The sequence below is a fragment of the Sinohyriopsis cumingii genome, chromosome 14, assembly GCF_028554795.1.
Source record: "Sinohyriopsis cumingii isolate HCF-2022 chromosome 14, ASM2855479v2, whole genome shotgun sequence".
NCBI lineage: Eukaryota > Metazoa > Mollusca > Bivalvia > Unionida > Unionidae > Sinohyriopsis > Sinohyriopsis cumingii.
In genome coordinates, this window is record NC_142974.1 from 44,672,515 (window position 1) to 44,744,603 (window position 72,089).

The 72,089-nt window shown below is 34.6% G+C and overlaps 2 protein-coding genes across 3 annotated transcripts; one reads left to right on the top strand and one right to left on the bottom strand.

Moving 5' to 3' along the window:
- Positions 1 to 2,874: 2,874 nt before the first annotated feature.
- On the bottom strand, positions 2,875 to 13,353 carry LOC149783677 (perforin-like protein 1). Of its 2 annotated transcripts, XM_089931919.1 has the most exons (6): positions 13,201 to 13,352; positions 9,568 to 9,645; positions 8,107 to 8,312; positions 7,349 to 7,464; positions 6,760 to 6,848; positions 2,875 to 5,607 (listed from the first exon to the last, which is right to left on the bottom strand). In XM_089931919.1, the coding sequence occupies exons 3-6, from the start codon at positions 8,251 to 8,253 to the stop codon at positions 3,989 to 3,991; spliced, it is 1,971 nt and encodes a 656-aa protein (XP_089788045.1). In that variant the 5' UTR covers positions 8,254 to 8,312; positions 9,568 to 9,645; positions 13,201 to 13,352; the 3' UTR covers positions 2,875 to 3,988. The 2 variants fall into 2 exon arrangements, with proteins under 2 accessions (XP_089788045.1, XP_089788046.1); XM_089931920.1 differs by lacking the exon at positions 9,568 to 9,645 and having other exon boundaries at positions 13,201 to 13,353.
- A 24,195-nt stretch (positions 13,354 to 37,548) lies between these two features.
- Positions 37,549 to 52,560, top strand: LOC149783678 (uncharacterized). Its single transcript, XM_089932888.1, has 5 exons — positions 37,549 to 37,599; positions 41,809 to 42,002; positions 48,168 to 48,222; positions 50,874 to 51,573; positions 52,415 to 52,560. Exons 1-5 carry the CDS (start codon positions 37,549 to 37,551, stop codon positions 52,558 to 52,560), a joined length of 1,146 nt encoding a protein of 381 aa, XP_089789014.1.
- The last annotated feature ends 19,529 nt before the right edge of the window (positions 52,561 to 72,089 follow it).

The following is a 72,089-nucleotide window of genomic DNA, read 5'->3' on the forward strand; positions in this document are numbered from 1 at the left end:
AAACTCATTAAAGGACTTCCTTTTCAAACCTAAGTTGTTTTTTTCTTCTGCGTAACGACAACACTATGTCCCCAAAATATCGCCACGAGTATATGCCTAATCGGCAAAATTTTACAGTAAATCGTACCATGTCAATCATTCCAACCAGTTTTCTGGATTCTACCATTCGGTACTCCTTGACAGGGTCTTGAGTCCTCAACGAGTACCTTGATGCACTCTAAATATACTATTAAAATGGAGATTAAATTGGTTGCCCCATTATTGATGACGGAATTTACATAGCAATATCTAATTAAAAATTAATTTTATCATGCAAAATCCTTAGATAGAAATCGAAATTTTATATTTTAAAATTTTTTCGATGATATTTTAGAAATTGTTAAAGCATGCAAAGCATGATACATTCCCTTTGAGGCTAGAGTGGCCCAGGTTTTTTTTATCCATGTTCAATTCCCCTTGAGGCTAGAGTAGCCCAAGACTATTTCCCATGTTAAATTCCCCTTGAGGCTAGAGTGGCCCACGATTTTTCTCCATGTTAATTTTCCATTGAGGCTAGAGTGGTCCAGGGGTCTCTGTAATGATAATTCCCATTGAGGCTAGGGAGGCCCCATTCACTACTCCCGCTATCTGTCAGACAATAATTTTACCTGATACTACCTGCATCCGAATGATTAGAAAATTATAACACGACTTTGTAGTTTTAGTAAAATCGTAATAATTAAACTTTATGAGCCCCACTCTCTCTGCATTTAGTTGTGAAATGTTTTCCCCTGGATTCTGAATCACTCGATTTTTTTTTAATGTAATCATTATGCCTCGATCAGTTAAATACATTATCTTCCAGGCGTCGAGTTTAAAATGCGATGAGTATTTTATAAGTAAGTCTATTATATGTCAATCACGAATCATTACCTGAAACCGAAGGAGAAATCGGTAATGGGTGTGTCAGTTTTAAACTCAAAGTTAGATACCATCTAAATTTGGGTACAGAATCTGTTCCTCAACTAGACGAATTTTATTTAAGGCCACAAAATTCGCGTTTAAATGCAGAAACATACCCCAAAAATTAAGGAAAAATCTAATGTCAATACACAATTATTAAAGTCGTTTGGTTAAAAATCTAACCCTCCGTAGGTCGACTGAACCAACCACCATACTACCCGAACCCTAATACTATATAAATTCGCACAAGAAATGTGTTGCCTAAAATAAACAATTGTTTCATTGTATAAAAATAATCTTTAATAAGACAAAAGTCACAAATAGAAGCATTATATATAGAAAATGAATCGATACAAAACTTACTATTCTAACATATAAAATTTTCAAGATTTCTTTTTAATCATTGCAGCAATACAATTTATTAGTTTATAGTGTCACGTGAACTGGTACAGAGTGAAAGAAATCCGCGTGTGCAGTCTCAGTTACATAATACACTTCAAATCTTCATTTGTTTTTCCTAGTAGATATACATTTTTCATGCGAGGACTCATAGTGTAAAATAATGAAGACATTTGCACTTGGCAGACGGATTGTGTGTGTCTAGAACATACTTTATACATTAGCCGTTTAAATTTCAGGAATAATGTTATGAAAATATAAGTATCTCGGCACACAAAAGGACATACCCCTGAATTGGCAGATAGAGAAATCAATATCTTGCTACATGTTTATTCTTTGTAATAAACCATCAAAATGTTGACATATAATGTATTTCTCCTAACAGTTTTCTTTCTTATGAATCAGTTTGTGTCTGTAATTAATGTTGACCCAAATGAATATGTACTGTATATGATATATTCAACAAAGAGATGGATTAAGACGTGCATCTTACTTATTTACAATCAGTGCAGCCATGAACGCAAACATTTACTGTGGTGATCAAACTTAAAACTGGAAATCTGTTGGATGGAGACGAATTAAACTAGACAGTTGGGTTCAAATTCACCGGTATCAACTGACAACGGGTGCCGTCATATTTAATTAAAATTGAAAGGAAAACGATGAACATTGATAAAAAAAGATGGGGTGGGGTGGGGTGGAGATGACAAAAGATTTAATAAAAAGAGAAGAATAGACAATTGCGCGGTTTATTTATATTAACTTTGCTAGAGCTACGTGTGTATTATTATTATCATTATTATTATTATTATTATTATCTGCATTTCAGGAATGGTATTGCGTAGCATTAGGTATATCACCTGAAAAGGAGTGCAGAGACAAAAAAAACAAAACAAAACAAAACAAACAAATATATTTAGATATTCATATTATTCGTAATAAACCATGGAGATGTTGGCATTTAATTTGTTGCTGTTGAAATTTCTCCTTCCTATGAATAAACTGTCGTTTGTACAAGGGGATAGAAGGGATATATTGCTGAGAATTAAGTCATGGGGAACCAGTGTGCAAGAAAGCTATCTGCCAGAAAATATTCTGGATACGAGGCAATTTATTGTTGTGGCAATAGTTTCAAATAAAATTCTTAAGGATATAGACAACTTTAACTTGGAAACTGGATACCCGAACAAGTCAGTTCAAATTCAAACGTATCAGTGCAGAACAAGTGCGGTCATATTAAATGAAAATTTAACGGAAAATGATCCACGTTTAGCAAAATCAAGAAATGCAGAGGACTTAGAATAAATGAAGACTAAAGGATCTAATACAAACGGAAAATTCGGCTGGCACGGAGAGATAATTCTTATCCATGGTGGAGTTTTGGAAACATTAATATCAAATTTTTGGCACGACGTAGGTGGTGATGAAACGGTACTTTGTAATCTTTATTTATATTCCTGTAACATTCATTGTGCGTTGATTATGAATACTCCATATATATTCATGTTCAGAAGAAATCATGTTATATAGCCAAAAGACAGACAGACAACAACAGACAGTGCAGAACAACAGTTGTTGGATATACTAGGATAAATAACTATTCTTCATATTCAACGACAGATGAGAAGCAAGCACATAAATGGTTTGAAGATGGCTCAGTGCAGTTATTTTCTTACTAATACTAAAAAAGGATTCATGGTTAAATACGTGCCTAAGAATAAACCGAAAAGGGCAGGACAAAAAAGAAAGCAGAGACCGGCATCGTGTGATTTAAGCCTGAACACTGATAATATCATTTTCCAGGATTTGGTATATGAATGTTTGAACAACACTCCAATACAGTTTTGTTGCGTTTCTGACCCAAAAAATAGTGTGCGCCAACATAATATTATCTCGTTCTTCCTGAATTCAGTGACCTATTCTTGTACCCACAATTCTACAGAGATTATTCTGAATTTTAAATTAAGTCATATTGCATGAAAAATTCCAATAAATAAAGGAAGTTATCAAAAAATGAATTTCTCGCTTGTGCGCACTGCAGGCCTCTCAATCGCTCCTTACTGAACTATATGGCGTCAACTGACTTATTAGTGCAACTTTATAATTATTACTGAGCAAGTTTATAATATGAGTTTCCTGAAAATATAATCGTTTTTGAAAAATGTGTAAATTGAAGGTTCCAGGAACTGTAACAAGATTGCGAACAAGAGGCTGTCATGCATGTTTTTACTGGGGCAGTGACGCGTAGTGAAGAAGAGGAGGGCTAGTTATTGGCCATAAAAATGTTAATGGCTACAAAATCTCATAGAACTTCTATAGAAGGGTTGAATACAAAAATAAGAACGCATAACCATAAATGCTGATATTGAGGGATAATCAAATGAAGTTTCCAAACACAACATACAAAATAGTAATGCAGCGGCAATCGCTGTATCTTTTGTGACGTCAATAAAATGTGAAAAAATCATATAACATTGCAGTTTTAGACCTCGACAGTTTCATCATGTGATTTCATTGTATATGCGGTCGCCGTTTTATTTCTGCAAAATCCTATAATACAAAATGATAGCTTTGAAAGTGAAATCGATTTGTACGTAACGATTTATGCATATTGTATATACATCTTGATATAACTAAAAGTGAATGTCTAGTTTCCCCTTGTGCTTGCTCTTAACTTATCGCTTGATGTAATATTGCCAGAGGATGGTCTGGAAGTTGATGTTGCTGAGGTAGGGTAGATGTCGTACACTGATTGCAACATATTTGATATAAAATATGTATCAGTTCCCCTTTCTGTCTCAAGCTGGTTAATCCCTTCCTCACTGTACAGGTCACAATTTCGTGCTTTCTTCAAACATTCGCAGAACGTAAAGGCCACACAGTGTGCATCATCTAAACATCTTTTCAGACAATCCGGGACATTCTTTGTTCGGACATTCATTGTTTGATTTGCAATACGCTCTCTGCCAACAATTGCCGTGTCACTGAATTTTAACTGTTTGCTTATTTTCGGTATTATGATTGTTGTTTCCATACCCTTTGTCTTCGTTCCAGTGATGTGAATCGTTTCATCATACATTTGACATGAGTTATAGTTATAGTCGTTTGTTGTGCATTCTCTGCAGAAGCTAATTGCCACACAAGAATGCCGCTCCAAACAGGCCTTGATGCAACGGGAACGATCAAGTTCCTCCACAATTGTTTTTCCACTTAAAGCGGTTTCTTTTAATATTAACCCCTCCGTCAGATCTTGGCAAGTGTCAACCAAACCTTTGTTTTGAAGGAAGCTACAGTATTCGTTTTTGTTTCTTTGTATTCTCTTTTTGATATCATCGTATCTGACACCCAAATGTTCCATATACTCAGCGCAAAATAGTTCCTCTATGGAAATCAATGAATATTGGGTTGGAACTGGAGTTTCCTTCACCGTTGATGCCCAAGTCATTGTATCACCGTTTGCTGGCGGAGGGGCACCAATAGTTATAGTGCTTGTTTGCACCTCACTCTGAAATACGGATGCTTGTTCTCGTTGAGAAGAATCTAAATTAAATCCTCCACCGACGCTGAACAAGCCAGAGTAACTGGCCGACACAGCTACATTTATTCCTTTTTCTTGCATTTTAGAGTAGCTGGATGACGACATTTTGTGTTCATACGTAAAAGAAGCACCAAATGTGGCCTCATCGACAAAATGTGTCCCATAATGATCAAAAAATGCCATATATGTATCTTTATCTTCTTCATAGCTATTAGAAATTGTTCTGTTTAGTTTGTGAACCCAATTCAAGAAAACTGGATGGAAAGGCGGTGGTGTACTCTTCTCAAGTTTACAGTAGTAATAATTACATTTTGCACTGGAGTAGATCATGATCCATTGTCCACTGGCCACAGTGGACGACGCTTCCTTGTATCCAGCACTCGCAGAGAAGCTGACTCCCCAGCCACCGCCTCCTACGTGAGCCGAGGCTGAGAGTGATTGATGTAGTTCATACTGGGTTTGGACTACTTTGGAGGTGAATGAAGTAATACAGGAAACATCGGGGATGAGAACTAGACCCTTGGGAACACTGTACTGACAATCGGCAGTCTGATCGTTATTACTATAGTCGGCACGGAATATTGGGTATGTAAATCCGGGATCATGCCCGATCGCTACCGGGTAACCCCTAAGGATGTTGTAGCCCAGTAGTGCATAATCCATATCGGGAAAAGATCGCTTTAAATCGGGTCCATGACATTCCTGGAGGTTGACATCTTCTCGAAGCGCTGTAAAAGGACATATAATTATACATCGTAAACCTTTCTTGAACTTTCCAAAAAATATGATGCAATCGCGCAATCCCTTATTCGTGTAGAGAATTGATAAACAGAAGCAAATAAATAATCTTTGCAATTCAAGTTCGTAAATTTGGGAAATGAACAACAATTTGAAAGTTAGTATATATATATATATATATATATATATATATATATATATATATATATATATATATATATATATATATATATATATATACCCGTGTGTGTGTGTGTGTGTGCCGGCGGCACCTGTTTATCAAATTTAATTTGTCCATGAACTGTTTCAACCTGAAAGATTTACTTCTTTTATAGTTCTGTTCCTTGTAAATGTGTTGTCGGGAAGTGCAAAATAACCATCGAGACGGGTACAAATTGTAATGCTCTCATATACCAGTTTTCAAAGCTAAACCATCTGTATCATGTGTTTTGTTGCTACGCGTCCAATAAAATTGCAGGAGGACGATAAGGGAGGCAGAAGTCTGTTTGGTTTCCACACAGTACTTTTAAACATATTTCATATTGCCAAAAAGACTGTGCTTTCGCAGTTCATTCGAATCCATTACAAATTCTTTTTAATACAGTTCAGGCTCTGCTGAGCTTCTAGCCCTACTCTACCATCCAAAATCTATTGATTTTAGGATTATTGACTTTGAAAATAAATGTACGATTTATCATCCACTTCCCTTTTGGCATCCATTAAAGCTGATTATATTTTGTAAGAGACATGAAGGTCAAAGTCAATGCTTATATGAACAACATAAATAAACAAAATATTACACAGATTATCTTTCGAAACTATTTTTGAAACACCACGTAGCACATTTATCTATTTTTTATGTATGTACATGCTTGCCGATATTGGGTCAGTAAGTTGAAGGTCAACCGATAAGATCACGGTTACAACAGTATTTTTAAGAATGGGTCCTTATGCACAACTAACCCTCGTTTGTCGTAATGTCAATCTTCTACGATACTTCATTTCATAAATAGATAGTTTACTTTATTTCTTATGTAGATAATCTATTATGATGTTTCATCAGATTGCAGTAACGTGCGGATTGAGGTGTGATATTTAAAACGAACGATATGTTTGTCAATGTTTTTCAAGGATATACTTACATATTGCAAGACGTTTCTTCTGTTGCCAATTGTCGATTGCAGCTTCTAAGGATTCGTGTTTTAGATACGTTTGGAAATCCGTAACTTCCCTGTAAAAAATTAATGCATTTGAATAGATTTCCAAATTACATCTATTATAAAAAAATTAGCTTTTTGTCAGTACAACTGCTTTTGTGAACATGTTTTTACCTTTAATATAATTGTGAAACCAAAATGTATGTCGCCAGTAATTGTATGTTTACTCAAATGCCATAGAGGTGTTTCAAATCTCTCGTCAAGCTGTTTTTCAATCAATTCAACGGATTTATTTAATACTGACACTTACGCAAGACGTTTCCTTAAAAGTTAAAAAGGTGACATAGATGGATACAAAATATCCCCCAAAAAAGCAAATGAAAATAACAAAAATAAATAAGCAAACACACTCCTCCTAACACCCATTACGATTTCATGAAGTACTTTGTACAGTAGGAATGTAACGAATTCCTATTTGAAAGGAATATAATGCATGCAAAGTTAAATGTGTGACAATTGAATCATTTGCCGATAAAATATCGTTTTATTTAATGAACATCGTTTCAATACATACCCATTGGCGTCTTTCAAATGGGACATAACAACTACGACGGCAATGGCAACAAATATGACCACTAGAAATATGGAGACGAGGAGAGTATTCATCAAGCGACCTTTCCATTTAAGTGACTATGGGAAGAAACAAAGGGTATACATGGACCTAAATATTAATATATTATCTTCGTACCTGGCGCATTTTATCCATAAACTGCACAGAGTAAGTAGAGTGTTGACGTGTTATCAAATATGTATGTATGTATGTATGTATGTATGTATGTATGCATGCATGCATGCATGCATGTATGTATGTATGTATGTATGTATGTATGTATGTATGTATGTATGTATGCAAGGACAATAATAAGAAAATATTGCAACTGATTGTTAGCTAAGAACAATGTAGATAACTGTTGCAAGGAACAAAATAATAATAATTAAATAATAATAATAATAATAATAATAATAATAATAATAATAATAAACTTACAGTTGACTACACGTCTTGTCCAATAAACGCCTCGATTTGACACGAAATGTTAAAAGTAATAAATACTATGCACGTCCTTAAGGTACTTACAATAGTTATACCAGTAAATAGTTAAACAACAACTTTATCATACAAATGCAAAAAAAAATAAGACAAAGAATATTTGCAAAAACTGAGTTATAACTATTTGTATGAGACTGCATTTACGTTTATAGTTAATGAGATGTACAGAGAGAGAGAGAGAGAGAAAGAGAGAGAGAGAGAGATAGGGAGAGAGAGAATACTTTGTTGTGGTATGTTGCTTTCTGAGTATCAAACTGCGGTCCTTTGTCTAACCGAGTCTTCAGTGTTCTATTCTCTTCTCGTAATTGATTGTTCATTTGGTAGATTTCACGAAGGCTTATCTCTGCCTGCCCATCAAAATCTGCCATGGTTTCACGTCTTCATTCAGTGTAAAATTTAGAATATATTGTGAATTTGTGATCCGATCCTGAAAATTCACAAAACCAAATTAAATGTGATAATTAGAATTCCATTTAATCTGTATGCATTTCTATGTAGAGTTTTATTGTACTCTCCATTCCTTTAGGCTATTTGAAGCCACCCGGTCTAGAAAGGCCACATAAGCTGATTGCGTTTCAGTTTTAGAGGGTTCCTCTAAGGGAAAACAGTGAGAGTCATAACATAAAATGTCTTTCAGTTTTAGAGTGCGGTGGCCTCGACTCAATGGTTTAAAAATTTGCTTCAATCATCGAAAACATTTTCGGGAATAGAGAAATGATGCGTATAGTATCACCAAAAGCATACATTATGCATTCAAATTTGTTTACCTGAATTTGCCATCTGCTGTTGTTTCATCTTCACTACAAGGTTACAATAAATATTTCTAAATTCTGAGGTATTTAGAAAACGACAACTTTACAACATTTAACACTGGCCTACATCCTTCAATCAAGGACACCAAATCCAGTTCTTGAACTATTTAAAAGTTAGGTTCCTTGTAGCTCGCTCAACTGCTACTACTACCAGTAATAAATAAATAAATAAACAAAAATGATAAACGTCGATGGTTTGAATGATTCTCATGTGTATCAAAAATACATAGTTTAGAATGGTATCATTTGAGACCTTAATTTGCGCTCTAAGATCTTCATCCTCCATCAGCTGTGACACAGAGGAATTCCCTGACATAAAAACATCTATTGCTACAGATTTTTCAACAACATTATATGTAAGTGTAATATCTGTATGCCGTTGGCTCAATGATTTCGAATCATGTATTCAGATGAATAATCATCCTAATATTATGCATGATTGCCACAGGAACTGCATAGTACTAGGGGTGGGGGTGGCACTCATGCTCGAAAAGTGGCAGGGGTGTTCCACTGCAGGTTCATATCCTTAAGCACCTCTAGACATGGTTCAACGACTTTGATTTTAAATACGTCATATAATTATGGTGTGAACTAAGCCGACAAGACAACCTTAAATTAAAGTTCTTTTGGCGATACTTTAGATTTATACATTTAAAACATTTTCAGGATCATGCTGCCATTTTTGGGCCAACGTACAGATAAAACCTAATATACGCTTATCACTTTCCTTACCAAAGTTCAAAATGTGTATTGTCTCTGTCTTCATGAATTAAATCACAATACTTTGTTCCTAATAAAAACCTCGTGTGTGTGGCTGTGTTTGTGTACGTGTGTCTGTGTACAAATTCTACAAAAGTTACAAATATTTACCTTTCCACGTAGGCTATGAAACAGACATGTATGATTGCCTTCACTCATTTAGTTTAGAAAAGATATCATTTCGGCAATCTGTTGAAAATACAATAGATTTAAAACAGTTCATAATTGTTGGATTAATTGTTAAGAATGACTAGTACCGAATACTAGATTTGATATACACTTTATTAGGACCGATTACTAGATTCAATACGCTTTATGTCGTGACTTAACACCAGATTCTAAACATATTAGGACGGAACAATAGATTCTGTATAATTTATTAGGACTGGATACTATATTCTATACAAACTTATTAGACCGAATACCGTATTCTATATAATTTATTAGGACTGAATCCATATATCCTATGCAACATATTAGGGCTGAATACTAGATTATATGCAATTTATTAGGACTGGATACTAGATTCTATACAACTTACTCGGACTCAATACCGTATTCTATATAACTTATGGGACTGAATCCCTAGACCTATACACTATATTAGGACTGGATAATAGATTCTACTCAAATTATTATGACTGAATACCGTATTCTATATAACTTATTTCGACTTACTGCTAGGTTCTACACAACCTATTAGGAGTGGATACCGGAGTCTATATAACATTTTAAGACCTAGTATTAGATTCTATGCAACTCCAGGACTGACAACTAGATTATATGCAATTTATTATGCCTGGATTTAGTGCAATATACAGAACTGAATTCTAGTTTATTGCAATTTATTAGGCCTGAATACCAGATTATATGAAACGTATAGGACTGAATACTGGATTCTATGCAACTCCAGGACTGAAAACTAGATTATATGCAATTTATTAGTCCTGAATAACAGATTCTATGAAACGTATAGGACTGAATACTGGATTCTATGCAACTCCAGGACTGAAAACTAGATTATATCCAATTTATTAGGCCTGTATTATGTGCAATATACAGAACTGAATTCTAGTTTCTGTACATGTTTTTAAGATTGTTACGTATATTTGATTTAATTTATATTTTATTTAATTTGTGTTTGATTTGATTTGGATGCTTGTGGGTTTTGGAATCTTTTTATTTTCTTTGCATGTCAATTTAATATAATTTTGTTTCGAAGGAATTTGATAGTTTCCATAAAATTCAGTTTGACCTGAATCTTTCCATAAATACCTATTAATAGAAACACTTGTTTCTATTTTTGACTTAGTTTCTGGCCTTGATTGAGGGTCAAGTTAACAACTTTTATTTTCGGAGTAAAAAGATTGGTTCTTATCAAGGACATATAGGGGCTACCTAATTTTTACATGATCACGTGATCCTTTATTTCGCAATTAGGCATTTCCAAAATTGCGAAATACTTAATATTAATAATGATGTTCAGAGAGATCTCAGAGTTTTTTAAACACTTGGTGTCAAGTTGTTTTCTTCTTTCGTGACTAGTTTCGAGTTTTTGAGTTCTATGTTAATTTTTCTTCAGATTATTTGGACTCTAAAAGATTAATTCGTTTCTCTGGAGATATTGTATTCATATAGAATTCTTGAACAAGGACATTTCTTAAAATGTTTATTTTGATTTCCGAAACCGGTGGATTAATTATCGTGTTTCTGCAAGGAAATGAAAACTTCAACACATTACAGGTTACATTATACGTCATCGCCTTCCATCTTTTCGAACTTAAAATCATTACAACATTTTATTATTAGGACTTCTAAAATATTATTCGTGGATAATTCTTGGATTATTTTTAGATTTGATTCTTAAAACCGTAAGTCCATATGTTTTCATTTTTACAGTATTTGTCCAGGGAAATAAATTATTATATTTTTAAAGCTTGCTGTTTTCACTGTTTCTTGTGTTACTGTTTATTCGAGCCTAAACACGTAACATAATAAGAATGATTACTAGATTCTATACAATATATCAGAGCCTTCGACTCGGATGGGAGGTCGAGGGTTCCTATCCCGGCCAAATCAAAACAAAGTCTTATAAAAATGGTACAAACATCTCACTTTCTTGGGGCTCAGCACTATGAGGTTAGTGTTAAGACTGATCGGCCTGGTATAAGGATATTGACTGGGTGGGACATGATACTATATGGCTGATTCTGACAAGGTTTGTGGAACCGATACACTGCGCATATTGTCTTATTAATTTGGAAGTAGCATGCGTTTAAAAATGTCAGGTAAAGGCCATGTCTGTTTTCTAGGCAAATATCAAAAGTTGTCGTTGATTCTTGGAATTATCAACATACTTTATTTTCATTAAATTTAATTCCATGATATCACGTCATATTTTCACAGGTGTTCTAAACTAGAATACTGAATAAACATCATACTCGTTTGTGATATTCATGTAGGAAGTTACCAGTGTAAATATGAATAGTTTTAACCTTAATTATTGAGAGACCTATGTTTAAGACATTTTCGAAAAACAAACGATCGCGATAAAAATATGAATTAAGACGAAAAGGCAAAGCTACCCAAAACACGAAAGATTCCGACAGTCTGTACACGTAAACTACGGGTCCACCGACCTTTAATTATATTTATTATTAGGGGTTCTCTTTTTTGAGACATCACACAAGTAGCGGCAAACAAAAAATAAATAGAAAATTTGTTCGCCATACACGTTCTTTATTGTTAGCAAGGAATAGGATAACTCATTCTTAGCTATGCGCATCATTATTATTCACCATGGCAAACTGTCGACAAATATGTTCTCTGTAGTTAGGACATGATTTTCATGCTTGCTTATTGTGCTTTGGACCCGTCGGGTGGCCTAGTGGTTAGAGCGTCCGCCTCGGATGCGGGAGGTCGTGGGTTGGATCCCTGGCCGAGTCATACCAAAGACTTACAAAAATGGTACTAACAGCTGCCTCGCTTGGCGCTCAGCATTAAGAGGTTAGTGCTAGGACTGGTCGGCCTGGTGTCAGGATAATGTGACTGGGTGAGATATCATGCTACTTGTCTGTGGCATGATACCCCAGTACTAGATATCACTATAATCTGTCACACTGCAGACATCGTAGCGATATGAGTAATGTTTTTTACAGCTACGTTAAAGATCCATATCACACACACACACACACACACACACACATTGTGCTTTGTTGACAGCATATTATGACACACGATGCATCTTTAGCATAATACAAAGGAAACGCTTGAACATTGGATATAAAAAATACTTTCCTTAAAGGCACGTTCAACATACCACTGGTAAGGTAGAATGTTGTTAATAGTGTATCCCAACATTTATACTGTTTGATTAGAAACGTATCATCTGAGACGAACCTGAGTATTACTATATTTAATGTGGTATAATTTAACCTTCAGTAAACTTTTAATTATGCAACCAAATGTAAATGTGGCTCAACATGAATATAAATATTCCTACAGCATATTAGGATCTGAGAACTCATCAATTGTGTTCTGTTCTATAATTAGGTGTTTACCATAAAACTCTTCCATGCACTAAAAAAGTAAAATGAAGACTAATCAGTCGTACAATGAGGCCTGTTTTGGTAATTTTTTTTTATAGTTTAATAATTAATCTAAATCCGAAAACAAATTTTCCCCACCAGCTCCCATACATCCCCTGTACGCAAACATACACATGCAGTTATTTCAGATACTTACATCAGACAAATGGAACAATATGAACTTCAATGATGGTCTCTGTTATTCCGAAGCTTTATTTAACTGCAGTACTCTTTAAATGTGATGGACGTCTGCTTCGGACATACCGGCATCCTATCGAAATTCAATATGACTTTATAAAACTGTTGTTTAAATACCTATCGCTCTATGTAAGTGTCAATTTCTCAAGTGTATTTAAGTGTTACATCTGTAATTCCTAGATAAACAATAAACCCACGTTGAAAGTGCAGAGGAGGATATATACACAGCTAAAGTTCAACAACGTAAGAATTAGAGGTTAATTCATGTATGGATGGGATGTCTTGCTAACTCTGACGCATATATAACACACTACAAGAGTCTTACATTAAGTTATCAACAGTAACAGAGATATTCATTAAGTCATGTATATACCAAGTATACCAGCAAGCGCAACAACTTATTGACATGCACGTTATGTCTTTGAATATGCCTTTCTTGAATTTGGTTGCAGCACAGTTAAAAATATAACCATTTACGAAGTTTACAACCGTGCGAATTAGACAAAAATCATGTAGACATTTAAAGGTAAGGTTTTTGCGTTATCAAGATTTAACAAAAAATTATATCATATAATTTAGGTCTTGCAGATAAAATCTATGCATATAAGTTCCTTTGTCATGCAGGTTGTTAACTGGCGTTAGAAGCTGCTTACTTGTTTTTAAACATTTACTTAGATGCATTACCGTAATGACAAGCCAATATAGTATGAGATGACTGTAACACAATAATCTTATAATACATCTTACAGACAAACCAAGACAACATGAGATAAATGTGGCATAGAACATATTACAGATAAGCAAATATAGTATTAGCTGAGTGTGGCACACGACATCTCGCAGTCAGATTAATACAGATTGAGACGAGTGTAGCACATTAAATCGTACTGACCAGCAAATACAGTATGAGATGATAGTGACACAGGGTATCTTGCAGGCAAACCAGCACAGAACGATATGAATGCGTCACGTTACATTTCACAGTATATATTACAGATAGGTCAATACTTTACTAAATGAATGTGGCGAGGAATATTTTATAGGTAAGCCAATATAGCATTAGTGTGGCATAGTAGCATTCTACGGAGAAGCCAATAAAACAAGATATGAGTGCTGCACAGGACATCTTAAAGACAAACCAATGCAGCATGAAATGAGTGTGGGGCAGTACAACATACAGGTTAACCAATACAGTATTAGCGTTTAAAGCCACGTTCATCTTAAAAAAACAAGCCAGCGCAACAAAAGATTAGTGATGGACAGAAGATCCTACTGACAAGCTGATAAATGTTTAGATATGTGTGCCACAGGGCAGCCTAGAGATACGCCAATACGGTATGAGATATGCGTGTCACAGCAAAACATTTAAATAAGCCACTTATGAGAGTGACCCAGTACACTTTGCAGACAAACCCATACAATATCACTCAGGAAATTCTGTATACATGTTAATACAGTATGAGATGATTGTAATACACGAATTCTTGCGGAAAAGCCATTACATTATGAGATGAGTGTGGCACAGTAAATGTTACAGATAGGCCATCTTGGTAGGAGATTAGTGTAGCAAGGTACTTTTATGAAGATAGGCCAATACAGTATGGGATGAATGTGGTAAAGGATATCTGGCAGGAAAGTCAATATATTAGGAAATAAGTGGGAGACAGTACATCTTATTTTTAAGCCAATGCAGTATGAGATGAGGTTGGGAGAGTACATTGCAGCGGTGTGAATTTTGGAAGACGATTATTGTGCTATACATGAAGTGAATCTTGTTGTGATCAGCGTGACACGTAACAACAAACATTGACGTATCGGCTAGGCTGGCAATAAATCGCTGCCTGCAAAGGACGTGACTCTCTTATTTATGGGTATGATTGATTTTGTATTAGGAACTGCTCAGATAACGGTTAGAGATAAAGATTAGACGATGTTAATACTGAGTTAAGTAGCGGGAAATGTCAAACCTTTAAATAATTCTGAGCCAATGTTCGTGCCAGTTTTAAACGAGTGCCGTAAAATTAGTTTTTCAATAATAGGTCTTAACAAAGGTGGAGTAGAGAAAATTATTTTAGCTTCGACTGGCGTGTTAAATTTTTGGCGGTTAAATGAAGTTACTCCTGACTGGCTAAGTTACAATAGTAGTTGTACTTCCCAGATGAAATTCAATGTTTAAAGTATTCTATCCCGAACGTTTTGGCAGTCCAAGTTCTCTGTGGAAGGGGAAGAAGGACTCTGAGGAAAAATAGCAAGTATTTTTTCTCCTTAAAATTTTGTCCAAGGAAGGGGTGTATGGAAGTGAGAGATACGGAAAGATATATTGGACTTCATAGAAAAGAGAGCGAGTATCAGAAAGCACAAGTTTTGTCTTAATCACCATGATATGTTCATTAATATAAGTGTGTTATTATTTGCTGTATTTATTGTTTTAAATTCATACTACATTTTTTATTGCCTTCAGAAGTTAATTGCGACATTTATTTGTTTTGAATGTTTTATGACTCATGCATTCTAAAAATGTCATCCTGTATTTCAATGATATGAATTTGTTTAAATTTCCTTGTTTAGATGTAACAGGAATGTTGTATCCTGAGAATTCCATGCGTTACTTCTGATGCAAATTGTGTCAATATGTGAATATATATGTCTTAAATAATCTGTATCATATATGCTAATAATTTATGTTACTATGTCTATGTCAATGAATTGGTACTTAGCAAATAATGTGGTTAAGACAAGACTCCATCAATTCAGTTGTGAATTCTTTTAATGGGGAAATCGGCAAATGCCGATTGGCATTGTTCAGTTAGTAATTTATAGCCCAGAGTAGGACGTAATATTTCATTAAAGAGGTCTAGTTACGTCATATTTGAACTAGGAATGTTGAGTAGTCGCTAGGAAAAAGATCTTAATTGTATGGTTAACAGAGTTGAGTGTTTCATCTGTCAGTTGCGAACTGATCAATATTAGCCTTAGTTCTGTTGAGTTACGATAAGACGATATCATACATAAAAAGAGTGGAGGATATTGTTTAACCTCAGAAAGAAAAACATAACAAATATTTAGGTTGTGTTTTATTTATTTGAAGGAAACAATAGCTCCATAGGTACACCAACACAATAGTGAAAGAGAGTGAACAGCCAGGTTACGGTTGATGACTCGGAAGAGGCTTGATAGATAGAGAGAAAAGGAACAGTAATATAGTTACTCTGACCTGTCACCAACATTAAATTTGGCAGGACCGTAAGCAACCGGGTTGTGCCGGCACGCCGAGCAATGAGTTCGATCATTTACACGATTCTATGATGAAATTTGGTTTATCGGTATTACAGAAAGTCTAACTGAATTTCTTTTAAATTTGGTAATTTTATTTAGAAGAGAAAGTAGATCATTAAAATGTCATATTCATTTACCAAAAAAATGTACCTAGTCACGTAGGCCATTAACTTGATCCTGGACAAAGGACAATTACAACACGATATGGCTGGAGAAGAAAAGGCACTTAAAAATACGTACAACTACTAAAATAGTATCCTCAGTATCATATTGTATAATAAGACGTTTATTTGTTTTTGTAATCAGCAATTAAGTAATTATTTGAAATGATAGGAATTTTGAGAGTGGGAAATTAGCAATATCTTGTACAACAAATTCATGTCACCATATTTTTCTGAATAAAATGTTGAGATTCCCATCATGTTAAATGTTGCCTCCCATATGTATCTTGGGCGCGTGAGTGTGTGCGTGTGTGTGTAAATTAAATATGTATAGACGTGTCAGTAGTTATCCCTCATACCATTACGTAAAATATAATTTTGTTTCGTAATCACTTATCCTAAAGCAAATTCGAATTCTATCTATTCATCAAAAGAAGTCCTTCATGAAAGTGTCATTCAATTCTTTATAACTCTTATTATCATTTCTTGTTTAAGCTGAGCAACATTAGATACACTTAGGCTTCTTTTCTTAACGATTTTCCCAATCAAAATAACGGACTTCAAATTCTTTGAATGAATAGTTAAGTTGGTAAATATTTCATAATGAACCCATTTTCAGTCACCTGCTACCCTGAAACTATTACCTTACTACTTCCCTTTTCCAGTGAAGCATAAACTGAACCACGCTAGCATGCTCTATTTAATTCCCACCCAAACAGAATGTATCTCCGAGAAGCCTTTCAGCAAATTTATGTATGCAAACCAAACCAACCATTACTGCCAGAAAAGAGCAACATTATCAGAGGAAATTCGTGTTTCTCGTATACAAGGTCAATAAGAGGTGGATTTGTAGCATATTCTATAGATCGGTAAGCTGAGGCAACTGACAACTGTCTTGTAAAAATGATCAAATATATATTGTCTCTCGTGGGTTAGGCCAAAACCAACTTAAATAGTCTTCATTCCATGCTTGGTGCAACTTTGAACTGGCCCTCACTAGAAAGGCTAGTATTCAGGGCTAAAACACTGGTACATGGAAGTAAAGCTTATTAAGCACTTATCAGAAGTCTTTACCACAGTCCAAAATTCAGCGGGCTTCATCTATAATGTTGAATACTTTTGTCAGTTCATGGAAAAATGGGCCCAGAAGCATTTTTCCGTCTTGTTGTTGATGTTAAGTTAATGATGGGTGTAAACAAAGGTGTATTGTCCAGATATCCTGTTGCTTTGATTGTCATTCTCATTCCTAATGTTTATTGCTGTCTCGGCTGTAATGGATGTTGCACATGATGCGTGTAATTTAAGTTGATGACAAAATAACAGTAAGTAAAATCACTACCAAACATAAAGACTTGGTTTCCGGATACCTTACAACATTTTCCTGGTAAGAAATCGTAAGTTACTTATTTATCATAGACATGATACAAGATAGGGTCATATACCTTCTGATAAAGTGCCTTTAGTTCTTTAATAAATGATCCAAATCATTCCCTGATGCTGGCTTTGGCAGCCTTACTATAATGTATCGATGAACAGTAAAGGTAAGAGAAAGGATGTGGTGTTAAGACTCTGTGGTCTTCAACTATGTAACAGAAAAGGGTGAAAACCAAAAAGTTTTGTAAAATTCAACAAATAATTTTTTCCTTGAAAAAAAGTGAATTTGTTTAATATAAAACTTGCAATATTTTGAATAAAATCCCAAACAGTCCTAGAAGTTCTATTACAAGTAAAAAAATACTGAGTATTCCTAATGAATTCCATTGGTGTTTTGAATGAATCCCAATATTGAATGTGCTGATACACCAGTAGTCTCAAATGTGCGCATATGCATACAGCCTTGATGTATCACGATGATATAATCAAAAATGTCCTTGAATTAATTCGCAATGATTGCAAAATAGTGCAAGAAGTATTAATAAGCACTTTGTAATTCCAGTGAAAAATTTATACAAATAAGTGCTCTCAAAAAAATATGAACACAACAATACAAATGATTCCACATCAGCTGTTATGGCAGAAATGAGTCATTCCCATATAATCAACCTTAAATTATAAAAACCTAAGATACAATTTGAAAACTACAGTGAGGGTCAAAAGTTCATTCCCAGAACATTCTATGTTATAAAGAATCTTAAATAGTTCTCTACTGCTCTGTCATCTTAATGGAAATTTCCATCAAACTGTAAACAAAATTTGCTTATAGAAGCTTTTACGGTCATAATCAAGGTTGTATCCAGAACTCAAACCTAGTAAACAAGTTTATCCTACGTGACATTAGATATGTAGGACCAACTGCAACCCTCAATTATGATTAAAGATCAATCGCACACAATATATATATATATATATATATATATATATATATATATATATATATATATATATATATATATATATATATATATTCTTATGTTACATGTTAAAGCTCTAATAAACAGTAACAAAGAATGAGTGAGAGGAACAAGCTTTGAAAAAGTTAATAAATAATTTTTTCCCTGAAAAAAAAATGTAAAAATGAAAAATTAAGATCCTACAGTTTTTACGGTCTTAAGAATCAAGTCCAAAGGTAATCCAAGAATAATCCACGAATTAAATTTTAGAAGTCCTAATAATGAAATAATCTAATGAATTCAAGTTCGAGTCCCAATGAAAAATCCAAAATGGAAGGCGATGACGTACACTGTAGTCAGTATAGATCTGATGTGTTTACAGTTCTTTGTGAACTATAGAAAATAATATTCCGGTGTTTGAATTCCGAATAAAATTTAAAGAAATGTCTTTGTCCAAGAATTCTGTATGAGCACTTAAATATTTCCAGGAAAACGAATTAATCTTTTGGAATCCAAAATAATTTGAATAAAAATAAAAATGTAACTCCAAACTGGTCACAAGAAAAAAAACACCTTGAAATCAAGTGTTTTTAAGCCGAAAATGAGAAATATCTCTCTAAACATCACTATTAAATGTATCTACTGCGCAATTTCGGAAAAACCAGAATTGCGAAATAGAGGCTGTTTAAATAAGTTGTTTACTTTTCTCAGTGATTTCTGAATCAAGATAAGGAACTAGCTCAAAAATAGAAAGAGTGTTTCTATTATTAGGTGTTTATGAAAAGAGTCAGGTCAAACTGAATTTTCTGAAAAAAATGCTAATCAAGTAAACAAGATTACATTACTTTGACATTTAATGAAATTATGATAAAAATATTTTAAAACTAATAAACAATTTAATTAAATCAAATATAAAATAAATTAAATATACATAACAATATATATATATATATATATATATATATATATATATATATATATATATATATATATATATATATATATATATATATATATATATATAACATACAGTCGTGAGTAAAAGTTAACGTACAATACAAATTAAATATATATAACAATTGATATCTAACTTCTTATGTTCCTCATGTACTGTAGTTTTATCTCATGAGATGAAAGTCATTTACCTATCAGTATCTAGCTAAAGATTAGGTTACTAAATTAGCTTTGACAGTTACTAGGTTGAATATTTCGCACTATATGATATTAATAACAATTATTCATTATTATTATTATCATCATCATCATCATCATCATCATCATCGTCACCAACCTCGTTATTGGCAGCAACAAATAATGTATCATAGGTACTCAGGAACGTTATTAGCAAAGTTACATTTTTTTATTTGATATGTGTGAATCTATTGATATTGACCCTCTAACAACTGGGATTAGTTTTGATGTGTTTGTGTGAGTACTGATTTTGACCCTGCAACAACATGGATCTGTTTCTTGATGTGTGTCAGAGTACTAATATTGACCCTCTAACAACATGGATAGGTGTCGCGATGTGTGTGAGAGTACTAATATTGACCCTAATAACGACTGGGATATGTGTCTTGTTGTGTCTGAGGGTACTGTTATGGGCCCTCTAACAAATAGGATGAGTCGATGTGTGTGACTATAACGAGACTTTCAGTTGAGACATGTTTTGCACAACTTATGTTGATAGAAGATGAATGATAAGCATATGAAATTTAATTTCTTTGGTGCCCTTGTTTACGAGCGGAACGTAAAACCCAACGTAATGACCAATTTTGTCATTATTCCAAGAATTAAACTTAATATGGAGTGTCCGTGGAAAAAGGTGGGGTTTCCTAAATATAAAAGTATCATAAGATTGAGGGTCAAATTGTTGTCACGATCGTATGATGAAATCAAGTGGTTTGTGTGTATTTTTTGACATGTTGCTCAGAGAGGAAAGCTGTAAATGGCCTAGCTCGGGCTTAAACAATGAAACTCATTAAAGGACTTCCTTTTCAAACCTAAGTTGTTTTTTTCTTCTGCGTAACGACAACACTATGTCCCAAAATATCGCCACGAGTATATGCCTGATCGGCAAAATTTTACAGTAAATCGTACCATGTCAATCATTCCAACCAGTTTGCTGGATTCTACCATTCGGTACCCCTTGACAGGGTCTTGAGTCCTCAACGAGTACCTTGATGCACTCTAAATATACTATTAAAATGGAGATTAAATTGGTTGCCCCATTATTGATGACGGAATTTACATAGCAATATCTAATTAAAAATTAAATTTATCATGCAAAATCCTTAGATAGAAATCGAAATTTTATATTTTAAAATTTTTTCGATGATATTTTAGAAATTGTTAAAGCATGCAAAGCATGATACATGCAAAGCTGACATTGTTGACGATAGTCATGTATGACACGTTCTTTGTTAGCATTAATGATTTGAAAATAAAATGGGATAGTATATTCGGAGAACTGCATGGTACCAAACTTTGCATTTCTGCATTGCTGACCTTAGTTTGCATAACATTCTATCTAACTGGCAATTTAAGAAAGTTTCTGCATCTGTGTCGCGAATATGCTGTTGTTGATAAAGGTAAAACTAGGTACCAAAGATAGAAATGAAAGTAATAAAATCGCGATAAGGTACAGAATATTTCTCTCGTTATTGTAAACTTCTTGAGCTAAATAGTGACGTACGCACAACAAAATATTATCTCAGACAAATATAGCATCACATGGCAGTACATTATTCTTACACAGACCATGTCTGTATAAGATAGGGGAGAACCGTTTTGTCAGCTGTTCGCGTTGCACTTAAGAGTTAAGGGAAGTGCTGACAACCTGCTTGAAATAAATGGAATCACACACCATGAGGTGAGCGATTCGTACTCAAATTAGGGAGTAACGCTTGTCAGTTTTTTTGTTAGGTATACTAGGTTTTATTTGTTATCATTATCCAATCATATTTCTATGATTTTCCTTGTGAAAAAACGATGGTTCATCATATGTTAACTTATAATGGAAAGTAAAATACTTACTTTTTAATAGACAATAAACCAGAATAATATTCGAAGAAATGGAGACTCGTTTCTTAACGTAATATAACTTGCAGAATTGCACCAGGACTTATTACATAAAGATTAAAATGTGTTCCATTTATTATTAATAATAATCAAGTGAAGCAATATCGGAGACAATTTTTGAAAACTATTCGAACCTATATTCTAAATTTATCTGAACTTCTCTTCGTTGATTATTGCTTAAATATGCTTTTGATTCTGATACATGGATTTTCATTCACTGAGATTACAATTGTTAAATTTTGAGGTAATTTCAAAAAATGTAACAAGCTATTTAACAGATGTACATCAATGAAGATCTATGGTGTGCATCTTAGTTTTATGTTAGAAATGGCTTCAAAAAAAGATCCTGGGGTCAGCATTGGGTCTGATTCATGTGTATTCAAAGTTCTGGCTTGTTCATAAATATTAAACACGTTTAAGTAATCTGGATTGGAAGTAGAACAGAGAGTAATATTACTATAATAAAAATACCACCATAAAAATAAAAAAAAAATAATAGCTTATCGACTTAATCATTTGTTGATGAGTTTAAAAAAGAAAAACATCCGTCTCGTTATGTATTCTGAGATTTAGATTCTCTACCTGAATACATATGTTTGGAGTGAGGTTCAATGGAATGGAGTGGGATTCAATGAAATGGCATATTAACTACCTTTTCCGAAACACTGAAAATCATTTCCTTTTTGGAATAAAGTTTCTTTAAAGAGTAGTTCATTGCCAGTACAAGTTTGGAACGTATGATGTTTTCAGAGTGAACAATATGATATATATATACTCTAGACCAAATGCTCGCTAAAACTTTATTGAGTCGATAAAAACGAATTCAATCACGCGTACAATTTTTATGTATCAAAGTTTGGCACAATACAAGTTTCCAATTCAAATCTTTATTACATTTCAGTAATTGTTTGCTTTTTATGGGGAGTCGATATTAGAAAGATATTCTCAAACCGAGTAATTATCCAATTTCTGGGAACTAATGTCATAATGTAAAACATTCTTAAGACTATGGTAGCACGAATTAGTTCCGTAAAATGCATCAAAGTAGACCAACCGAGCAAGTGTGAGATTAGGGTTTCGTGAGTATCGTGATGATTTTATTAACCTGTTTCTATTGGAGTGGAACAAATAAATTTACAAATGTGGATATATATCTTACTTATCATATATGATTCATACCAAGAAATAAAACAAGTTACATTTTTTGTAAGAAATGTATTCAGCTAAATCAAAGTGCACAAGGAAACACTAAATGGCAACATTATAAACATTTGAAAGAAAGAAGCAAAAAAACAAAAGGATATTAAATTTAAACGACCCTTCCAAATAGATTAATAATAATAATAGTAATAATAATAATAATAATAATAATAATAAATAAATGAATGAACGAACGAACGAACGAATAAATGAATGAATGAATGATTGAATGAATGAATGAATGAATGAATGACAAATCTCCAAATCAAGGAATATTCCTTTTTATTTGCTACTCTATCCATAACAAAACGATATGTGGTCACATTCAGGCACAAATCTTTGGCTAGAAAAAAATACTTTATTTCAAACCAATTATTTTAATGATTTGTTAGTATTGCAATCAACCTTGTTATAAGAAAAATCACTCCATTATTGATGACCAATGTTTTACAATGAATGTAAGCAACATCTTTCTTGCTACGCGACGATGGGAATGCCTTCGTCATTCTACGCTTGCGCATGACGAGAAATGGTCTAGCCTCGGGCCTGATATGTACGTAGGTATGGAGTGATGAATAATAATGTAGTAACACGTACACTAAGCAATATCCGGTCGAGGGAAGACTCAATGTATTAATAGGTGTTACGTAGACTGATACGTCAATGTGTTTAATTGTCTATAATTTCATGTATGTATGGATGGATAGATGGATGGATGGATGGATGCATGCATGCATGTATGTATGTATGCATGTACTATATTTATATATCCATAAAATTATTTATAAAGACATGGGTGACAGAACTGATCGTTGTACATTTATGCAAGATAGATAGATAGATAGATAGATAGAAAAGGAAGGAAGTAAAGTTTTAAAGCTTATAAGTTCCGTTCCATTGTATAATTACAAGAGACATAGACTTTTAACTTAGAAGAGAGAGAGAGAGGTCGCCAAAAATACGATTAGTTGTAGAAGATGCATTGAAGATAAATTAACATCTCAATTAGTGCGTGATTAAATCGATGAGATTAAACATTATTAATTCTTAGTGTGTCTCATTTAGTCCGGTAAATCACCCCCCCCCCAAATCTGTGTTGATACTGATGGACGTTATGTACGTGTATGACATGTACATCGATGTGTGCAGCAAATAATTTTGCTTTTGATTGATTTATCGACCTATGTGTCATATCGCTACGATGCTTACAGTGTGGCAGTTGATAGTGATGTCTAGCACTGGGTATCATGCCTCAGACATGTAGCATGATGCCCCACCCAATAACATTGTCCTGACACCAGGCCGATCAGTCCTAAAACTGGCCTCTTAATGCTGTGCGCCAAGAGAGGCAGTTGCTAGTGCCATTTATATAAGTCTTTGGTATGACTCGGCAGGGGTTCAAACCCATGACCTCCCGCATCCGAGGTGGACGCTCTAGCCACTAAATCGGTTCATTTGTGTTAGAAATGATTCAAATACCTTTGGTACTGATATATTTTATTATGTGGCATATATTTCATCTTCAAACACTTGAGTATTAGTCAGTACTAATTGAATGTAATGAGAGTACTCGGAAAATGGATCTTTTCTCACGATAGTGTACATTCTGCATATTCAAAAAGGAAATGATAATCGTTTTAAATATGAAATCCACGAGAGCAGGAAGGGGGCACGACATGGTTTGCTCTCAATGAATCTTAATTTAGAATATTTCGTTTTTGTCTTTATCGTGCTAATAAAACGGAAGCTAAACAGCTGGTGACTGAAATGAAACTCTTCATTACATTGTTCATTGACGGGAAGATTCATAGATGACCAGTGTCGTTTGAGTAGATGTGAAATAAAAGTAAAATATGTTTATGCACTCTAATATAAATAATCATTAGCTATTTATAACCTTGTACATCCTACACGTTAATTAAAAATCAATTTGAAAAAAGATACTAAAATGATGTGCTGAATAATTGCATTACAGATAGACCAGACACGGTATTTACTCTGAAAGATGGTTTTACAACACACAGACACACGCACACACACGCACACAATGACACACAAAGACACACACACACAGACAGACACAAATACACAAACAGATAGATAGATAGAGAGAGAGATAGAGAGAGAGAGAGTAATAAACCTAGGGGTGGTTGTGCCTTGAAGGTATATACGTGTCTGTTTGTACCCCTGATTGATTTCAATTATCATCTGCCAGGCTGATGTGAGGCGATGTTGGATTGATATTTCTCAGATCGAGATAGTAGCCATTTTCCAGGAGCAGGACCATAAGACAACAGTTGGTGGTCTTGGAAATAGGAGACATAGTACTCCTGAAGCCTGACTAGGGGAGGTGTTTGGCTCTTTAGTGAGATTCATTGCGTGTAACTATATATATATATATATATATATATATATATATATATATATATATATATATATATATATATATATATATATATATATGGATAGATACATATATAGATAGATATACAGAAAGAGTGACGAATACACAGAAGAAGTGAAGCGACATCTTTTTTTCTTTACATTCATTCAGTGTTTGAGATTGATATAACATCCGGACATTTGAATTCCAATTTAGTCGTTGTACAGCATCCCATGTAATCGATTGGAAAGTTTTTAGCGATAAACCTTTTGTATTCCATGCCATTATGCGCATTGACATGTGTATCCCTCCATATTAAGTATCGAAAACTGTCTGTTTTCGATATCGTCTTCTGAGAAACTGATTTTGCGAAAAAGCTCGATAATCAAAAATTATTTGTGCCTTTGAAAGGATGACTTTGTGTGTGGATACAAACAAGATTCCTCAAATTAAATACGTGGTATATTGTACTATGTAGACCTGTGTCCATATAGCTAAACTACTTCCCCCCCCCCCCCCCCAACAAAGCACTTCATATGCCTTTTGATTCTATTCGGAATGTGAATATATACAAATTGTTCAAATAAATAAATATCTGTGCTTAAACAGTGAAAAGAAATCCATTAAACCAGACAATGTAGGCACCGAGCAATTGGTCAGTTTACAGAAATGGGCAGATTAAAGTGGTTTTAATTCCTTGAAATGCATCCTTTATTAGTTTGCACAGTAAATCGAGTTAATGTTAATGTCATTGGTGTTACCAAAATATGTGATCGGTATGCACAGGAAGTTGGGACAATGAGAATATCATTGATGTGACCAAAATATGCAATTGGTATGCACAGGAAGTTGGTCTCACCTCTGTCTGCGCGAGTACGAGTCTCGGAATCGGCCAATGTGGGTTTGTGACAAAGCTTGCAAGTACCTTCTCGTGGGTCGGTGGTTCTTTCCTGGGTTTTCCCAGGTTCTTCCTCCACCATTAATACTGGCCGTTATGGATAGCCTTTCGTGTGCTGAAAAATGGCGTTAAACCCTACAACAACAACAACAACCATTATCTACGGTATTTATGTGACAATTATGCAGGAAAATATGCTCTGTGGAATGGATAAAACCTATGAAAATTGGAGAAGTGGATATTTTTATTTAGAACAACAGCAGCTAACAAAGACAAGAAGTGTAGAAGAAGAATAAAAAAAGGTCAAGATGTCAAGATGGCCAGAACAAAAGCAAAGTTTAGACTCCTGTTTGACTAGTCACGTGACTAAATAAATTACATAATGGACTGGAGAACATTGTTATTGTTGTCAAATCGAACATTCAAGTCACAAACAGCACGATAAAATATTTTATTATAACATTAGAAGACAAGCTTGAAGAGTATCTACGAAACGCATAGATCAGCTTATCAGAAGAGAAAATTTTGAGTAATGACGTAAAAACTTGAGCGACCACTCCACCCCTTCACTGACTTATCTGGAAAAGCAATATATCAAGAGTCTTTTGCAACAGAGTACGGACAGTGAAAACTCACTGACGTACTTGACAGGTATTTTCATAAAAAGTGTAAAGTTTGGACCCATGACAGATCATATCTATGAAGAATAAGAATACCTGGGAACTTCATTATCTTCTGATTCACAGTTCGTACACAGCTTCTTTGATTCCTTTAATGTGTGCAAAGGATGAACTTTGTCATCGAAAACCTAACAATGTTGAGGCATATGTTATCAAAACAGACGATAGTCATCGCCCAGGAACATACTGGGTAACCTTCTCCTCTCTCTGCTGTTTCCTTTTATTTGCGGTTAGGGATCTATGACCATCTCAAAAGGTTGAAAAATGGTGTATGGAAATAGAACAGCAACTGGCAAGGACGCTCCAAAATGAAGACAGGAATATAGAGCTGCTACACCAACGGCAGTAACAGCAACAACAGAGAGAGAGAGAGAGAGAGAGAGAGAGAGAGAGAGAGAGAGAGAGAGAGAGAGAGAGAGAGAGTCACCCATAGTCCTTACTGATGGAGTACAAGATTTACTGCCTGCGTAGAATTAAATGTCTAAAAAGTTAAACAGACTCTTTGTCTTTGTATGTTTTGGGTATGTTTATGTCCAGAATTACAGCCAACTAAAACTTGAAACTATAAACCCACCTTTATGATTGTGGGTACAGAGAGAATATAAACATTCCCCTTCATGGTCCTGTGTCATAGCAGATTTGTGCAAGTTCGTCCCCTTTTTATTATATCCTAACACTCATGTGTGATGCTAGGTTTGCCTGTTTTCGCTAGATAGTAAGTGTAGGTTTTTTTAGTTTAGTGGCTACATGCCGCGCGTTAATAATATAGTGCGGGTTGTCAAATACCAATAAAAAACACGGGTGTTGGATGATAAGCTAATGTTGTGTGCTAGATTTTATTCAAAACGTTGGTGTTCTTACTCAAAAAATGTTTGCTGAATTGTTATCAAAAGTGGCTGTTGGATAGTAGATACCTATAACCTTGCCCTGTTAAAATCTCATAGACGCCTATAAACGTTTGTCCCATTTTATCCCGTTTTGAGACTATAAAATTTTGACTCCATTACTGCTATAAGCGTTCGACCATAAAATTTCTCATGTTGAAATAACGTTTGAGGTATTTAACTTAAGACCTCTTTGAGGCTATCAAATTTCAACTATAGTTTTGGACCCTTTTCAACATGGAAGTCCCATTGGAAGCTATGTCACTGTCATATACTACTGACAGTGTTCACACAGGTGTGCAAGTACCGCGGCTGCGTGTTTTTAAAGGTTCGATCATACCACATTGTTGTCTTCGACGATGTGTTTAAAATCTGGACCTTTTTTGAGAGTTTTTCTTAGTTGTGTTCGCACATTCTCTAACCTTTTATCCTTGACTTTCTAATTCTGGCAGTATCGTTTAAATTTCTCCAATATTGATTTACGAATATGTGTAGTAAAGCAAGATTCTTGTTCTAGTCGAACGTCAGATTTGAAATCTTTAAGTTGCACTGTATAAATGTGCACCGAAATGTGCTAGAAGTCGCTTTTTGAGTAGGTCGAATGTAAGACAAATAATTTCCAGGAGCTTCCGAACAACTTTCTCTCTTGGCTGATCATTTCATTAAAGGTCTTGCAGTTGAAGTAACTGGTCTTGACTATAATCTCTCAGGTCTTCAAACTTGTGTGAACGTGTGCTAACACTTCTTTCAGAGTGTTGGGTTACGCAGAATATCGTCGTCCCTCTTTTCTTCTGGCGTCTCGTTGGAATAGTTTGGTTTCTCCATCTCGATTAATATTTGGATGCGACTAGAATACACACTCTAGCATGTCTACTGACCACCGCGGGACCTAAGATAATACACGCAATCGGTTTCAATTTGTGAAGATGAAACAATCAGGGTAGATCGCATTTCTCTCCAGAGTTTTTCTGACTGTTTTTTTTTATCGGGTGTGTAGATAGGTAGAGGGAAGGTATATAATTATCATTGTTGACGAATTTGATATGATTTGAGCTCAGGTCACTGGTTTCCCACTTGCCAATTCTGGTCATTGGCTTTCTGATTGGTTATCTGTTAAAGAACTCTACTTTGTTGACAAGTTGTAATGTTCTAGAAATTAACATTTGACACGTATCTTGGTTCCTAAGCTGTGTCTTGGTATTAAATATTAGATATTAAGTAATATAATTAATTATTCCTATATTATATGTCTGTAGTGGAGACAGTAATTTAGTTGTGTTCAGTCGGTACTTATATAATTTATTTCAATTTAACTTGGAATTACAAGGTTCTCATAGTTTCCAGGACTAAAAAATATTTCTAATAACTGAATTTATTTAAAGACATTTTGGATTATATTGTTGTGTTACATAAAGACTGTTAGCATATCAACACTGCTCAAGGCTACTGACACATCAGTACATTCAAAATTGCACTTCATTCGGAATAGAACTGGAAGTTATTTAGAATACATACTGTATTATTTTTAACTTAATCTAGAACTTTTGGGACTATTTTGGATTTCTTTCATAATACTATAAAATATTTTATTAATTTATCACTTTGTACTATAAGGAAATGAATTATTTGTTAAATTGTATAACACTTGCTGGCTTTCACTTTTTTCAATTTAAGACCATAAAAGCGTAATAGTCTTTTGAAAGTAAACTTGAAGAATCGATTTAGCACAACTTTGAGGAAATGGTCCAGTTTGCAAAAAACACATGAATATTCAGAAGGTTCTATCAGTGTTAAGCATTTTTCTCTTCATTTCTTAATTTGAAAATAAATCAACACCAAAGAGGCTTCTAACACTCTAGAAGTTATTATAAGATGGAACTGACTGGATAATTAAATGCAGTGGAACATGCGATAGGTGAGTGTTGATTTTCCTGCGTCTGTAAGAGATAGGTGTACGAGTACGGTTGTGTTCTTGCATATGTAAGTGATTTGCGTGTGCTTCATTTACGATTTGGGGTGGGGTGGGAGATAAGCATGGCTTCCATAAGATCATTCAATACTTTTGCATGCACCTCGTATCAGTAGTCATGCATGAAGACCTGGTGCGTTTCATAAAAGATGTTTTTGTGTTGGTTACAGTAGGCTTGCGTGTATGCATATTAAGATCTAGTTTGATGAATCTTGTTTGAAATACACTTAAAATGAGTGTTGTGCACTAGACGTCCGTTGTTATGAGAAATATCTTCTGACAGATATTGCCACACACTTTTTATGGTTTGCGAGATAGACTAATTGGGGTAATGTGAGAAATGTCTTCTTACAGATATTGCCACACACGTTTTATGGTTTGCGAGATAGGCTAATTGGGGTAATGTGAGAAATATTTTCTTACAGATGTTGCCACACACTTATTATGGTTTTCGAGATAGGCTAAGTGGGGTAATGTGAGAAATGTCTTCTTACTGATATTGCCACACACGTTTTATGGTTTGCGAAGTAGGCTTTTTGGGGTAATGTGAGAAATGTCTTCTTACAGATATTGCCACACACTTTTTATGGTTTGCGAGATAGACTAATTGGGGTAATGTGAGAAATGTCTTCTTACTGATATTGCCACACACTTTTTATGATTTGCGAAATAGGGTAAGTGGGGTAATGTGAGAAATGTCTAATTGAAAGGTGGACTTAATTACTAATGACATAGTTCCTTTGTTGAATTATTGCCCTCTGCAACAAGTCTAAGTGGTTAAGTGGGGCGCTTTAGCGTCAATGGGACTTTAACGTTAAAATATGGGGTTTGTACTTTGGCTTCAATGGGAATTTAACATGGGAATGTCACCTGGGGGTCAATGGGAATTGAACATTGGTGACGTCATTGGGTTTATAGGGTCAAAACTTTTTATAGGGTGAAATGTCTTTGTAGAGACAAAGGGTTGATAGGGACGAACATATACAGACAGGAACAAAGAAATACACATCGAAACACACAGAAAATAGGACAGAAATATTCTAAAGAAAGACTCACAGATAGAATAGAGACTCGAAAACAAAAGGCTGTTGTATCGGTTCAAAACATTTATTCAAGTATATACATGGGCTCTCTGGCCTGTGCTCTGGTCTAAACACTATCCATTTAATACATACACATTTGGACAGTTAACAATACTATTTACGAGTTATTTAGTTCTTGGCTCTAGTAAACTACTGTTTAAAATTAAAAGTTCACTCCTTCTAAAATCACTTCATATGCAACGTATTTACATTTAATGTTCGTTTATAAGAAAAGGCTAAAACAAAACAAGTAACAACCAATCAAATTGGACAAAGTTCATGTTTCTCTCTATATCCGTCTCACACGTTGTTAAAAATCTGGTCAGCTACCATTTGTGTCCCAGCGTAGATATTTCCCATCACGTACTCCCTTTCATTCGTAAATCTGCTGTTATGTCCATCGTGCTAGGTTACACTTATCGGTAAGAAGATCCAGTGCAGTCATCGTCTTCTTCCCATGGAGGTACAACGTATACTATATGAATGGTCACTTTTCCATCGGTGATGTAAAAATATTCTCTCATCATCTGCATGCCTTCTATGGCCCTCAAATGTTTGGAAGAAGTTGGTTCTGCAGGAGTGCTAAACCCAAGACATACAGGCGAGTTCAAATTGTCGTGATACATAGATAAGCTCAAACGACCTGGATCTTTGACTTGGCAATGACATTTGAGTTCCTCTAACAGTGAATCAAGTAGGTCCGTAATGAAACCTGCTACATGTACTTCCTTGGCTGGAACGACAGATGTGAAGTCTTTAAGTTTCACCTTGTAGTTGTTGTCCTCCTACATTTTTTCGAGGTCGCTGTCTGAGTCATTTAGATGCTAAATTACTCCTTTAGGTATACTGAATCCTTTCCCTTCTTGGACGCACTTTGCTGTGACGGCATGGTGTTGAAAGAGGTCAATGATATTTGTTCCTTCTCTGTGAGTGACTGAACTTTCTCGACGCTTGTCCTCGCAATGAAGTGTCGTTCTTCGACGTCGTCCCTATTTATAGTGGGTGATATCAGCATGTCCATAAGGTAAATGTTTGTGGTCTGGAAGTTGCACTGGTTGTACGTAGTTTGTCATGGTATTAGTAAATAAACAACTAAGATGTGACACTGCATTGGCAATGTGATCGCAAGGCATATAATCGCACCTGAGTTTCTCATTCGACTTGAGCATTGCGCTCGAAACCTGCTGTCTGAAAGTATTCATTATTTTTGATTGACTTTGGTAGTGACAATGAACTATCGGTCTTGCATATTGTCCCTTTTTATATGATGAACAATATCGACGTAACCGTACGGCAAAGTGATGTGGTTGGGAAGCCTCACTCGCTTCTAGTACACGATTTGATACAGTTTTTCCAAGGGTCGACTGACGATTTGGTGAGTGGGTGAACGTTCAATCTTGTTTGGTTCGTGGGTGGTCACTTCGAAGTTTCCATCCTCTCCAGACTGCAATGCTTCTTTCAATACGCCAAAGTTCACCACTTGATTTGTGCGATAATGGAGAGTCAATCCTTTCAATTTACACTCGGTGTGCACTTCTTCTTGTGGGTCCCGGTATTCGTAGCTGTAAAATTTAGGACCGCCACAAGCGAAACTTAGAATCTTGTCGTCGGAGTGTTCGTTTGTTCAGGCTCCTAAACGTTCTCATTCGATGGCAGGGTGACGTTGACTGGGCGATTGATGTAGATGCAACTGTCCGTGTAAAAGTACAGGACACAATCACCTAACAGTTCTAAAGCTTCGTACAATTTTAAGCGAGCATGGGCTGTCACTAAGCCGCAATGATGACATTTCCAAATTCTTCGCCTTGTGCAAAGTCCATATCTTCTTCGTAAATGATTAAGATCAAATCCTCACAAACGGCGTCCACGTGTTTCATGTATTTGATTTTGTCGTGAATGACCTGGAAGTACCGGGAAGGTTCTGTTCAATACTCTGTCTTGTCTTGGTTGCTCGTTTCGGCGCAAGTACGGCACAGGGGAAATATCAGTTTGCCTTGGCAATGGTGAAGTAACACGGTATGGTACAAGTCAATGGGAGGCAAGACTTTGCACTTGATCAAGCCTTCGTATTGTCGAATGTGGTCCAGGTCGATGTGTTCCGTCAGCAAATGCGGGTGCCCTAGAGGAAAGTGACAACATTTGCACACGTAAGGATAGAGCGAGCACACGTCCAAGTATTTGATTTCTTCTTCTTTATCTTCGTCAGCGTGGTACGGCAAACAGATGGCATTTGTCCTTCCTCCGTACAAACTATCCTTTTGGTTCAGGGGGTTCCACCAACTTGTAACTTTCTTCGATGCGTTGAAACTCGGGATCGGTTTTCAAACGGTGATCGTACTCGTGTTCCCACATTTTCACCACTTGGTATCCTTGCTGTTCTAACTGCATCGTTGACAAGTGGCCTGGTACAATCTTCCATGGTTCGTTGTAGAAACTGATTTTTAGTGTTACGTTCAGGGTAGCAGAGGTGGACATCCGTGAAATAAGCAACCGTTAAACTCGTACACGATCTTGGCGTTTTCTAGGTCCCAGCCATAGTAAATTCATAATTGGCAAATATGTACACACACTATTTAGTTTTCCTATTGGCTTCAAGTTGTATGACGGCTTGACATTGGTATTACTGTCTTTGTGACCTCATGTTGTTGATTTCTAGATGTCATATGGACAAAGGAAAAAATGCAGAATTCCGTGACAACAATATGCATATCTTGCGTCTAATGGAGATGCTCAATATCGTCACCAGGCCAAGATCATTCAGTGAGGTTGGAAAAGAGATCAAGGTCTGCATATATATATATATATATATATATATATATATATATATATATATATATATATATATATATATATATATATATATATATATAATGTTTAAAATTATATTAGTGCATTTTTAATTCACCCGATTACCCAATGTTCAACCACCAATAATGCATCCTATAGAGTAGGTATATAGTGTCAGTGCTGGTCATTCTTTATGTTCGTCTTTATGTCCTGTCAGTCCGTATGTTTTCTTGAGAGATTGTGGTTTATATTACAAATTTGTACCCTATACATTTAAGAGTTTATATTTGTCACCTTTATCATTCATTTTATATGCACTGAACCCAGTTTTAATGTTGGTACTTTGAACTATTATCTTCTAGCACTTACTATTTATGTTTTTTTGATAGGTGTTTCTTCTTAAGTTTTCGTTTGCATTTCTTTACACTTACATTTGTAGACTTAACTTTCAAATGGGCTTCATATCGCCATGAGAGTGGTGATATGTAGTTAAATCCAAACATATCCATGTGTACCATATACTGTTTCATTTAGTACATAATACATTTCATTTTGAAAGAAAAGAAATATGGTTTTTAATTTGGTGAAACCAGTTTGGCATAAGGCTTAAGAAGAAGATGCAAGTCAAGTTTTGTTGCACCTTTTTAAGGAAGTATATGATTGACTTTTGATCACATTTAACTCAGAAGTTTGCATTATGAATTTTTCTATTGGAAAATAACTTTGGATGGACCCGATGCATGGAGTGTAAACACTATAATAAGAAGTCTAAGATTAAGTTGATCATATCAAGTTCAATTTCATAAGTTTAGTCAAATTTAACTTAATGCATATGACCTATGTTTAAATGAAACACTTACCTTTCTCAAACCCACTTTGCCTCGTGTTTACCTTGGTGGAAGAGTATTGCATGATTTATGGACTCTGTCTTGTTTCCTCTTCTAATAAATTTGCTTTACTTTTAATTTCCTTGACATTAAAAAATTCAAATTATTAAGATTTCAGTTCTAGGTTTGAAGAACTTCATAATCAAAGAGGTGGAATGTTTTAAGAAATCTTGGAATCAATTCCATGTAGTATATTGTACAACGTAGAACATTTTCCTTGTTTAACCCTTTTTAGGCATTTGATACACATGTAACAAAGTTACACAGTGCAGTGCACTATAAGTAGAACACTTGTTACCTATATGATTCTATACACATAGATCTGCCTGTTGACTGTTATTATAGCAGTTTAGCATATGTTACATTCAGCATCAATTTTAACCATTTTACATTTTTGGTACGCATCTATCACGTATGGAAAGATTTAAGAGTAAATTCCGATTGTTGTAGCAGTATAATTATTTGTCATGGAAGAATTTGTTATGTGCATTAAAATCTTGAGAGAACTCATTCACCATCAAGCCACTGAAGCCATGTGACCAACCACAGCTGCCATTCCTCATACGCGAAAGTTCTTTGTCTATGTCTACACCACTTAATCATTTGAATTTGATAATTTATAATAACTAATTAGAGAGTGGAGAATACGAACCAGTTACTTTAAATAGCAGATTACAATTAGCATTTAAACAGCAGCCATGTGATCTGATATAATGGTCATTCACATAGATGAATGTAGTATCTAATAGGGGTTTTTCCCGAAATTGCACTGCGAAAACCAGCTCAAACTGGTTGATGGTTATAGAAGGCATCAAAGGTCTTTCCATAAGAATGGTGTAGAGGCATCAGAATGCACTTGCATGTGAATTGCATCGGGGCATGAAATGGTGTTTCCATGAGAATCGAGTAAAGGCGTCCAAAGGCGCTTGCTTGAGGTAAAGGGTTAAATCTGAATTATAATTTCTGGATGAATTTCCATGCACAGTGTAAGACAGAAAATGTTTTGTGTTATATTGATGCTTTTAATAAAAAGTATGGAAAATATTTTTGGGTTCTTACCAAAAGTAAATTATAAACTCTGAAACACACTTAATTCGTTTCTTCTATGTAAAATTATAAAGTAATGCTTGGAAATTGTTCCATTGATAATGTCTTTGTACACCATGAAATAAATGTAGCTGAAATGGTGCAATAAAAACTAAATTTAGGAAGTGGATGAGAATATCATTGGTGGTTTGAATATTAACATTTTATTCTTTAGTAGATCACATTGACAATAGGTGGCTCTTTTGATATCTTCATTAAACACCACTATCTTTACACAAAGCAGCAAATGAATTGATTTTATCTAACCATATATTTATTATTTACAGCTGCAACATAAAATACATGTGCAAAACAATATAATAACTGCAGTGGTATGTAAACAAAGTAGATTAGTGTGTTGGACTTGCCAAGTTCGATAAATTATTATGTGATTTTATAGGTAGTCTGTTACTCATTTTTAATTTTGATTTCTGATATTTTCCATCATTCAGCAGAGTTAAAGCCCCTGATTGTTGGACTTGTCAACATTCATTTTCATGCAATAATTTATTTATTTATAATCAAATTTTAATCATACTCAGTTGACAGTTTAATATTGGTGAAATCCAGGCCGTGTTTGCCATTGTGGCTGAGTTACACCTTTAACATTCAACATTTTCATTTGTGTTATGGCTTCTTATTTTCAGACTATTTCTGCACAACAACTCACTTAATTTCTTTTGAATATCAACAAATTTTCACCCAGTTATCATATTGGGGACAACATTGCTGTCATCTGTTGATCATCTGTCATCTGTCCATAATATGTCTCTTAGCACAAATGTTTTATCACAACTCCTTCTACTACTAGGAGGACTACAATATAACTTTACACACATACATACATGCAAGGTCTAGTTGGTTGTAAATGAAAATGGTGCTCCTCAGACAACAAATTTGCCTGCCATGAAAGACAAGTTGAAAATCTAATCTGAATAGAATTTTATATGTGATTTTCACTAAAAGATTTCGTATGATCTCTAGCTGGTCCTAAAGGAAAATAGTGCTGACATGCCATCTAATATGACTACCATGATGATCATCAGGAAACTATTGTTATACCAACTTATTCTGAATGGATAGTCATATCAAATGGGCTTGGCACAAAATGACGTTATAATAGTATGATTGGTCCTAAATGAAAGTTGTGCCATACTGATATCCAGTATGGCCACCACACTGTGTAGTTGTGTCTGTCTTGAAAATGTATAGCTACTCCTCATGAACAGATTGTCATATAAAAATGGTGTTTACTCAATAAAAGACCTTTTATGATGTCTGGTTGATCCTAAATTAAAACAGCAGCTCTGAGACATTCAAGTGTGTATCAGATATGGCTATCAGTGCCCAACTTGTCACTATTGCTTCTGAATGGCTGGTCATCACATTGAAATAGATTTCAATCGAAAGACTTCTTATCATGTCTTGTTTGTTGTAAATGAAAATAATACTGATCTGACAGCCAACATTGCCAACACCATAACCATCTTTAAAATGTTATTGTTATTATTTCTGAATGGATGGTCCTATTTGACATATTTTTTACTAACGACTTATATGTGTAGCTGGTCCAAATAAAAATGATGCTGATATAACTTCCAACATGGCTGGTGTCCATCTTGAAAATATTGTTATTGTTACTCCTGAACAGATGGTAATACAGCATTTCTTTCAAGAAAAGCATTATTAAAATAAATTTTTATCTTGAATTAAGTGCTTAGCAAATTCAGAACATATTTCCAAGACTTATTACCATTGGTTGACTTAAAATAGACTTAGACTTTAGCGTTGTCACTAGTCTTGGTACCTGATTTAAATTAGATTCAAAGAGTATCTTTATTTTAGCAAAAAATTGAATTAATGTGATGATGGTCAGATTTAATTGGAATAGGCATCCCATTGACTTGTGAACACTAGTATTCACACATTTCAGACTCATTTCCTTATGCTAGACATAGGGATCACTTTTGGCTGACACCATTGTTGTAATTATTGTAGCCATGAACGTAACTTTGTACATTTAGCTCAGTTCTCTGTAACCTTTTTCAGTATAGTCATGACACTTAAAAAATATGTGTATTCATTTTGGAGAGTACTACTCGTTATGGGTAAAATATATATCTAAGCATATTTTTTACTTGCTAGGAACTACATTAACATTTTTCTTCGTTTAATTCATTTCTCTTTATGTACAATCATTAAACTGGTTTATTTACCTTGTGCAGTACTACTCACACTAAGCTCATTGGAAGCTGATCTGCATACATGAATAGTGGCCCCGAGTGGTTGAGTCGTTTAAAGCGCTTTCTGTTACAGATCACTGCCGTCTCACCTCTGTCTGCATGGGTTTGAGTCTTGGATTTGGCCAATGTTGGTATGTGAAAAATCTTGCCACTAGCTTCTCGTGCGTCGGTGGTTCTTTTTTTGAGTTTTCCGTGGTTCTTCCTCCACCATTAATACTGGCCGCCATGTATAGCCTATCGTGTACTGAAAAATGGCGTTAAAGCCCACAACAACAACAACAGCAACAGCATACATGAATACATTATGCTTGACAAGTACATATAGCCTACTTTAAAGTAAATTCTGTCAATCAAACAGATGCTATCACACATCTGCCATTATTTGACTTCATTTGTATAGTATGAAGCAGTTTCTGAGCAAGGTTTTCACTAAAATCTGTTTGTACCTAAACATTGGGGAAAATGTAAAATAATTAAAAAGTACTTCAGATTAAATAGTTTTATAAGCTTGCTTTGAAAATATAAATGTATATAAAAAAGACATTTTCAAACTGGTATAAAAATTGAATAATTTCATAGACCTAGGTCAAGCAGCCAAATTTATAAAAATTCTTAATACTGCTTATTCCCAACCCCATCAGAAAATCTATCTAGTACATAATCAAAATGTACAAAATAAACATTTCAGTCAGTCTGAATTCATCTGTCTTGAGCACATTTTCTTTGCATGACTGGGCTTAGCTGGACAGTTAAAATCAGGTGAAAATATGGACAGAGCATTAAAACAAAAAATCTATTTTATTAGATTTACATTTAGCTCAGTTCTCTGTAACCTTTTTCAGTATAGTCATGACACTTAAAAAATATGTGTATTCATTTTGGAGAGTACTACTCGTTATGGGTAAAATATATGTCTAAGCATATTTTTTACTTGCTAGGAACTACATTAACATTTTTCTTCGTTTAATTCATTTCTCTTTATGTACAATCATTAAACTGGTTTATTTACCTTGTGCAGTACTACTCACACTAAGCTCATTGGAAGCTGATCTGCATACATGAATAGTATCCCCGAGTGGTTGAGTCGTTTAAAGCGCTTTCTGTTACAGATCACTGCCGTCTCACCTCTGTCTGCATGGGTTTGAGTCTTGGATTTGGCCAATGTTGGTATGTGAAAAATCTTGCCACTAGCTTCTCGTGCGTCGGTGGTTCTTTTTTTGAGTTTTCCGTGGTTCTTCCTCCACCATTAATACTGGCCGCCATGTATAGCCTATCGTGTACTGAAAAATGGCGTTAAAGCCCACAACAACAACAACAGCAACAGCATACATGAATACATTATGCTTGACAAGTACATATAGCCTACTTTAAAGTAAATTCTGTCAATCAAACAGATGCTATCACACATCTGCCATTATTTGACTTCATTTGTATAGTATGAAGCAGTTTCTGAGCAAGGTTTTCACTAAAATCTGTTTGTACCTAAACATTGGGGAAAATGTAAAATAATTAAAAAGTACTTCAGATTAAATAGTTTTATAAGCTTGCTTTGAAAATATAAATGTATATAAAAAAGACATTTTCAAACTGGTATAAAAATTGAATAATTTCATAGACCTAGGTCAAGCAGCCAAATTTATAAAAATTCTTAATACTGCTTATTCCCAACCCCATCAGAAAATCTATCTAGTACATAATCAAAATGTACAAAATAAACATTTCAGTCAGTCTGAATTCATCTGTCTTGAGCACATTTTCTTTGCATGACTGGGCTTAGCTGGACAGTTAAAATCAGGTGAAAATATGGACAGAGCATTAAAACAAAAAATCTATTTTATTAGGACATAAATATATGATTGAGAGTGTTGTAATTAGAGGTGAAATGATTCATCGATACATTGATGCATCGATACTTTTGCAGTATCGATACACATATTGATATAAGAGGTCAAGAATCGATACAAACAATACTTACAACTTGCACATTATTTTAATCTTCAGCAGTCATGAATAATTATAAGTCATTTGTTTTATTTATTCTTTAAATTGAGAATACATCTGAGCTGTTGCAGGCACAAGCACTCATATTTATTAGTAAAAATGACAAAGACTATTGAGAGTAACTCACTCGACTTGTACCAATTAACACAAAGAGATTTGGTTCATGATGTGCCTGCCCCCCTCATTTTATGCTAATTAACTTATCCCAACAGCATGCTCATTATACAGGGGATATTTCAAATGTGTTCACATGTATAATGAAGTACTTTTCTTCATTTTATGTGAAGTTTCTATGTTGATTTGTATCTGATTTACTTTGATCAAATTTGAAAGCTACACCACCAGTGCGTCACACTTGACTTCGTTATTCAACTAAATTTGATTGGCACATTGGGCCCTGGAACAAACACTATGTCATAATTAAAACCTTTCATTGAGGAAGTTTTACAAATGCTTGTTTAAAATCCAGGCTACCTAGAAAACCCCAAATGGCTGATTCCCAGTTTGGTTCATCTTTAGATGACAATTTCATTTGGCAAATACTGGCTGATGATAGTGATGGTGACAATAATTTTTAAAGTTATGAAATATATCAGATTATTGGAGCTCAAAAAGCCTTCATCTTGAAAATTTTGTTGTTGCTAGTCTTTCTGAAAAGAAACTCGTATTGACATGGGGTTTTCACTAGAAAACTGTTGATGATGTCAGGTTGGCACTATATGAAAATGATGGTGGCGTGATGTCCATCATGGCCACTGCAGTAGCCATTTTGAAAATCTTGTGATTGGTACTTCTGAATGAAAAGTAATATTGTCATGGGTTTTTACCAGAAAACAGCTTATGATGTCTAGTTTGTCCTAAATGAAAATATTGTTAATATACACAGTGGCCCTTACGCAAATCTTGTTAATGCTAATCTTCTGAATTAAAGGTAACAATGCCACCAGGCTTTCACTAGAAGACTTATGGTTGGTCATTAATGAAAATGGTTTCTATCTGATGTCCAATATGACTAGAACATCGACCATCTTGAAAATATTACCACTACTTATCAGCATGTGTTGTTTACTAAACACTCATTCTGATGTTGGTCATAATTGTGCCTTTCAGACTTTGAGTATACCTGCCAAAGTGTTTATGTTCAAAATCACTATATCTCCCAGATGAATGGTCATATCAGCATGGGGTTTTCACTGTAAGGCTTCTTGTAATGTCTAAATCATTGTAATTGAATAAAGTGCCCATATGATGTTTAATATGATTATCTAATTGGCCATCTTGAAAATCTAATTGTTATTGCTACATTGCCAAATGAAGACTTCTTATGATGTCTACTTGGTACTAAATACCAATATCATAATGAATAAGGCTAAACTATCACAATAGATTCAATATTAAGACTTACATAGGGATACAGGTTCATAAAAGAAGGCTAGCCAAATTAATTGCTTAGCTTACCACCCAGGTTGAGCTGATTATCAGGTGCCAAATATGCAAGGTAAGGGTTTGTATCTCATGGACACAATTATTGTTGTTATGTACATGCATTTATCTTAATTTATGCAAAAAAAACATTTATTTCAGGGTATGGAACTTAAGGTGCTCTTAATGTGTTTCAGGAAGAGGATTACTACCTTGCTCCATGTATGCTTCGGCAGGCCATGCCAAAAGAAGTAATCTCCCCTGAATCAGATCCAGAGATGGAGAGCACAGCAGTTCTTTGCTTTGTTTGTACAGACAATTTTTTACCACCACCTGTATTCCATAGACTTATTGGTGCCTGTTTGACTCACTGGCCCATTGCTAAGCAAAAGTCAGAGAATATAATCTATTGTGGCTGATGTGTGTTTGACCTCGACCATAATCACAGATTGACCCTGTACTTCAGAGACCATGTCATCTTTGCACGAGTGACAAAGATGCGAGTCACAGATATGAGTTGGTCATCAAAGCTTTGCAGTGAAGCCCGAAAGGTCATCAATGATAATCTGTCAAAGATAATTGGAAACCTGGACCAGAGCCTGCAGTTTGAGATAAATTTACAGTACCCTCGTTCAGATGCAGACAGTCTTGAGGGCCTGATTACAGTGTCGCTGCTTCAAGAGAATGAAAAAAAAAAACAGTTTGCCATTCCCATGACAAGAGTCACTTGTGTCAAGAGAACTATTAAAATTTTGGTTTCAGGATGAGGTGAGTACAAATACATTAGTCACCCTATGATAAGCCCAAAGAAAGGTCTCCTAGAATCTATCAGATATGTTGTCCTTTGCATCGGGTATAATCACAATAAAGCAATATTGATTGCAAGGTCATGTTGAGCTTTCAGCATCAGAAAATCTGGATCATCACTTCAGAAGTGAATCCAGATAAGGGTGGGTGTGGATGTTGTTAGATTGTTTGACCCCCCTCCCCAGGTTAAAATAATACACTTTTAGGTGAAATACAAGAATGTTAGCCATTTAAAGTACAGTGAACCATCTCTTGTAAACAAGAATCCTCCGATAAAATCCTGCATTTTCCCTTCTTTTTTTGGTTGTCCCAGATACAGCATCATCCACATAAATAGGTTACAGCAACATATACTATATAACATGGACACAATAGATTTAATTTAGCTAAATATTCCAAATCACTCAAGAGTCTTAGAAACATGTGGTGTTCATGACAATCCCCAATGCTGTTGTTTATCATACATTTCACCATTCTTCCAGTCTCATACATGCCAAGCATTACGTTTCTTTCATCATATTACATTTTCTGCTAGACTGTGTATGGATTATGCTTTTTTGCTACATAAAAAAAATACACAAAATGATGCAGTAAAAAGTTGTTTTTGTTCTTTTATTATCATTTCTTTAATTCCACTCATAAATTTGAGAATATTCTTAAAAAGATGACTACTGTGCAAGATTAGCGTAAGAGTAGTTTCCTTATCAAATCAATACCACTTTACAAAGGAAGAATATGAGAGTAATGTAATACAGTACTCTGAGCACCTAATCATGATCATTGCAGAGTTCCAGTTTATGATTATTCAGCGAAAGTTGCAGATCTAGACTAGCTGAAGTGAGTGCTGAATATAAGTAATTTTTCGGTATATTTTGTGTTTGTATTCTGGATCTAATCCATATGGATTTTGCCCTTTGTGACTAGAATTTTGACCAGCTGCCAAATCAGGTTAGTATTAAAAATTTATCTTTTTCGTATGTGCTGTAATTCTAGCATGTAATATATGGATTATACTTTTTATGCCCAAATTATGCGTTTTTGCCACTTATAGCAATAATAATGCTTATACCTCTCGAGGGGGGTGTTGGCATGTATGCAGTCTAACTAAAGTTTGAAAGGAAGGAAACGATTTATTAAAAAAGCTATCTGGCATAAATCATTCTTTGAAATAATCAACATGTTAGCTTTAACTGATGTTAAGATATTTGGTTTAAAATTAAGAGGTGCCACACCTTAATTCAGTCAACAAAGTCACTTGTAATTCAGTCTTTTTCTACTGACTGCTCCAAAAGTAGTGATGTGATACATTTAACAAATTCCTTTAGTGACTGATCTAATAAAACATTCATATGTGACTTTTAAAGAGAACAACAAATTTTTCTTTACCATCCATTTTAGAAGGGTTTCAACATCATATCTGTTAAACATTCAGCGCTTTATATCTTAAAAAAAATAACAAAATTTTTCATTAAATTTTTTTCAGACTTTTGAAAAAGAATCACTAATACGTTTTAAAAATTTGAATCACTGAATATAAAATTAGAAGAATGCCTATATGTACATATATGACATCTGATTATGATCATGCCTCAGTTCATGTTCATTGCATGATGGCAACTGTTCAGTCTGTTATGACTCTATTGTCCTAAACAAAGTAACAGGGAAAAGCAAAAGCCAACACATTTTTTAAAATTCAACAAATAATTTATTTCCCTAGAATGCAAAGTGAAAATTTATAAAGAACTTACAGTATTATGAATTAAATCTCAAAGAGTCTTAAAACTTCTATCACAAGTCCTAATGTATGAAATTCCAATTGATTTCCAGTGATGTTCCAAATAAGTACAAATATTGAATGTGTTGATGTGCCCTGAACATGCTAATGTGCCAATAACCTGGAATGTGGCAGTGTGCTAACAGTCTTTTGATGCATCACAATAATATAATCAGAATTGTCCTTGTCTGAATTCACAATTATTCCAGATTAATGTTTCAGTCCAAGAAAATTATTGAGCACTTTGTAATTGCAGTGAATAATTTAAATAATTAAATTCATCCCAATTAAAAACTAAAATCAACTGTAAGACTGATTTTGCTTCACATGTTATATATATATATATAAACGGAATAAACTGACAACAAACAGGGCAAAACTAGTATCTAATTAGCCTGAGTCATTTTGACTCTTAATGAGTCTTTTTTTAAGGGCAAATACAAAAAAAGGACAAGAAAAACAAATAAAACAGACAGACCATTGTGTTTGCAAAACTTTACATCACTATTTCTACAGGAATGAAACATTTAAATTTATTATGTTGCAGCTTGTTTACTTTAACTTGATGCAGATGCTGGAAAATATTTTTTATTGACCTAGAAATCGAGGAGCCATAATATTCACTATCAGTTTATTACAGTTATCTTAATTCCAGACACACGTGATGCCTTGCTGGATCCAGTGCACTTATAAGGATTGTTATTCACCATATTATTTGTATTCCATATATATATATATATATATATATATATATATATATATATATATATATATATATATATATATATATATATATATATATATATATGTCATTACATTGTAATGTTTTTGTTTATTTGTTAGTATAATAAGAACTGCCAATTCTTGTTTTCATCTGGTATCAAATAATAATAATAATAATAATAATAATAATAATAATAATAACAATAATAATGATAATAATAATAATAATGATTATAATAATAACAATAACATTTACAGTAACAAGATATACAAATATAACATGTTTGATAATTAAAGGCAAAAGAAAATGTTCAGAATAATTGAATTTTATAATGAAATAAGATGATTTCTTTTTTTATTGACAAAATATAATTCATTATTTTATGATTGAAATTACATGAAAAAATATATAATGCATGAAATAAATCAAATGAATTTACCTTAATTGATGAATGATGATGGAGTTTATTATTATTATTATTAAAAGGTTTGATATTTACCAGACTAAAAATGTAAATCCGGTAATAATATTAAATATTTAACAAAATAGAATTACTGGAAGTTCAAAGATGATCTACATGTTTCATTGAAGGTTTTCAGGATGTAAGTAAAAATGTACACTTCACACAGTGTGTATGATATATAATAACCAAGCTCTGTTCTAGTTAGCCTAATTATATTGTGTTTATTTCTAGTGAACCGTCTGCTGTTTAAATTATTTTGTTAACATTTTCTTCCTACAAACCTAAAACCTTGTTAACAGATTAGCATTAACAGAATTTGATACACCCTAGAGGGAACAGTAAGAACAAAATCATTGATTGCAAAAAATTCGTTTGTATCTTTGCAGTGCACTTGGCAAATTTAAAGTGATCACAATTGTAATGTCATAAATGCAGATTTCTCGTTTCATTGACAATTTCAAATACATTTATCAATGTTAGGGCTATAGAAATGGAAACCCATATATTAAAGCTCGTTGTTTTAGTTATCTCTGGTACAAATTCTTTGTTATTAACTCTAGCAGAAATTATCCTAAGAATTCTAGATCCAAAATGTAATCATTTTGTAATTTTTAATAATCAATTCTCTCTTATTCTTAACCCAAATTCCACCTTGTATTAATTTCAAAAGCAAATACAAGTAATGACATATTTAAACATGACTGTATTTTCTGCCATAGCCAGGTGAAAAAATTTACTCCTCAAATAAGTGGTGCAAGTCAGACCGAAATCTTATTGAAATCATTCTCCATCTCTTTACTGCCTGGACTATTTCCATTCCAGGTGGAATCCAAATGGTTTCCTTTTCAGTAATGAGTGTTTTCTGCCTCCCTTATGTGCAGGATATTGATTATAAAAGGGATCATAAACTGAAATGTTAGCATTGAAGACACTTAAACTTTTGTGCACAAGATGTCACTGTACAGAACACATGTACTTCTTGATTGAAGTACACATTAACTGTTGCAACAGTAAAGGTGTGTGCATCTTTGCCTTTCTCAAGATAAATATCCCAAATACAAGGGTATCAATGATAACTGCCTTAGTCACCAGTTTCACACAGTATAATTATAACCTGACAGACAGAACCTATGTAGAAGATATCAGTTGAAAGCACCAATAGAAGCCACAGATATTGAAAATGAAAAACTCCATGCTGATATTCAGTCCATGGTCTGATCTCCAAGTTCCCTCACTTCAACACTGATACCCTTCTTAATTAACAATTCCTATAAAGGCTCTATATACGAAAGCTCTTGGTAGGATTTAAGATCAAGAGAAGATGAGGTTACAGCTTGAAACAAAGTCCTGGAGAAGAAAAGTCAGACATTTATGATATCGTAAAACATGCTGACAAAAATGTAAAAGAGATATAATACAAGACGGATATAGGTCTGTTCAAGTACCAATATAATCTTCTTGTTTTTCATCTGACGTGTGTGTGCTATAAAAAATTATTATTCTGAGATTGAAAATATGTGTTTGAATTCAATACATCATAACCCTTTCCATTCCCAAATTGTCATTTAAGTCATATAAGCACAAGTAGCAGACACAAAGTCCAACTCCGAAACATGACTAATTTCTTTATCTTTATAACAATTCCACTCACACCCTCCAACCCAGAATTCCATCCCATTTAGAAAGTCTTGTAATTTATAACACAGGATTTTGGTGATGGTCTACATACAGTACTTGTGTTTATGAATTTGGAATTTAGAGGTGGTAAACTATAATTTATTCTTATAATATATTTTTGACCTGAAACATTCTTTTCAAGACATTTTAACCTGTGTGTATTTTTTCTGTTGATTTTAAACAGAAACAACGTTATGATTGTTTGTCAAAGAGACGGACGTAAAGGTTGCCTGATATATATCATGGATATGATACACTGTTGTAGAGATATTTTGTGGTATCATCTTAATGCCATTTCAGTAAAGTACACAAAAAGGACTTGCTATGTTACATCTATTTTAATGTTGAAAATTGACTATGATCTCAATGAATCAGCCCCATCTGTTTACAGATACACATGGCTGACAGTTTAAATAATGCATTAGACTTCCTGGGTGCTGACAGTAAATTAATGTGTTATAAATTTTAATAAGTAAGCTTAATTATCCTTAGGTGCACTGATAATGACTGACACTTAACATGTTTACATGGATAACAGCCATGGAAAACCAATCCTATAAAGAAGATGCGAGTGTATACACAATACCAGTAGCTAAAGTGTTAATGAAGTAATTAATACCACATGCTACACTGCTGGCAAATCTTTTTATCAGCATGTCTGCATATTTTATTCAGTTAAAGACTTATCAAGACATTTTGTATGCATTCAACATGTTCAAGTTATGTAAAACAATTTAATTGTGTGCATTTAGTCCAACGTTAGCAGGGTATTGCTTGTTGTAAACTCAGTCCATGTTGTATGATGGCACATTCAGTCTATATCAGCTAAACCTTAGGTTCTAGTTCCAGATGGTATGTACATATCCAAATGACAGCACATGTACTTGGATCAGTTTGATAATCATTCAAATATACTATATAATCACACACTGTCTGAATTAGTCTTGGTCATGCATTGTGTAAGCACAATTAACATCTTAATTGGAACTTGGCCTCATAGAGCAAGTTTTTTGCATTTTGTGGTATTCACAAAGTACAGATTATATTCCCAAAAGTGGAATTTGTTTCAAACCAGGGAGTACAGTACCTAATTTAATCCATTCTTTTATAGAATTCTCTGTTGGATTCTTGTTCAGAAAAATGATTATATTGTCTACTCTCCACAGGTGAGATGGACTTAGAAACTGAGATTCCATGTCTTGCTTATATATCTATCCAGGATGCAGGGATGAGTTTTTGAATGTGTCTTATGTTATGTGTTTAGGCTCGAATAAACAATAACAAAAGAATAAGAGAAAACAACAAACTTTGAAAAATTTAACAAATAATTTACTTCCCTGGAAAAGCACTAAAAATAAAAAAATAAGAACTTACAGTTTTAAGAATCAAATCCAAAAGTAATCCAAGAATAATCCACAAATTAAAATTTTAGAAGTCCTAATAATGAAATGTTCTAATGAATCCAAGGTGGAAGGCGATGACGTATGTTGCATCCTGTACAGTGCTGTCATTTAGCTAAAGAAACACAAGAAATAACAATCCAGTGTTGGCAATCTGAATAAATTTTTTTAGAAATACCTTTGTTCAAGAATTTGTATGAGCACTAAAATATTTTCAGAGAAACGAATTAATCTTTTAAAATCCAAATAATCTGAAGAAAATTTAAAATGTAATTCTCAAAACTGGTCATGAACACACACACTTTCCAGTGTAAAGGAAAATCCCAAACTGACAAAATATCTCAGTAAACAAAGATTATACAGTAACTTATGAAATGCAGAACAGATTCCCAGATGAGGGTAAACTTTCTAGAATCCTCCAGAAGCGTTCATGCCTAATAGCATGTAGTCCCAGTATGATCCTGACAAACACCAATCATTTTATTCTAACAATAAGATAATAAAAAGTTGTTTACTTCTCTAAGAAATTTTCTGAATTAAGGTCAGGAATAAGGTCAACATATGATACAATGTTCAGTGTAAATGATCAAAATCTAAGGTCAAATTAATTTCTGGAAAATATCAAATTCCTAGTAAACAAAACTACATTATTCTGACATGTAATGAAATTAAAAGTAAAAAGATTTTAAAACTTACAAACAATTAAGTTAAATATAAATTAAATCAAATATATGTAACAATGTGCATATTGAAAAAGTGATTTATAGAATGAGCTGCATTGGTTTAAGGATGGTTTGTAGATAATCTATATTTTCTTGCCCACAGAACTTGCAGGTAAGGAATGTATACAAGTTTTCTTGACCACAAAATAAATTGATATTGGGGTCAAAAGATCAATGGTTATGGTCAGCGGTATACCTGTTATGCATTCCAGTTTAACTGGAATCATTCTGAGTTTTTATCCAGCATACCAAAAATTCCTAATTTGAAACCACTTATTTTGATTTTTGAGATCTTTATTCATTATTCACCTTGAGAAAAGTAAAAAAAATATAAAAATTATTGCCCTGTAAAGCAGTGTTTTGCTTTGTAGGTACAGACTTATTTCCAGTAATATTTTGCCACAAGCACATTGTACTTACTTGATAACCTTCTTTACATTTGCAGGAAGTCAAATGCCTTCAATTTATCTTGTGCATAGGCTGCTGCACAAGAACTTCCATTTGTGTTTGCTTAATTTATGCTCAGATGGTCATGTCACAGTTTTCCATCATAGTATCCTTACAGCTCTTTAGCATAAATTTCCCAATTCTTCCTACACCACATTGGATGTATTGTATTTTGGGTAGAGGTAACATTTTAGATTTCAGGTCCATTTTCACTTGTCCTCTTTAACTTTTGAGCAGCTTAAGGTCACACATATTTGGTATATTTGTCTATTGTCTTTAGAAAATTTGTTGCATTCCACTTCAGAGGTCATATCAGAGTTGGCTTTTTGTCTCTGCTTTATCTCTTAAAATCTGTTTGAGCTTCAGGATGAGCCATAGCTTTCAGATGTTATTGTTTTATGACATCACATGTGTCACAGTCAAGGTTTAATATTAATAGTCAAAGTCACTGATCAGTTTCTTCTCCCTTTTGCATTTTAACTGTAATGTCCTTTGAGACAGAATGATTTGTTACATTTTCCACATCCATCAAATTACAGCCGTGCCACAAAGGTAACAGCCAGATCGCATTATTATTTATTTGTATGACCTGACTGCAGAAGACAGAGGGACATCCAGTTAACTGAATTTGATTGCCTTTGATTCCCATCTCATACCCATGTTGATATTTTTTAAGATTAATAAAAAAATTTGAGAAGTTAAATTTTGTTAGAGAATCTGTTAAGATTTATCTAACTTTGTTGAACATGAAGAATAGTTGAATTTGTTTGACATTAAGTGCTAGTGCTCTGTAAGTTTATACAAATGCACTAAAACATACTACGTGCAGATGGAAAACACACTGTATGTTAAATAGGAAAGTTGTAACGTCTTTAAATGGAAATTCCTTTATTTTATTTTATCAAAAGAGTTTTTAAAAAAATATGTTACTGAGTATTTTTGCCAATTTCACCATTTCAAACTATATAATTTTGTAAAATATAGAAATTTATAGGAATGTTAGAAATATATATAGACATGTATAGAAATCTTGCTTTTTTAAATACTTACATCTACTATAAACCCTAAATATAAAATATTAGTCGAAAACAAAAGATATTGTGAATGAATTTTACATATAGTACCTCTTCTTTTGTGCATGGGAAGTAACATGATGCAAATCCTTACCATACAATTGTTTATCAGTGTTTATGCTTTGAATTTTTAAAAAAATATTAAATTGCTCATTTGTTTGGTGATGTTTTCCAGCTTCCAATACTTAAAAAGTCTGCCCCTTTCCTACAGGTCAAACAAAACTGTAAGCAACAGCAACAAGGAATGGAGGAAAGACATCCAGCTGATTTTGAAGAGGACCAAGAAGATGAACCTATTACCCAGGAACACATGAACCATGATCGTCTGTGTAATGCACTGACAACTGTTTGTGCAGATGCTCTGAGGGAAATCCTCCTGACCCAAGTTCCTGCACCGCACACAAGCATCTACCAGGCAATCCTAGCCAACCAGACCAACTTAAGCAGACTGAACAAAGATCAGTCTCAACTGGTATTCCCAGATCCACAAGGTCGCTACGCAGGGACAGTGGACAACTTTGATATTTCCTTACTGTATACTATAATAAGAAATATCAGTGCACTTCCTGCTCCATCAAATGGCTGGGGAAACCCTCCAACAGATCAGCCAAGAGACACAACACTTGGAGCAAGTGTGGAGAGGATCCGCTTATACAGGAATATAATCAGTGGTCATTCAGTGGATGGAAAGATAAGCCAGAAAGAGTCTGAGGAATACTGGAAAATGATTGATGAGGTTCTTCTTGACATCGAAAATTTAACTGGTAATCAAAACTTCCATGAAGAATTAGAAAAGCGTAAGAACCAGGTCATCATGCCTCATGAAGCCCATGAATTACAAAAGACATTCCAGGAGTACAAAAAACAAATGGATGGTAAATAAATAACTATTTTACTTATTCAGCATTTGTAATTTTTAAGCACATAAGTGCTCCACTTTTCTGCTCCTGACAACTATTGATCATTAGCCAATAAAAAAGCAATAAAAATATTTTAAAATGTCACACTATCCTGTTTCTATTTTTATTTTAAAAACAACTGGACCCCCAAATCCATTGCCTTAATATTCAGCATTGCATGTAATGAACATGACTCCATTCCTTTCTTATTTCATAAATAATCATTTTCTTTGTGGTTTTGAAGGATATAACAAAGTTTTTAAAGAGTGCCTTCTTTAGATTTGTAGAAAAAGTGAATTCTGCTGGAATATGTTTTCAGAAATGATTTATAGCAGCTGACTTGTATGCTACAGTGCCAGGGAGAATATATAACAGTATCAATCAAACAGAGATTTTATAAAATTAGTTTGTATCAAGCATAAGTGTGAAGTTAACGTTGTTTTCATGCTGAGTGTGCCAGTCGTGTTGAGTGTGCCAGTCACAAAAAGTGAGTTTCAAGTGAGAATCTCATCTCACCCATCCAGGCTTGGCTGCCACAGTGTCTTTCTCTGGCCCTTGGCATTGCACCGCCTTTTCCTTGGCAATGATTAGTCTTTCATGTGATGTGTCAATGGACACGAATTAGTCAATCAATCAATCATAATTAAAGATAAAAATTAACAGTTGCTTTTGCACTTGACAGTTTAGAATTATATTTATGTATCAATTGTATCTAGCATGCAAAAATAATTCTTTTGTTGGTACCCATCCACTCTTTGAAAATTTCCACTGAAAAATGTTTAATTTTGTACTATAATCATACATCCTTTTTTTGCAGCTGCAGCAGATGATATTCATTCAATATTGATGACAGCACTCTCAGAGGCCGTAAAACCTGATAAAGGAGTTTATTCTTCTAGCACAAGAGGTGTAGATGCACGTGGTTTTAATAGTGGACTTATTAGGCAACATGTGTGCAAGTGATACTCACACTTAGGTACATACACCTATATATAATTACTGGTTTTTATTTTCTTTCTTATTTACTTCTAAAGTAAGTTGATGTAAAATATGATGATATGGAAAATAATCATCTGTCATGTAAGTGCATGTTATTATAGATATTCATTCCCACATTTCAAATATATGAAGTGAAACAATAAAAACAGAAAATAATAGGTTAAAGAAAGATTGTTTTGTATTTATTGTAATAATGTTGTCCAAACATTATTTTGTAAAGATTGTAGGTTCTTCTTGCTTGATTCATCAAACTTTTAACTAAAGTAAATTCTGAGCAGAAGTGCTTGTGGAATGGCCTGTTGTTAATTGTACAGTGTTTAACATTCATGCAATTATCAGCACAAGTCTATTATCACTACTCCTCCTAGATTAGATTGAGGATGACAGTACACTACATATACGTAGTCATGGATATATTGTTTTCGTTAATAAATTGCTCATGATGAACAAAGATGAATATATGATACAAATATAAGGTTAGTTTCTTTCATTTTATTATTATATAAGCATTTCGTTTATCTATATTATTGCAACATGCAGTGGGGGGGGGGGGCACAAATTCAACACAAATTTATAAGTCTTGGGACACATGACCTAGGTGAAAAGAAGTTTCACCATACGTTTTGGGACAGAACAGAAATATTTTACCATGAACCAATATATATGGTAAATAAGGTACCATGAAACATGCGTACACATTCATCCCAATGTCTATTTGGCCTTAAATGAAAATGATACAGCTAAGACATCCCATATGACTACCACATCATGCATCTTGAAAATATTGTTAGTTGGTTCTAATGAAAAATGGTGCTGATCTAACATCAGTAAAACTTGATCCAGTCTGATATTCAATACGGCCACCACTGCAGCTGTCTAGAAAAATGATCTATATTCTGACTAGATGACAAATCATATCAACATCATGTTTTCACCAGAAACCTTATTAAGTATGCTTGGTTGGTTCTAAACAAAAATGGTGTTGATCTAAATCCACCCTATCCACCTTTGCAGCCATCTAAAAAATCTTGGTATTGCTACTCCTCAATGGAAAGATCTGTAGATATAGATTTTCACCAGAAGACTGACAATGATAGCTATTTGGTCCTGAATGAAAATGGTGCCAATTGGACAATGAAAATATTATACATCTTGTTGCTATTTCTCTTGAATGGACAGTCATATCAACTTTTGGTTTTCACTAATGTCTTTCCAGCTTGACCTAAGTGAAAATGATGTAAATCTTACATTGAATATTGATGCCATAGTGCACTTGTAAAACTTCTTGCTAAGAATATTAGAGATGGTTTTAACACTACACTGTTAATAATAGAAATGGTCTTCTTATGGAGTCCTGGATATGATTTTGCTGGCAGTAGAGCATTAGTCCCTTTAAGGAATCTTGGTAGTACTCCTCATTTAGTTGCTAAACATTTGAATGGAGTCGTCTGTTCATATGTATGCAATTGACATGTAATTCATGTGTGCCACATTTAGGTACATGGAAAATTCTGACTGAATATATTTAGATATTGTGTCCAGTTAATTTCAGCCTTCAGTGTTCAGCTTAATGATGTACAAGATTGCAAAGACCTCTGACCAAATGGGTGCAGGTTAAAATCCGACTATTTGATTGGTCCCTGTTGACTACAATGGTGTTCCTTTGGGCAAGACACTTTTTTACAATTGTCATGGGACTAAATGACCTAATTGTGCTGATGTGCCATGAAACACTTGACAGCAAGAAAACCCAAAATAAGTGACTATTATTTGCATTGGGTTTAACAGTACATCACTACAATCCTGACTATATAGTGCCAAGTAAATTTAAGGATCACTGAAATCATCAATGTGAACATCATGGAACACATCCCAGGTCCAAAACATTTCCCTTCATTAGTCATCTCTTACAAAATGCCAGACTATATTGGTCATATTTTACGACAACACCACATGGGAAGTAGTTGTCGATAATAATTTTTGTAATTTAACAGCTTCAAAATATTTCATTGTGTTTGCCAGCTGTTTACCATGGCCATCTGCAGTCATTTAATTGTTTCCAGTAGGAAATAGTAAAAGTACTTCTTACACATATACGTTTGATTTTTGCTTATCCATTTGACTTATACAAGCCTTGACAAATTAGTAAAATCAACATAATGGTATTTTTCTTTCTTGCATATCGAGCAGTTTTTCCACAAATTATTAACATGTTGCATGTCTCTTTTTTATCTTTTTAATTTGTCTTAATGTAATTGTGTTAATGCTATTTCATTGATGCCACAACGATGCATCAAAAATTGGTTTCAAATCAGTTTATATGTCCACCATAAGGCAAATTGTTATGCTGTGATAATCTGTTTGTCCATCTGTCTGTTAATTTTGTTTAGCACAATAACTAAAATTGTCCATTATTTACATTTGCTCATCTTTGTGATGGTTTTTTAATTGGGGCAAAGAATAAATATATTTTGGGCTTTATAGTGCAAGGGTTATAGTTAACAAATAGTTCAGTTCTCCACATCTACAGTTACCAAAATTTGTGAATTGCTTGCACTTGTGGCAAGAAAGAACTATATGTAGTTTTAGTGCTGTGAAAGTTGAATGTCAAATTCATTCTGGCTGAAAAACTAAAATGATGTTTTGCCACAATAACGTTGGATCTACATTTCATGCATCTACCAAACCTTCGTGCATGGGTTACGCTTGATGCAAAGAAGTTGGTGTTTTGCTGTTATAACGCAAAAGGTCAAGACCACTGACCCCAAAAAATGGTTTCTGCACAAAACAGTAAGTTTTCTGCATAGCGGGCTATTAAATATGGGGTTGGTACTTTATTGTGTTTTTTATGATACCTCTTGCTATCTTGTCAGTTTTCATAGACATTTCTCAGGTAACAATTTACCTGTTCAAGTGTACATGTTTAGCCTCCATGTGTCATTAGTTATGATGTATAAAATTGATCTGGAATCATAAAAGAAACATTTATCATCACTGTTGTAGATATTAAAACATGATCCTTTTATAACTTTTTGGGATAGATAAATTATACATATCAGCTACCATTCAATTTGCACGATCTACCCCCTAAGAGGTTTGATGCAGTGTACAAGTTACTTCTTTAATTGTTTAATTTGAGTGATGAATCCTTCATTGGTTCATTTCTTTGCATGAGCAACCATTCAAGGGTTTAATGGGATGTATGAGCTACCCCTGTTGCTGTTTGATTTGACGTATGAGCTGGCACTTCAGGGGTTGAAATTGATGTATGAGATACACTTTAAAAGTTGACTTCAGTGTATGAGCTACCTCTCTAGCTGTTTGATTTGACGTATGAGCTGGCACTTCAGGGGTTGAAAATGATGTACGAGATACACTTTAAATGTTGACTTTAGTTTATAGTTTATGAGCTACCCTTTTAGAGTTTCAGTTCATTATAAAGCATCAGCAACCCTTCAATGGAAATCGTAATATGGTTTACTGTTTAATTCATTGTATTCATTTGATATGTTAGCTACTATTCAGGAGTTTATATTTGTTGATTATGAAATAGGAAGCCTTAGTTCGATCAAAATCCAATTTAGTACTGTCTGCTATTTTCTGACAAAAGTATTTACACATTATTGATCTCTTTTGTGTTCATGAAAGACTTCCTAACAATATCAGTGGCTACATCAGACCTTGACAGTGAGTTGTACTAATTAAAACAAATTCAGTGTAATTATTATGATCATTTCATTTCTGCAAGTTTCACACCATTTATAATAATGTAGCATAATAGTCTTTGCCTTCAGTGAATTTTTGTATGTGTTAAGAACAAAGGCTTGTTATAAAATTTTCATGCATTGTTCAAGCACCAATATTCTAGAACAATTATTGAACTTAAGCACATGAAGATTTGGCCATTTAATACTCAAGAACTGCTTGTGAACAGTTCAGGTTCATTTTATGAATGGTTCATGAGCAAGTGTTTTATAGCAATTCATGGACAATTCCCATATTGGTTGTGAGATTTTCAGAGGGTATGATTCATCCATATAATTAATTGTAAATTGAGGAAAACTTCAGAAAAATTTGCAAAACGACAAGATCTTCTCTTCAAAATTTTCCCGAATGGTTTAAGAATTACTTGTTGCTAAATATGACAGTTTTAATGTTAAAAACTACTCCGTGTTATCTTTTGGCAATTTAATCCTTTTTTGCCAAATTGGTTGAATTTTAGTCACTACGAGATATCAGGCCATCTAGGCTCAATATGATGTGTCAAGTCTACATCTCACAAGAAAAGTTGTAACAACATTTTGTAATGAAACCAGTTTAAAGAATATTTTTAAAATCTGATCCATTGGTTTAAATGTGCCTTTTAATAAAATGAAATTTTCATATTGTGACCCAGATAAACGACTGAGGACATGAACAACTCGCATTTAGAGGGTTTCAGCTTAAGACCATGCTAATGTAAGCATGCAAACACAGCTTCTAACCATTCTATGTACTCGTCAAACATCCAAGGCAGTCTTTGAGGTGCATTTTTCCCATGCATTTCTCCATAACACATCGAAACGTAGCCCCAACATTGCACAGACCAAAACTCATTTGGTTCGCTTCATAAAAACTGAGTGGACCCACCGAGAAGGCTGAATATTGCTTGTGTCGTTCTTCTATCTCAACTTGCCAATATCCGGACCTAAGGTCCAGCTTAGAGAAGAACTTGGCCCCTTGCAAGACATGAACACTATCGTCAAACCGTGGAAGCATATACGCATCCTTCCGGGTCCTTGCATTGAGGGTCATGTAGTCTATACAGAAACGTAGGCTGTTATCATGTTTCGACACTAACACAACATTAGAGGAGTAGGGACTGTCAGATTCCCTGACTGCACCAGCATCTAACATTTCCGTAATGTGTCGACGCACCTCCTCGTACATCCATGGCTGGATCCTTCTGTATGGCTGCCTGAACAGCTTATTGTCATCAAGCACTATCTTATGTTTGATGAGATCCGTCCTTCCCAGATATGTGGGGCCCTTTGAAAATATGCAATCCCATCTGCCCAATAGCTGCCTAAGTCTATCCCATTGCTCTGGGTTCAGATTTTCAGCCCAATTGTCCTGGGTCACAATATGTTTAGCCCAATTTATATCGTACTGTTGTGGTTGTTTTGCATTTGTGTGTAGCCATTTACAATGGAGAATAAACATTCTTACATGTATGCCTTTTCGAAAGATAATTCATGGGTTTTATATTCACACATTTTACCATCCTAAAACGAAGTCCAGACTGTTTAAAAAACAGGCATAGGTAAGCATATATTTTTTGCTATGTTTTTATGTATTTTGAAAAAAATCATTTTACATTTATTTCTATCAAATACATTGTGGAAAGTCCCCAGTGTCAGATATGCCAATTACATTGTGGAAGTTCCAAGTGTCAGATATGCTAAATACATTGTGGAAAGTCCTAAGTGTCAGATATGCCAAATATGTGAAAAGTCCTCAGTGTCAAATATGCCAAATACATTGTGGAAAGTCCTTAGTGTCAGATATACCAAATACATTGTGGAAAGTCCCCAGTGTCAGATAGGCCAAATACATTGTGGAAAGTCCTTATCGTCAGATATGCCAAATATATTGTGGAAAGTCCCCAGTGTCAGATATGCCAAATTTGTTCACTGAACCTTTCATCTGTGAATAAATTCAGATGTACTAATGTCAGATTTGTACATGTACAGTAGCAGAGAAAGTGCTTTGGATAATGATATTGCCAATCTTAAAAACTGTTCATCTTTATCACCAGAGCCCTAAAGTGGCAGCACATGCTGCAAAATGATAAAGCTGGGGGTTATACCAAAATTGTCAAGGTATCGCCCAAGAATTATAGTTTACTGCATTTGTATGGGAAAATATGGACACGTTTTTCGAATGGAAATACTGCAAGACCTTGGGAGTGCAGTATATCCATCCAATAAAACAAGTTCATATTTTCCCATACATATGCAGTAACCTTTTTATTATATGCTAATTTTTTAAATTCTACCTAATGCTTAATTATACTAACAAAATACACTATACGAAACAAAGTAACTGAATGTCTGCCACATTCCAAACTAAATGCGCATATTCATCATTACACAACAACAACATTATTACTGCGCACGTTACTCTCCCCTGATAAATTTGAACTTAGTCGCTTGCTAGACATAACTTTTGAAAGAAAATGGCGTGTCTAGTTAAAATTGAAATTTGGAGTCATATTGTGAATGAAAGCACATTGCAATAACTTTTCCATTTGATCTGGAATGAATAGATTTTGGTATCTTTTTCGATTCTAAAAAATTTTGTGATCATGGATTGGATTTATATGTGACAATTCCACATGAAATACATGGGATTGAAGAAGGGAGGGAGAAGTGTGTTGACATCTACAAATGTGTTTCTGTTTCTGTCACTGAATGTTTGAAATCATAATGTGGGAAAAATGTGAAGTCTTTCAATTGTAATTATCAAAAGGACGCTATGGAATTTAATGCTTATTTCATTTTGAGTGCAGTAAGGAAGATGTAATTGCACTTATCACAGAAATTACAGTACAATTTCAAAATATGTAATTAAGATTGAGAACCTATGACATGGCTCATGTAATTCGGATTTGCAGAACTAAGAAAGTACATTTTGAGGAAATTCAGGATGTAAAAAACTGTAAGTATATTTTTTTGCCATTCTTATCACCAATTAAAATAGACATTATATGACTAGTCACTTGTATGTTATTTGTATGGATCCTTTCTTGTGTCAGTTGTATACTGTAGGGGGCCTAAATCCGAAACATTGTATCAACAAATTTAACACGGAATGTGCCAATGCAGCTGGTTTGTGGCAGTCCACGAAACATCTGTTTTAGTTCATTCAGAAACAAAATTCAACAACCACAACGTAAAGTGCATCTAATGCTAGTATACATGATTTGTTTACAAATCAAAAGTGCTTGCTTCTGCATCCATTGTTTGTTTACAATAGAAAGTAGTTCCTTTATGCAGGTGAATGCTATATGTGTATTGTCACGCGAGTTCAGTATCGGATAATACTGGATGATTCTGACAATGTAAAGTTAACGGAGAAAAAAATGAGCATATAATAAAAAGAGGGTTACTGGCCATGAATATTGAATGGCAAGGTTATTATTTTCTGTACTCGTACAGGCATGGCTTCAGTATTGTAGTAATGCCTGGTATTCATGAACTCCTTTCATTGTAATTAAAAAAACATAGTCCATTCCTGCAGTATTTTGGAATGAGCTTGAGGTTCATAGCAAGAAAAATGCGATTCTAATTGACTAATTGCATTAGATGATTTACTTCTGCAACCATTGGGTATCAGATAATGTGTCGGCTTCATTAACTTCATGGAAAGCAAAATATGTTTTCATTAAAAAGTGCATTTCTCACTGCATTCACTTTCTGGAAAAGTATAAAGCATCACAAAGCTATTTTTAGATTGCCACAATATGCCAGAGAGGTGAACTTCATGGTCACTGTAACCTAAATCCATGCAATCTCATAGGAGAAAACATTAGACAAATTGGAAGACCTTCTAAGGCATGTCAAGTGGGGAATATGGACTCTGATGAAAAAGTACAAGGATCAGTTCCAGCCATCAATAATAAAGCATGTGCTTGTATGCTTCCATTTTCCAATATCCCCATGAGATGAGTAATTCAAAATATTTAAATGGCTAATTAACCCAGTGGTGTAATAATGGTTTTGTAGAACCTCCAGATCAAGTTCAGTGTCTGTCAGATATCATCATGCATTACTCTATTTGTGTAACTACGGCTTTCACTGAAATTAATTCTAGTGCATTAAGGTATTTGATTGCATACCTACAGCTTGCAGAAAAAATTCATTTACCGGTAGAATGAATCTTCATAGTGGTATTTGTTTACATATCAACAACTTTCAGTGAAATGAATTCAAGTACATTACGATAGTTGTTTGTGTAAATATGGTTTTCATTGAAATCAATTCATATATTATGTTAGGTTGTTTGTATGCATATCTATGAAATTTTTTGAACTGAATTCATCTAGTTCATTTTGCTATCTGTTTGCATAACAAGGGCTTCCATTGCAATTAATTCATTCAGTAGATTAGGGTATTTGTTTGTGCAACTATGGCTTTCAGTGAAATGAAGTCATCTAGTATATTGGGGCATTCGTATGCATGACTATGGCTTTTATTGAAATGAATTGATCCAATTGTCAGTGAAATGTATTCATTATGATATATGTTTTTGTAAGTATAATTGTAGGTAAAATTGATCTGGAACGTTAAGGTATTTTATTATGTGCCAGCACCTAGTATATTATGATGTTTGACTTGATACATAAATCTAGTACGTAGTGGTAAATGATGGTGTACTTGCATAAAATAAATTAGGGTATTTGCTTCTAATATGCATTGCATACCACATTTTCCTTTGAAACAATAATAGTACTGTTTAAGCATGACTCAGCAAATCTAACTGCACATACCTAATAATTTCCTTAATATAATTTGTAAAACTAGAATAAAATAGAGCAAATTCCTGAACCTAAAGCTGAATATGCCAAACCTCAGTAAATACAGGAGTTGTTGTACAGGAAAAAGTTTCACTTTTCAATAGAGTTCCACTCCTTAGATGTAATGTGTGCATCAATTTTTGTGTTAATATTTTCAAAACAAATGTTTGACACAAATACAATACACGTATTAAACGTTATTTGCAGATCATTTTTATTGCGAACTCCGTGGTTAATAATTGCATGACACTTGGTAAGCTATTTAATTTAAAGATAAGTCTGTTCAAAAGAATTTTAGATTGTTTCTGCCCATCTCTCTAAAACGTTAAGCTCTTCTTCATTTTTAATACCAGATAACATATTTAGTTATCTCTGTTAATTCAGCTGATACATTACTATCTACTTATAGTGCTACTTCATGTATTAATATAGTTAGTGGCTTGTCAGAGATTTGCCTTTGAAAAGCAACAAGCTGTATACCAATAGTAGAACCTGACTGTAGTCACCATGAAATCCATCGAGACTCTTACCCCTGCATTAACATTCCTTGAGCACAATTACCATCAAACTGAAAATTATTTAATATCATAACTTAAACATTTCAAACTCTACCTCGCTCTGTGAACACAGACTTTTGTAATTGGTAAAATAATGTTGTCATCAGCAAATGAATTGTTAAATCAATGCAGTTTTTAAGAGATGGAGCAGTCTAATATAGATGCAGGCACTTTGGTGTATGAAAACAAAAGTGTGTGTACGGTATATATATATATATATATATATATATATATATATATATATATATATATATATATATATATATATATATATATATATATATATATATATATATATATATATGCATCTTTAGAGCTCAGGCACAACAATCATGCTGTCATCCTAACAAAGTAAAAATTGGTTCGGCCAAGTAAAACTTTATAACTTGTCACCGCATATCTGTACACTGAGAATAAATCAGAATGCAGTTTCTACCATCAACTTATATATTACTTACAATTTGGCATGCATCAATTGTAAATAACCTTTGCTTAGTCTGAACACTTGTTGTCTGTCTAGAACGTGTCACAAAGGAAACGACCTTTTATTCTTCAAAGATGCCAATTGTAAGCTTGATACTAAAAATGGTGAATATTATGAGCTATTTCACACCTATTCTATTTCATGGTGGTATTTCAATTTATTGACACTTTATCCATAATTAAGGCGTCGATTTGATGTGTAGAAAGTGTTCCTTTTAACAACGTCTATACATATCTTTATGAGTCTGACATTGGAGAATTTATGAGAAATAGAATGCCAATTTGATTGATAATTTTTTATCTGGTCTTTCAATGTTACAGTTAGCCCAGGTGACCAATATTTTCATTACCAAAGCTTTGTTGATACAGCCAATACCACAAGAAAGATGTCAGCAGATAATATTATAAGTATGTTATTACTTTTCACAAGAAAACTTGTTGCCAACTTAATATTTGAAATGAAGATTTTACTTGTTTCAGTCAACTCTGATCAACATTCATATCATGCATAACTAATTAATAAAGCAGATAATGTCAAAACAACATTTACCAGGTCAAAATCTAGCTGGAGTGATGTGATCTTAATAAAAATGAGAAATCAAGCTATTAATTATTTTGGAGGGGGATATACCGAAAATGTGTAATATTAATACATTTACGAATAAGGTGTAATTTAGTGAAAAACGTGTAATGATTATGCCAAAAGCATAATGGTTGGCATGTATGTATATGTGCACATGACATTTACGTCACTTCACACACATACATTAGGCTGATCAGTCTCTTAAAAATACATTTGATTTAACAGAGTCCTTACCATTGATTAATTTATTGCTCGAGATAACAAACGTCTGTGGATAGAGAGAGATATGTTTTAAAATTTGTTGGTTATGATGGAATTTTAATTTGAAGTAGATTGTAAATGTGCCAGGTAAATGTTAGGAGTTTGAGTATGGATAAGAAGCTGACTACAGCAGATATTTCAGACATTATGTGAGGAGTTTATCTTGGAATGCTAATTGAAAATAAAGCAAAACAAAGTTTCACTGTTTTACCATATTTATGTACCATAATGTCTCTGCCCTTTTTCAAAAGAGAATTTTCAGGACTTTTACAATTTCTACTACAGTTTTGTGGTCCACATATTATTTCAACCTCCTGAGGATTCCAACATTCAATTTTTAAAATTTCACTCTGTAGTTCTTAATCTAAGTAGAGATTATTTTTCATCTCCATTCTAGCTGATAAATTCGTTGACCTTGAATTTATAAATAGTCTTCATAATGTTAACACTTTTTTCAAATTTCTGTTGGTATGAAATTCTTCAAAGCTGTTCATGCTTTCAGTGACAAGTGTATTTCTAGCAATATTGGTGGTATAGTTAATAAAGCTGTGTTCAAACATTATGCATTTGGAAGATTATAGTTTTGTTATCCATCCCACTGAATTTCTAGCACAGTTGTGGTTTTGTTTGATATAGCCAGTATATTATGTTGCAGTATGCATTTTGACATTTATGTTGCAGTTTTAGTGCTATACAAGTAGTGATTTCAAACTCCTGTGAATTAATGTTGATTTTACCAGTTTTGTTTTACACTTGTGGTTTGCAGATAAGCATTGTTCTTAGTAATAGCTTGTGTAACACCTGAACATTTGTAGAGCTGCTACCAGTATCTTTCATATTTTATCTGGCCTTATTGTAACTGCAGTATTGGAATATTTCAAGATGTCATTTGAGTAGTAGCACATTTGTTGTATGCTACTCGCTGTTATGTATATATTTATTTTTGTAACTCCTTGCCCAGCCAACATCTTCAGTCTATACACCCCAACCTTCTGCTCAACCACGAGGAGAAAGACAAATTCTATCAGGCAATATCCAGTATCCCCAATACTGAAGACATCTACATATCAGGAAACTAAAATGCTAGAGTGGGAGCTGACCTCGAAGCATGGTCAACCTGTCTCGGCTCTCACGGAAGGGAGAAGATCAACGAGAATTGTCAGCGACTGCTGCAGATGTGCTGATTCTACAGTCTATATGTGAACAACACCTTGTTCAAATGCAAGGAGATCCACCAGGTGTCATGGAGACACCCACACTACCGCCACTGGCACCAGCTTGACCTGCGTGTGGAACTTGCCAGTGTCCTTCTCACCCGCAGCTACCACAGTGCTGCTTGTGACGAGGAACATTCCCTCGTGGCCGGAAAGGTGAGAATAATGCCCAAGATGGTGCACCACTCCAAGATTAATGGTTGCCCACGCACAAACACTTGCTTTGCAAACAACCCAGAGAAAACAATGCAGTTCATCAGCAAACTGCATGAAGCTCTAACCAAAGCGACACCTGATGACACCATTGACTCCACGTGGTCCCACCTCGGTGACCTTGTGTACAATTCAGCCATCACTGCTTACGGGAAGAAGGACCGCAAAAATGCCGACTGGAATGAGTCCAATTGGGAGGAGATGGAGCCCGTGAATGAGGCGAAAAGGAAAGCCCTCCTGACATACAAGGCTGTACCTAGTCCTGGTACACTACAAACCCTCAGCACTGCCAGGAACAATTACCAGCAGACCTCCCGCTGAGTCAACACCTAATTTCTGAAACTCTGCAGCAGTAAGCAGACAGCGGCCGATACCGAAGATGCAAGAGGCATGTACAAGGGTATCAAGAAAACGACCATCCCCCCAACCTCCAAGAACGTTCCCCCCCACGTCCAAGACGGACAAAGTCATCACATTCCAGGGGATCAGGTTGAGCACTATATCGAGCTGTAGGCAACCCTGAACCTCACCGACACTGCCCTGAATGCCATCTCAGACATGCCAGTCATGGAGGAACTAGACACACATCCCACCCTGGGAAGGCTTATGGAAGCGACGGCATTCCGCCCGAAGTCCTCAAGAGCGGGAAGTCAGCACTGCTCTAGCCCATGCAAGTACTCCTCTGCCTCTTCTGGGAACCGGGATACATCCCCCAAGACATACGTGACGCCAATATCGTCACCTTGTGCAAGAACAAAGGAGACCTCAGCGACTTCAACAACTACCGAGGCAACTAAGTCCACAGCATCGTCGGAAAAGCTTTCATCCACGCCTCCTTAGCGCGCTTGTGGACCCTAGCCTACCGAGTCTACCCAGAGTCCCAGTGTGGCTTCCGAGCCGACCGGTTAACTGTAGACGTGATCTTTCCACTATGCCAGTTGCAGGAGAAGTGTCTCGAGCATAGACCTAACGAAGGCGTTTGACCTGGTCAGTTGGAGTCGGACTTTTCACGCTCCTGCAGAAGATCGGCTGCCCCTCCCCCACGACTGCAAGTTGTCGTCATGTCGCCCACGAGAACATGCACTGCACAGAATGCTTCATTTCCGCAACATCGGAGGCCTTCCCGGTTATCAGCGAAGTGAAGCATGGCTGCCTTCTTACGCAGACGCTCTTTGCCATCTTCTTCTCTACGCTTCTCTAGTAAGCCTTCATGGAGAGAGTGTACATGCATACCAGGGCTGACGGCAAGCTGTTCAACATCGCCCGTCTCCGTGCTATGACTAATGACACAGAGGTCCTCATCTATGAATTGCTCTTCGCTGACGACTCAGCCTTGACATCACACACAGAAGATGGACTTCAGCAGCTGGTATGCCGCCTCTCCCACGCATGTAAGGAGTGTGGACTGACCATCAGTTTGAAGAAAACGAACATCATGGCGCACGACATAGACTCCCCTCCCTAGGTGACCATTGATGGGTACAGTTTGGAAGTTGTTGATAACTTCACATACCTCCGGTCCACCATCTCCAGCTCATTCTGGTTCTGAGGAGAACGGAAGGACTGCCAAGGCAGCAGCAGTGATGGCCAGACTGAACCAGAGGGTATGAAACAACTCCAATCTCACTGAGAAGACCAAAATGAGTGTCCAGGATAGACTTCATATGCGAGAGAAAACTCAACAGCTTCAACCCGAGATTCTAACGGCGCATTCTCCACATTTAGTGGCAGGACAGAATAGCCAACAGAGAGGTTCTGGAACGCGCCAACATAATCAGAATGTTCTCCATTTACAGCGAGAGGCGCCTTCGCTGGCTTGTCGACGTCAAGAGAATTGACACCCAGGCCGCATTCCCAAGGACCTGTTATAAGGGGATCTAGCATAAGGCGCACGACCGACAGGACGGCCACGTCTGCGTTACAAAGATGTCTGCATAAACGACATGAAGATGGCCAGCATCAATGGCAAAGATTGGGAGAAAAGTGCTAACGACCGCTCCACCTGGCGCCGAGCTGTCAGAGAGGGCGTTCAAAAGGCCGAGGAAGACGGGAACATAAAGCACGCTGAAAAGAGAGCCAGGAAGAAGGCGAAACAAAAACTTACTCTGGAGCTACACCGTCGTCTCCCGTAAACGGACGGAATCAAGGAGACCAATAATGCAATAGAGAATGTGTTTGAATGGAATTTAAAACATTTAAAATAATGTATTGCTCCAAAATAAATAAGCATTTTAGCAGTTCCAGTGAATGATTTAAATAAATAACAATGATTTCTGATTTCATCGACACAACTGTAAGCTGAATTGATTACAGAGACTGATCTAAAACAGGAATACATTTGATTTGTTTTCCAAGTCGCTATTTATATACATCTCCTCTGGTAAACTTTAGTCATTCCGATGGGAAATTCCACTAACTCGTAAGCAAGGATCGACCTTGAACTCAGACTAAGCATATTGTTTACAACTTACAATCACCGACAAAACTCAGGTATGCTAAACTAAATGCACAATCCACAATCATAAACAAACGTCGATCACACAACATAAATTAATTATACATAACAATATATCCATAAATATGGCATTCAGCATTTTCTCTCGAACAGTTTTGATTTATCTAGTAATTCCTAGTAAAATCATAACAGAGTAATTTAATTCAGTGTATTTTTAAAAGCTGAACAATTGTAGAAAGGTTTGTTCAATATAACAATTTGTATCTTGTCAACTTGCATCCATTTTCTTCCATGAGAAAATACGATGTATTTCAAATGAATACTGAGAAAGATATTTTCAACTATATTGTTATGTATATTTGGTTTAGTTTAACTGTGTGTTAGTTTTACAATTTTGCTTTACTCCATTACATGTTGAAGTAATGTGATTGTGTTTACTGAAATTGTATATTTTCAAGAAATTATTTTCAAGAAATAAGTTTGACCTGACTGTTTTTTTGTAAACACCTAATAATATAAATTTGTATCTTTATGCTGACCTAGTTCCTGACATTGATTCAAAATTAATAACAGTTGGTGTAAACAACTTCTTTTTTTATTCATTCTTAATGTGTTATTTAAAGAGTGAAATCGAGGCTGTACTGGAGTACGTGATATAAAGTTACTAGAAAGTGATCCGGTGATTCTCATACGGGTATCTATTTTGCGTCTTACTTAGACTGTATAATCGTTTTTTTTAAATGAACCAGACAGATGGGATTTTAAGTTGTTCGCTTTGTTGCGACCAGCTGGAGTTACATTTTAATTTTTCTTCTAATTATTTTGATTCTAAGGGAATAATTATTTTCCCTGGAGAATATTTAAGTACTTTTACAGAATTCTTAGACAAAGATATTTATTGAAATTTTATTCGGAATTCGGAATTCAAATCGCCAGAAGATTATTTTCCGTGGTACAACAAAGGACTGTAGACACATCGGTATTACACTGGCTATAGCATACATCATCGCCTTCCTTTTCGGATTTTCGTCGGGACTCGAACTTAGATTCATTAGAAGATTTTATTACTAGGACTTTTAATGTTTAATTTTTGAATTATTATTGGATTAGTTTTGGATATGAATCTTAAAACGGTACTTTTGTTTTCATTTTACCTTGTTTTTCTAGGGAAATAAATTTGATAAATTTTACAAAGCTTCCCCCGTCTTCACTCTTTTATTGTTTCTAATTATTAGAGCCTAACCATATAACTATATAGGTAAATGTTAAATTATTTTAATATCTCAAGACCTTAATAGTTCTACATATTTAACAATAATAAATAATCGAACTTAAAAATAAATACAAAACAACCAATTGCTCTCAGATTTCAAACCTAATAGTTGGGAACACTTTAAGTAAGCAGGAGACATGTATATGATTTACTTCCAAATGTTGTCACCTCAAGTTAGGAACTGTTGAGTCCATTACAACCTTTTACATAACAGTTGTAAGCCGATAATGAAATCAACGTACTTGAGGATTACTAGTATTGATCGGACTCTGGTTTCCCCGCGTCGTTAATAGCTCGCGGAAAAAAGTCACTTTCTTGAAGAACGCACGGATGCCTTTGGACTCAAAATGGTTTAAACATTGGTAGGCGCCCGTTTATAGTAATACTATTGGCTGATGTAGGTACAGTTGATAAGGTGTGTGTTCTAAAACTATTAAAAGTAAACCTTGGGTACAAGTGGTATTTAACATTAGTCATTAGATATATGATTATTGGTCAGTATGATACAAGGGGAATGCGATTATTAAACCTTTCTTTGTACCTATAAATACTGAGTCGAGAGGAATGATAATGTTAAAAATGTCCATGGATTTGAACATGATGCATATACTTACCGACACCTGCACACATATACAGTGACCAGTTCTAGCTCATCAACTAACCAACATGTACACTTGCCAATCAATACAGTGTGATCCAGGTGCGTATTTGTCATGAGTGAGCGAGTGAATCAGTGATTGATTCATCAGTGCACGAGGCGCATGAAGGAGACGATATCGTCAAGCGCCATGCACTCAATAAATGTCCGAGGCGCTAGTCGTATAGTCCCTGGACTATCGAAACCTTTTCCATTGTGTCAACGCCTTTTATGACGAATGCAGTTCGTCATTGTTGTGGTATCTTGATGTTTAGGGTCTTCATGTCTGGTAAGTTGTCTTTTTCATATTATCGTGTTGCCATATTTTAAAATACCGGCGTGCGGGTTGTGTATAGTATTTGTCCTGTTATGTTTTAGTATCGCATATTAAGTACTTGTTCTGTTTTGTTGTAGGTTGCTTTTCCTGTTTTTCTTTTGTCTTGTGTCGTTGACGCTAAATAAACCCAACGATCCGAGGGAGTTGTGTTCTTTTTTTCAGTACAACACCCGGATGAAAGGTAATGAAACACAAGTGTAACCCCTTTATTAAAGAATTTTCGTTTCCCTTATTTCCTCTTTTCCTTTCAACTTCTCTATCGTCCCCTTTTTGAACAAAACCAACGTACCCACCACCTCAACGACCCCGAGAAAAATTACAGTGAAATGAATGAAAGGAAGGAGTAAAAATATGCGTACAGTATTGACACCTTCTTTTATATCATCGAACATAAGGATATTAGTGGTCACACGCTTCAAACAAAAAGAGGAAAGAAGTGATTACACACTAAACAAAAAGAGCAGGAGCTCATATACTCCACACACAAACACACACAAATATACATGGAGGTTTACGTTTTGGTTGTAAAAGACATACATCAGCGTAAAGCATAAAAGTTTGAACTAGATAGTAGCCCTGTTAAGACGTTGATCGTCAGGGAAGGGGCCAATAGTTTAGGCTTCACTAATCGCGTCTCAGACAACAATCAATTATCTTCTATTGTATGTATATGAATTCAACAGTATGTCACTTTTATCATAACTGATTGGCCTCAATCTCTTTTAGCAAGCATTAACCCACCTTAGTCCATTATATGTAAGTTCATCATACACTGATCGGCTCCATTTTGTTTATTAGTAATGCAAAGAATCTGACATAGAGGAAATAACCAAAGTGCGCCTGGATGACCCAGAAAGCAAAGATATATTGCAGCTTACTGTTTTCATTAAACAACAGGGAAAATAATACTTTCTATACAATTTCATACATTTTCAGTTTAAGTAAATTTACCACATAAATCACAGGCAAAAAGACAATTCAAACACGACTAGGCTTGCGCAGACAATCGTCAGTCAAATGACTATATATTCGAGAAAAGCATGTTTTAAACTTAGTCATTATTATCAAGTTTCGTCCACTAATAACAATGTTGTAGCCATATGGTTCGGCAAGGTGTAATGTTGAGGCCTGAAGTTCCCACAAGTGAGAAATTCAATTTGTGATAACTTTCTTTTTTATTGGAATTTGTCATGCTATATGACTTAAATTAAAATTTGGAATAATCTCCTTCAGAACTTTTTATTCAAAAGTGCTATTGACAGTAAATGTAATTTTTTAAACTGTAAAAAGTTAATAGCTGTTGTAAATACAAAGGGCCGATGGACTGACTGGCAGCTGCGAAGGTGGTATCTATGACCTCTCCAGTTAACCCATTCGAAAAATATTTTGTGTTACTACAGCTAGAAAAAAGTAAGGAAAACTTTACAGGTATTTAGAACAGTGTCCTTTTATAACTTACAATCCGACATAAAATTGTTCTAATTGTTTAATCAACTGTCATGTCCTTTTTCCTTTATATTTCATAACAAAACTATTACCAAATTCTTACTTTTCCAGGCAAAATCTTAAATATCTTTCCAACTAATATGACCAAGTTCTGACTTCTAAAATACCCCTACTCATTTTATCCTTTACATTGTGTGATACTACTCCATCAAATTAGAACTATGTTTCTATATCTTAAATCAAATATTCCAATTATTGAAATTCTTTTAATTTCTGATAACAAAAATGTGCTGTTTGATTAACAATAAGAAAGAAAGAAAGAAAGAAAGAAAGAAAGAAAGAAAGAAAGAAAGAAAGAAAGAAAGAATGATAATAGTCACAATAATATAAGAACAAAATAAACATTAACAAAGAGAAAGACAATCAAAAACAAAAAAAACAAAACTCCGATTATGAGATGCACCCGCATGCTCTTCGTCGCTTTCGCCATTATTATTACTATTATTATTATTATTATTATTATTAATTTTATTATTTGGAGCAATTCCGCTGTATAAAACGGTCACATATACCGATTACTGCCATACTAACATATCACCTCTGCCCGTGTCGGTTCGAGTCTCGGCATCTGCCGATGTTGGTATGTGAGAAAGCTTGCCAGTAGATTACCAGGGTTTTCCCGGATTCTTCCTGGCCGTACTGTATAGCCAATTATACGCTGATAAATGACTCTAACCCCTCCCCAACCTCCAACCCAGCCCTTTCATTTGCTATCATTCTTTATCATATGTTTGAAACGATTTACATTTCCTGGTGTAACTGAAACGTTTGATAAATACACTTTATTTTCACATCCTTCAATGCTATTATATAAAATTTACTTCCAGCCTAGTGCTCTTTTTCCGTTACGTTTTATTTTATTCTTCACCTTATCATTGCAAATTTTAGTCTTTCACGCATAATGTATTTGTCATACATACAATTTAACTATGGTTCATTTGCTTTTGTTTGTTTTCTTCCACGTGTAATATGTGGATCTAGCATGAATGCCTATGGCATACGTTCAAACCTGTGTGTGATAGATACATTGCATGATCAAAATATAATAATTGTGTGAGGCTGTGAGATACTGAGGTTAAATGGGATAGAAGATCGTTCCGTAACCCTGAAGTCTACTCCTTAAAGCAAGGTATGATTCTTGGACGAAAGATAAGAATATAATTCATTCGTCCATTCCTAAGGCCACAAATGCGTATCAATCAGCATATTTTTCATACTCTGTTTATTAATTGTCTTTCTGGTCATCTTTGTACACATAGATCCGATTTCAAGCATCCTATTTTCACAGAAAAGGTTTATCCTGCTCTGGAAGCTACGTGCGGATTCATGATACATGCTTTTCCACGGTCCGTTCCACGGTACCCATGCAGGATTTGTTAAATCCCAACCGTTAGAAGGTCTACCGAATGTTGTTGCC

Coding starts and splice junctions, on each gene's coding strand:
- LOC149783677 (XM_089931920.1), bottom strand. CDS start 8,253: ATGGCAGATTTTGATGGGCAGGCAGAGATAAGCCTTCGTGAAATCTAC. Junction 7,465..8,106: donor AAGCAACATACCACAACAAA/GTATTCTCTCTC, acceptor TTCTTCCCATAG/TCACTTAAATGGAAAGGTCG. Junction 6,849..7,348: donor CATTTGAAAGACGCCAATGG/GTATGTATTGAA, acceptor AATTTTTTACAG/GGAAGTTACGGATTTCCAAA.
- LOC149783678 (XM_089932888.1), top strand. CDS start 37,549: ATGGCTGGTGTCCATCTTGAAAATATTGTTATTGTTACTCCTGAACAG. Junction 42,003..48,167: donor TGGCCCATTGCTAAGCAAAA/GTCAGAGAATAT, acceptor ATTCTTTTATAG/AATTCTCTGTTGGATTCTTG. Junction 48,223..50,873: donor ATATTGTCTACTCTCCACAG/GTGAGATGGACT, acceptor GATGTTTTCCAG/CTTCCAATACTTAAAAAGTC.